Source organism: Equus caballus, chromosome X (genome assembly GCF_041296265.1).
Source record: "Equus caballus isolate H_3958 breed thoroughbred chromosome X, TB-T2T, whole genome shotgun sequence".
NCBI classification, from domain to species: domain Eukaryota; kingdom Metazoa; phylum Chordata; class Mammalia; order Perissodactyla; family Equidae; genus Equus; species Equus caballus.
This window is the reverse complement of record NC_091715.1, coordinates 72,206,677-72,278,765: the sequence shown is the minus strand read 5'-3', so window position 1 is coordinate 72,278,765 and position 72,089 is coordinate 72,206,677. Positions and strand designations below refer to the sequence as shown.

Genomic DNA, 72,089 nt, shown 5'->3' with positions numbered 1-72,089 from the left:
CACTGCAGCAGACCATGCATTGGTCAGTTTTCTCCCTGGGCAAGCTGCTGCCTGGACCACTAAGGAAGGTGAGTGAAATCTTTGGGTCTTGTATGCCCTTATGTGACAAATAACCAAGACTGTGGGCAACATCACCAAGAGTGGAAATATCCTGGCTTCAACAAACTTAACAGGTGGTGCTGCATAACTGAGATCTTCCTCTACTGGCCTCTTGGAATCTACTGGTTACCCTTAAAGGTTCAACTCCTGGCTCTTTACTTTTATACAATCTTTTATATTAGTATTTCTCTTTTTCCACTTTATGCATTCATCTTTTAGGATGCCCAATCTTCAGGATCCTAAAAGAATTGATCTTTGCCACCACTTATCAAAAGATGGTTCAATGGTTTTGGAGAACAATGCCAACAAGAGTCCTTGAGAGACTATTTCTCCGACTTTGCTTCACCCCACTCAGGAATTTTATGATTGCCTCTGAGTTGTTCAGCAATGAATGATATTTATTTTGAACAAAAGGGCAAACTGATGGTTTTGAGTTTTTATATAAGCCTTGAGCTCTCCTGGAAAGCGTGATGGAAAAGAAATCTTCCATCCTTTTAAGACCCACCTCTGCCCTTCCTCAATGACTCCCTTCTTTATAAAAACTTTGAGTTTCCTTACTATTTTTTTGAGATGTTCCACATTTATGATCATGCTCCCTATTGTAATAGCCTGAACAAATCATCTCCTTAATTGTCCAGTGCATTTTGCCTTTTACAGGCCCCTACCTTTCTCTCCTGTTTTATCACATAACAGTCTCTCCTTTGTTCACTACACTCAAACCGTGTTGGCCTTTTTGTCCCTGCAGCAGACATAACTTCTCTCTGACTTTCAGCCTGTGCACATGCTGTTCCCTGTGCTGAAATGTTCTTTTGAACTCCTCCCTCTCATCCAGCTCAGCTCAAATGTCAGTTCCTCAGGTAGGTCAGGATTCCTCTCCCATTATCACACTCATAGTACAGTTGATCTTCATTATTTGTGGGTTCTGTATTTGTGAATTTGCCTACTTGATAAAATTTATTTGTAACCTCAAAATCAATACTCGTGGTGGAGTTGCCATTCAAGATGGCAACTAGGAAGATCTTTAACTCACCTCCTCCCACAAATGCACTGAGTATACAGCTACATATGGAAGAATTTCCTCTTAAAAAACCTAAAGCCTGGCTGAATGATGACTACACATCAGACAAATGAGAAGAAAACCACATGAAAGTGGGTAGGAGAGGCTGAGACGTGATCTCGCCATAAACTCCACCCGCTGCATGGTGACTCACAACTGGGAGGGAACTCAAAACCCAGAGCTTGTCCCTAAGGAGTGAAGGGTTCAAGTCCCACATCAGGCACCCCAACTTTTAAGGCAGTCACTTGAGAGATGAGCCCCATAAACATATAATTTTGAAAATCAATGGGGCTCACGTTCCAAGACCCACAAGATGGTAGCAATCTGAGAAATGCCTCTTAAAGAGCTCACACACTCAGACTCATCCTCCCCAGGGCCCAGCTCAGAGGCGTCTGATCACCCTCAGACTTAAAGTAAAGGAAGCTCACCTGCTTATATTAAAGCATTGCCCTGAGGGGCAGGCATCTAATTTAACACACACATCTAGGAGCCTGCTGGAACACTCCCTCGGGTTGGAGACTAGCAGGTGCCATCTTTGTGCTTTCATTTTGCTATGCTCCAGAACACAAGCATCTCCCAGAAGGGAGCCTTTACATGTATCTTGTGCCTTGATTTTTGTGGCTGCTGCCTAGAGGATGCTTCTTGATTGCCTGGCTCTGGAGACCAGGGAAGCTTGCATTCCTGGTCACACAGGACTGTAATAATTAGTGTCACCCAGAAAGGAGCTCATACCCCTGTCTGTGCGTACCCTGATTTTTGTGACTGCTGCCAGGGGATACCTCTATATCACCTGGCTCTGTTGGCAACTGGGGTTTATGCTTATGTGTCCCACAAGTCTGTAACCAAAGGAGAAATACTTCTTAAACAGCTACCACCCCCAGGGCACTGCAAGAGGCAACAGACCCAGGAGATTGGTCTTTCTGTGAGGGAGGCCTATTAGCTAATCATCGTGACTGTGGCCTGAGGGACAAGTTTCTAATTAAACATACATCTAGGGGCTTAATGTAACCCTTTCCAGAGAACTTGGAGGGTGGGTACTATCTTTGCACTCACTCTCTGCTGTGGTGCAGGGTGTCAGTGTCTCCTGGAGGGGAGCTTTACACACTCTGGCACCTGGTTTTTGTGGCTGATGCTCAAGGGATGCCCCTTGATCACCTGGCTCTGGTGGCCAGATGGACTTTGGTTCCTGGGTCCCACAGGACTGTGGCAATCAGAAGGACAATTCTTGGTAAGCTACCACCATCAGGGCACTGCACAGTGGGCTGAGGCACATCCCACAGTATATCTGTGAAGGAGGCCACTTTGCTTTTCCTGGAACTTAAGACTGGAGAGTAGGCTTTGGGTTTGGCTCACATTTAGTGGCCTATGGAGCTGCTGTCAAGGGACATAGGCTATGGACATCATCTTTGTGCTCTACCTCTGCCTTTTTCCAGCTTGCTGGTATCTCAGAAGGAAGCTTATTCACACATCGGGAGCCCTAGTTATTGTGATTGCCACTCAGGGGACACTTCCAGATCACCTGGCTCTGGTGGCCAATGGAGCTTACACTTGTGGCCCCTCAGGACTGTACATATTTGCATACTTTTAAAAGCTTCTGTCTGAGAGTCTGAATTTTAGTCAGCCTGAATCTAGATGCTGAGATCCTCCCCTTTGGGACACTGATGGGTCTGGGCACATCTTCAACTACTGGGAGCTATTAAAAAATATGATAGGCTGCTTGGACAAGCACAGAGGTTTGAGAGATGACCAAGAGCTAGGGCAGGGTTAAGCAGAAAGGTTCATCTCCTACACTAGGCCACTCCTTCAAGACAGGGAGGAGATTGGTTGTTTCATCTACTTTATAGAAACCACCACAGAGAGTCAAGTGAAATGGAGAAATGGAGGAATATGTTCCAAATTGCAAAACAAGATAAAACCTCAGGAAGAAACCTTAACAAAACAGAGTTAAGTAATTTACCTGATAAAGAGTTCAAAGTAATGGTCATAAATTGAACCCTTGTTCACTGCTGGTGGCAGTGCAAACTGATGCAGCCACTATGGAAAGCAGTATGGAGTATCCTCAGAAAATTAAGGATAGATCTACCATATGATCCAGCTATCCCACTGCTGGGTATTTGTCCAAAGAACTTGAAAACACAAAGGCATAAAGATACTTGCACCCCTATGTTCATTGCGGCATTATACACAATAGCCAAGACTTGGAAGCAACCTAGGTGCCCATCAAGGGGCGAATGGATAAAGAAGATGTGGTATTTATACACGATGGACTACTACTCAGCCATAAGAAATGACGAAATCCAGTCATTTGTGACAACATGGATGGACCTTGAGGGTATTATGCTGAGTGAAATAAGTCAGAGGGAGAAAGTCAAATACCATATGATCTCACTCATAAGTAGAAGATAAAAACGACAAAAAACGCCACATAGCATTGGAGATTGGACTGGTGGTTACCTTTGGGGAAGGGGGGAGGGGGAGGGCAAAAGGGGTGATTAGGCTCACATGTGAGGGGATGGACTATAATTAGTGTTTGGGTGGTGAACATGATGTAATGTATACAGAATTTGAAATATGATGTACATCCGAAAAAAATAAAAATTAAAAAAAAAAAGATGCTCACTGAGCTCAGGAGAAGAATGGATGAACACAGTGAGAACATTAACAAAGAGATGAAAAATATAAGAAAGTGTCAAATAGAAGTCACAGAACTAAGAATACAATAACTGAACTGAGAAAGACACTAGAGGAGTTCAACAGCACGTTGGATGATGAAGAAGAAAGGATTGGTCAATTCAAGGACAAGACAGTAGAACTCACCTAGTCAGAGCAGCAAAAAGAATGTAAAAAGTGAAAATAGCTTAAGGGACTTGTGGGATAACATCAGACTAACGTTTGCATTATAGGGTGCCCAGAAGCAGAAGAGAGAGAGAAAGGGAGAATCTTATTTGAAGAAATAACTGCTGAAAACTTTCCTAAATTGGGGAAGGAAATGGACATACACACTCAGGAAGCCCAGAGAGTTCCAAATAAGATGAACCCAAAGAGATCCACTCCAAGACACATTATAATTAAAATGTCAAAAGTTACAGACAAGGAGAGAACATTAAAAGCAGCAAGAGAAAAACAACTTGTTATGTACAGGGAACACTTATAAGACTATCAGTAGATTTTTCAGCACAAACTTTACAGTCCAGGAGAGAGTGGAATGATATATTCAAAGTCATGAAAGGAAAAAAAATTCAAACCAAGAATTATGTACCAGGCAAAGTTATCATTCAGAATTAAAGGAGAAATAGAGTGTTCCAGACAAGCAAAAGCTAAAGGCCTTCATCACCACTAAACTGGCCTTACAAGAAATGTTAGAGGGACTTCTGTAAGCTGAAAATAAAGGGCACAAATTAATCACAAGAACACATATGAAAGAATAAATTTCACTGGAAAAGTAAATATATAGTAAAGGTAGTGGATCAATCACTTATAAAGCTAGTATGAAAGGTAGAAGACGAAAGTAGCAAAAATACCTATGATTACTATAATTAATTAAGGAATACTCAAGATAAAAAGATGTAGAAGTTGACATAAAAAATATGAAAACTGGGGGGGGGGACTAAAAAATGTGAAGTTTTGGAATGTGTTCAAATTTAAGTTGTTATGAACTTAAAACAGACTGTTATATACATAGGATGTAATATATGAACCTCACAGTAACCACAAAGCAAGTACTTATAGTAAATGCACAAAAGATAAGGAGAAAGGAATATAAACGTACCACTAAAGAAAGCCATCAAACCACAAAGGAAGAGAGAAAGAGAAGAAGAAAGGAACAGAGAAGAACTACAAACAGAGAAAAATTAACAAAATGGCAATAATCACATACCTATCAATAATTACTTTAACTGTAAATGGACTGAATTCTCTAATCAAAAGACATAGAATGGCTGAATGGGTTAAAAAACAAGGCCCATTTATGTGCTGCCTATAGGAGACACACTTTAAGTATAAGGACACACACAGACTAAAAGTGAAAGGATGGAGAAATATATCCAAGCAGATGGAAACCAAAAAAAATCTGGGGTAGCTATACTCATATCAGACAAAATAGACCTTAAAACAAAGTCTGTAATAAAAGACAAAGAATGGTGTTACATAATGTTAAAGTAGTCAATCTAGCAAGAAGAGATAACATTATAAATTTATATTCACTCAACATAGGAGCACCAAAATATATAAAGCAAATATAAAAAGACCTAAAAGAGTAATTGACAGCAATACAATAATAGTAGGGAACTTTAACATCCCACTTATGTCAATGGATAGATAATCCAGACAGAAAATTAATAAAGAAACATCGACCTTCAATGACACATTAGACCATATGGACCTAATAGATGTATGCAGCACATTGCATCCAAAAGCAGCAGAATACACATTCTTCTCAAGTGCACATGGAACATTCTCCAGGATAGATCACATGTTAGGCCACAAAACAAATCTTAATAAGTTGAAGAAGACTGGAATCATATCAAGACTCTTTTCTGACCACAATGGTATAGAACTGGAAATCAATTACAAAAAGAAAACTGGAAAGACCACAAAAATGTTCAGATTAAACAACATGCTACTGAACAACAAATGGGTCGTTGAATAAATCAAAGAAGAAATTGACAAATACCTAGAGAAAAATGAAAACAGAAATATGACATACTAAAATCTATGGGATGCAGCAAAAGCAGTTCTAAGAGGGAAGTTCATAGTTATACAGGCCCACCACAACAAAGAAGAAAAATCTCAAATAAACAAACTTTATACGTAAAGCTAGAACTAGAAAAAGAAGAACAAACACAGCCCAAAGTTAGTAGAAGGAAGGAAATAACATAGATTAGGGCAGAAATAATAAATAGACACTAAAAAGACAATAGAAAAGTCAATAAAACTAAGAGCTGGTTCTTTGAAAAGAAAAAATATTGACAAACCTTTAGCTAGACTCAACAAGAAAAAAAGAGAGAGGGCTCAAATAAACAAAATCAGAAATGAAATAGGAGAGTTACAACTGATTCCACAGAAATGCAAAGGATCATAGGAAAGCACTAAGAACAATTATATGCCAACAAATTGGACAACTCAGAAGAAATGGATAAATTCCTAGAAACATACAAACTACCAAGAATGAGATGAAGAAACGGAAAATCTGAATTGACCGATTACTAATGATGAGATTGAATAAGTAATCAAAAACCTCCCAAGAAACAAAGGTCCAGGGCCAGATAGCTTCACTGGTGAATTCTGCCAAACATTCAAAGAAGATTTAATGCCTATCCTTCTCAAACTCTTCCAAAAAATAAGAGATGGAACACTTCCAAATTCATTTCAAAAGGCTAGCGTTACCTTGATACCTGAACCAGACAAGGACACTGCAGAAAAAGAAAATTACAGGCCAATATCCTTAATGAACACAGATGCAAAAATCCTTAATAAAATGTTAGCAAGCCAAATTCAACAATACATTAAAGGGATCAAGTGGGATTTATTCCAGGGGTGGTTCCAAGTTTCAATATCTGCAAATAAATCAATATGATACATCACATTAACAAAATGAAAGATAAAAATCATATGATCATCTCAATAGATGCAGAAAAAGCATTTGACAAAATTCAACATCCTTTTATAATAAAAACTCTCAACAAACTGAGTATAGAGGGAAGGTACCTCAACATAATAAAGGCCAAATATGACAAACCCACAGCTAACATCATACTTGATGGTGAAAAGCTGAAAGCATTTCCTCTAAAATAAGAAACAAGACAAGGATGCCCACTCTCACCTCTTTTATTCAACATAGTATTGGAAATCCTAGCCACAGCAATTGGGCAAGCAAAAGAAATAAAAGTCATCCAAATTGGAAAAGAAGAAGTAAAACTGTCACTATTTATAGATGACATGATATTATACATAGAAAACCCTAGAGACTCCACCAAAAAACTGTTGGAACTAATCAATGAATTCAATCAATATACAGAAATCTGTGGTGTTTCTACACACTAATAAACCATCAGAAAGAGAAATTAAGGAAACAATCCCACTTATGATTGCATCAAAAAGAACAAAATACCTAGGAATAAATTTAACCTAGGAATAAAATTAAGGGAGGTGAAAGACTATGAGACACTGACGAAAGACACTGAAGACAGAAATCAATTAAAAGATATTTTGTGCTCATTGATTGAAAGAATTAATACTGTTTAAATGTCTGTAGTACCTGAAGCAATCTACAGATTGAACGCAATCACCATCAAAATTCCAATGGCATTTCTCATAGAACTAGAACAAATAATTCTAAAATTTGTATAAAACCACAAAAGATCCCAAATACCAAAAACAATCTTGAGAAAAAAGGACAAAGCTGGAGGTATCATGCTCCCTGATTTCAAACTATACTACAAAGCTATAGTAATCAAAACAGTATGATATTCACATAAAAATAGACACAGATCAATGGAACAGAATTGAGAGCCCATAAATAAACCCCTACATATATGGACAACTAACTTATGACAAAGCAGCCAAGAGCGTACAACGGAGAAAGGACAGTCTCTTCAGTAAATAGTGTTGGAAAAACGGGATAGCCACTTGCAAAAAATGAAACTAGACCGCTATCTTACACCAGACACACAAATTAACTCAAAATGAATTAAAGACTTGAATGTAAGACCCAAACCCATAAACTTCCTAGAATAAAATAAAGGCAGTAAGCTCCTTCACACCAGTCTTAGTGATGTTTTTGTGGCTATGATTCCAAAGGCAAGGGAAACAAAAGCAACAATAAGTAAGTGGGTTACTTCAAACTAAAAAGCTTCTACACAGTGAAGGAAACCAACATCAAAACAAAAAGACAACCTACCACTGGGAGAAGATATTTACAAATCATGTATCTGACAACGGATTAATATTCAAAATACATAAAGAACTCATAGAACTCAACAACAACAAGAACAAACAAACCAATTAAAAAATGGGCAGAGGATCTGAATAGACATTTTTCCAAAGAAGACATACAGATGGCCAACAGGCCCATGAAAAGATGTTCAACATCAGTATTTATTAGGGAAATGCGAATCAAAACACAATGAAGGCCTGTCCAGTGGTGTAGTGGTTAAGTTTGCACACTCCGCTTCAGTGGCCCAGGGTTTGCCGGTTCAGATTCTGGGCACAGACCTATGCACCACTTATCAAGCCATGTTGTGGCAGGTGTCCCACATATAAAATAGAGGAATATGGGCACAGATGTTAGCTCAGGGCCAATCTTCCTCAGTAAAGGGAGAAGGATTGGCAGCAGATGTTAGCTCGGGCTAATCTTCCTCGGGAAAAATAAATAAATTAATTAAACAAACCCAAAACACAATGAGATATCACCTCACACCCGTTAGAATGGCTATTATACAAAAGACAACAAATAACAAGTGTTGGAGAGAGTGTGGAGAAAAGGGAACACTCATATACTGCTGGTGGAAATGTAAATTGGTGCAGCCGCCATGGAAAACAGTATGGAGATTCCTCAAAAAATTAAGAATAGAACTACCATATGATCCAGCTATTTCACATCTGGGTATTTATCCAAAGAATACAAAAACAGTAATTCAAAAAGATATATGCACCTCTATGTTCACTGCAGCGTTATTTACAATAGTCAAGATATGGAGACGACCAAAGTGTCCATCAATGGATGAATGGATAAAGATTGCATACATATGTATGTATGTGTATATATATATGTGCGTATATATATATATATATATGTATATATATATATGATGCAATACTACTCAGTCATAAAAGAGAATGGTCTTGCCCATCGTGACAGCATGATGGACCTTGAGAGCATTATATTAAGTGAAATAAATCAGACAGAGAAAGACAAATGCTGTATAATTTCACTCATATGTGGAATCTAAGAAAAAACAAAACAAGAAAACAAACTCATAGATACAGAGAACAGATTGTGGTAACTAGAGGGAAAAGGGTTTGGGGAGTAGGCAAAATGGGTGAAGGGGGCCAATTGTATGGTGATAGATGGTAACTAGATTTTCGGTGGTGATCACTTTGTAGTGTATACAGATATTGATCCATCAATGGATGAATGGATAAAGAAACTGTGGTATATATATCCAAGGGAATATTATTCAGCCACAAAAAAGAATGAAATCTTGCCATCTGCGACAATGTTGATGGACCTCGAGGGCATTATCTAAATGAAATGTCAGAACAAAAACAAACCAAGCTCATAGATACAGAGAACAGATTGGTGGTTGTAAGTGGCAGGGGGGAGGGGGTGGGAGAAGTGGGTGAACTTTTTTTCTTTTTTTAGTTTAAATAAATTGAATTAAGAAAATACTCATACCGCTTTGGGCATCATTCATGGACAGGCACGTAGCAGTGAAAATTTTGAGTTGCCCAAGTCATGTGTTCCCAACTAAGATTGAACAGGGCAATATGCTGCCTTCTTGTTTCAGCTCTCATAATTTAAACAGAGTCCTTTTTGCAATCTATTTAATGCCACGTTTTTGCATTTTTTGTACCTTTTGTTGGTGATTTTGCTGTTTCAAATGGCTCATGTGCATAGTGCTGAAGTCCTGTCTAATGTTCCTATGCACGAGACTGTGATGTGTCTTACAGAGAAAATACTTGTTTTAGATAAGTTTAATTCAGGCGTGAGTTTGCTGTTGGCTGTGAGTTCAAGGTTGATGAATCAATAGTATGTATTAAATAAAGTGTCTTTACACAGACACACATAAAACAAGGTTATGTATTGATTGGTTGATGAAAATATTGTGACCAGACGTTTACAGGAACTTAACTCTGTATTTCCCCAGGAGCCATGGTTCATGATTCACTAGTTCAATGTTGGTGGTGACTTTATAGAGTGTAACTACTGTGAATAATGAGAATCAACTGCACTTTGGTCTTTTCCTTTGTAGCATTGATCACAGGTTATAAGTATATGTTTATTTGCGTAATTTTTAAATGTGTGTCTCCTCCACTAGAATGTAAACTTTAGGAGGACAGGGACTAGGATTGTTTCATTTGATTAGACCCCCAGTACCTGATACAGTGCCTAGGATGTAGCTGGTGCTTGATAAAAATTGTTGAATGGGTAATTGAATGAATGACTGAATAAACAAAGTGCCTGTAGCTATGCGGCAGAGGAATACCTGAGCAGGGAGCCAGGCAGGTCATTATAGAGGAAGGTTGAAGGCTGTGGTAGGAGAGACCATTGGTCTGCTCCCCATTTCCACTATAGTAGCTCTGGTCCTATAGTGTGGACTATACTCAATGTATAATGGAAGGATTTTCCATTGAGAGTAAGATGTGTCTCAGGTGCCAAAGCAAAATACCACCTTCCTTTAAGTAGTTTAGTATCCTTTCATTGTGCTTACAGTGAAAACAGTCAAAAGCAGCTCCTGCAACCTGGTAGTTGTAAATACCAGGCAGATTTAGAAGAGGTGTGGGGTTTTCTTCCTTTCCACTGGAGGCCCCAACGTGGATTCACATGTGGTCATAACTCCTTTTGGGGTTTATATCTGTTAATATACCCCAGGCGGAAGGCCTGGAACACATATCTACATCATGTTTATTGAAATTAAATCACTCAGGCCTTTCTAGGTGTTCTGATATAACATGGCTAACAGATACTTATTCATTTAGTAACCCCAGAAAGTTGGTTATGGAACATAATCCACCCATCAGAAAGTCATCTTGAGGAGCCAGTTAGTTGGGCCATTGCAGAAAGGAAGTCAAAATAAATCCAGGGCCAAGTCAGGGAAGGCTTTATCCAACTTAGTAAAGGAGTGTTTGAAAGCTGACCTTATGTGTAGGCAGAAATAGTAAGTAACCTATTTTGTGGTCACCTATGTAGAATGATTTGAGGGTCATCAGGAAGGGTCTTCCCACCCCTATTCCTTAATGAGATCTTTTTTTGCACCCAAACTATGCTCTTGGTTATTCTGGACAGACCTCCCTTTTTTTGTTCAGCCTTGCTAAATTTTACCTATCATTCAAAGCCCTGCTCCTCCAAGAAGCTTCCCTGGTGATTAGGTCTTAGTGCCCTCCCTGTCAGACTGTCTGGGCACCCTAGGACTTCTTTCATGTACTGGCTGCCTTTATCAGTGGTAAACAGTGATACAACTAACATTGTATGGCTCTGATGAAATGATTTCCTGAAGGACGTTATATGCTATTGGAGGACAGGGAAATGTCCAGCATTTTCTTTGTATTCCTACCATTTCCTAGCACAGTCTTCTGCACACTTTGGCTCTTAGTAAAGATTTGTTTAATAAATGGAGTCAGGCAATGAACCTTTGTGAAGCCTTCTCTGCCCACCTTACCTGGAAAGTACCTCTTTCTTCAGAGCACTATATTGCCTTGAGAGTTGACTATATTCCAGAGACGACTCTGGTAAAGAAAGTTTGGGTGGTAGGGGCTCATACAAATATGATCATGACCTGGGCTTTACTTTCTCCACTGACCACGCAAGAGTTCTTTTTGGCGCTCAGGGTCAGCCCAAACACATTTGAAATGCAGGTAGAGATGGTCTTTAGTGTTCTGCATTTCCTTTTTGATTTCTTGCCCGCCCTAAGATTCATGATCTTGCCCATGCCCCCCTCTTGCCTATGATTCCCCTACCCCGACCCATATCTGTTCTCTTTAGCTGTGTCTACATGGTCTAAATACACGCAGGCTGCTATTTCCCTCCTCAGGCTTGCTCCAGTCCAGATTTAGTTTGTATCATCTGTCTTCATCAATCATACTGGCTGATTCTCCATATTTCAAATTTCAAGGTCTTCTTTAGGCCTCCTGCAGCCAATCTGTCCAGCTCAGGGTATTTCTCCTATGAGTAGGACCCTGGATAGAGGCCCGGCCAGATCTCCTGTGCCCAGTTGGACCTTGGGACAGTCCAGGCATCTCCAGAATGACCTCTGCAGCTCACCATAGGTTAAGGCCAACCCCTGGCTCATGGGTTAACAAGGCCAGGTATCTCTCAGCCCTGATGTTCTTCAGCTTCCTCCTACCTCAGAAACATTTGTCTTTTAGATTAATTTTTTTTCCCAGTTAGATGATTTGTTTTGTGAGTATCAAGTGGAGTCTCTTTTTGCTATTTTCTGTGCATATTCTGAAGCTTGTTTTCTCTGCATGCTGTCCCTGTTTCGGTTTCTGTTTCTCTGCTTTTCTCTCCGTGTCCCTCTCTGCTGAGTCTTCTCTCCTTTGTGAGGGTAAGTTACTCTCCCTCAGAGTAGTGTGGACAGTCCTTCTAGAACTGTGATGGGAACTGTGGTTCTAAAGTCGCTTTTCAAAAGTTCCAGGTGAGGGGAGAATTGGCGCTTTGCTTTTAGGGCACTTAAGCAAAAGACCTCCATGGCTTATCTGAGAACTCTTTGGGCAGGCACTGGACATTGTGGTACCTGGGCCGTGGCATTTCTCCCTTGCCTTATATTTTACCTCATTCCCTATTTTTAGCTAAAAGCAGCATATTCCTTCATCTTTGGCCAATTTCCTTCACTTTAGGTCAAGCTGTCTTAACCTTGGCACTCTTGACATTTTGGGCCAGATAATTCTTTGGGGGGGCTGTGTGGTGGAGGGCTGTCCTGTGCATTGTAAGATGTCTAGTAGCAACCTTGGCCTCTACTCACTAGATGCCGGTAGCACCTCCTTACTCAGTTGCAGACTCTCACCCAGTTGTGACAACTTAAAATGTCTCCAGACATTGCCCAATGTCCCCTGGGGGGCAAAATCATTCCAGGTTGAGAACCACCTCTCTAGGTTCCCTCTGCTTTCATCCCTAGTCCTTTGCCTAATGCCTTCCTTCTACTCAAGCCTTTTCCCCAGCCTCAATGGGAAGTCTCCATCACTTGGTTAATAAAGTCATCATGGAAGTAGCAAAGGGAACTCTTAGATTTAGAAGACTTGGTTTTCATTGCTCGGTCCACCACTTACTAGCTATGAGGGCCTGAACAAGTTATGTAATTCTCAGTTTCCTCATCTATAAAATGGAGACAAAACTCCCACACCACAGAGTTTTTGTGAGGATTAAATATCTTTTTTCTTCCTGAAATCATTATTGCTAACCATTACTTTTACCATTTATGGCTTCAAGAAGTAAGATGATAGTGAATGGAGCCAAGGGTAGAGCTGGAAGCCTTCAACAGTGCTGTAACCCACAGTGGCATAGAAGAAGAAAGGCACATATCTGGAAGCAAGAAAAAAAGAAGCATTGGTTTCCAAACCTAGTTGAGCGTTGGAATCATCTGGAGACATTTTTTTTTGAAAGGATAGAGTCCTGAGCTGTCTCCTAGGTATCCTGAATGCTGATATCTGGATGTGGGACACAGGATCTGTACCAAACAAGCTCCCCAGTGGATTCTGAGGATAAGCCATATTTGGGTACCACTGAATTAGGTGATCTCTAAAGTCCCTTCTAGTTCTGATAGTTGCTGATTGTATATTTCTATTTATCCTGTAAAGTATTATACAAACTGGAATTGTACCTTCTGAAGATGATCTTAGGGAATTTTCATGGTCGTTTTTGGATACTAGAGTTGAAGAATGTCACCTTGTTCCAAGAGAATGAAGCAGCTTCTGGAGGCACATTTGACCTTTTAAGCAGGGAAGAAGGAGGCAGCTCCATGAAGCTTCAATCAACAGTTGTTTTCACTTCACTAATTAAAGAGCACAAACCTACAAACTGGCTAGTGAATAAACCTCAGTCAATGGTCCACAGACCACAGGGCTGACTAGGCCAGGATAGAAGATAGGATTTCCAGTGGCGGGAGCCTTGAAAACATTTCTGATTAGCTAGAGAAGTGACTGCAAGGTAGGTGCAGGAGGATATGTAACCCCGAAGAGTAATCTTCAGGACAGAAAAGGAAAGGGTCTTTCTGTTCCAGAAGGCCAGGGAGCCTTTGGATGTAAAACAGGATATAGCCCAGATCCTGGGGTTCTATGTCTCAGTGGCTTGCTTTAGCATTGATTTTCTTACCTCAGACCATGCTGAGGTATAAGAAAAAGGAACTGGGATGGAATGTACCATTAGCTATGTCAGACAGGCCAATCTGTGGGACTGCTTGAGTTACTTTTGGATCAGAGTTCAATGTTACATAAAATTAGCTGGGTCTATGTTGGTGTTTGTTTTGTTTGCTCTTGGTTTCCTGGTAAAAGCTCTTTTTGACAAATTCTAATGTTGTCTTCACAGAACTAAGAGAAAAAAAGGATTTTCCACACTGTATTAGTTTTCTATTGCTGTGTAACAAATTATCACAAATTCAGCGACTTAAAACAACACAAACTTATTATCTTACAGTTTCTATGGGTCAGGGTCCAGGTGCAGATTAGAAGGGTCCTCTTCTCAGGTGTCACCAGGCTGAAATCAAGGTGTATGCAGGGCTGCAATTTCATCTGAGGCTTGGGGTCCTCTTCTAGGCTCACTGATTTGTGGCAGAATTAATTTCCTTGTGGTTATAGAACTGAGGTCTCTGTTTTCTTTCTGGCTGCTGGCTGGGGACCACTCTCAGCTCCTATAGGTTACCCTCAGGTCCTTGTCATGTGACCCCCTCCACAGGCAGTTAACAACATGGTTGTTTGCCTCTCCAAGGCCCATAGGAGAACCTCTGTTGATTTGAATGTCTCTGACTTATTTTAAGTGCTCGCCTGATTAGGTCAGGCCCACCTAGGATACTCTTCCTAAAATAAAGTCAACTGATTAGGGACTTTAATTACGTCTTCAAAATCTCTTCACAGCAGCACCGAAATTAGTGTTTGATTGAGTAAATGGGAGAAAATGTGTACACCAGGGGCTGGGAATCTTGGGGTACCATCTTAGAATTCTGCTTACCACATATAACTTGGTCAAGAAGTGTGGTGATGGGGCCCAGAGAGAAAATTATCCAGGGCAGCGGGTGGATTGTGTTCCTTTGGATTAAGGCTTTCCACAGTCAGTTATATATAATAACAGGGAGTGTGATTGGGATGTTAGGCAAGTCTCTTCAGCAACGTGGCTCCTCTTGGAGAGGAGAGGGATGTCTTTGGTCATGATCTGTGCCACCCCTCTTTCCTACCCCAAGTTGCTTATTTGGCTTACAGGGCAAATACTCCAGTCAGTTTTTCCCCCACCTGTGATTTTCAAGTTAGATTGGATTGTGATTTGAAACAGAATCAAGAACAGTGTGGTGTCAAAGAAAGACACTTCCTTTGGCAAAGACCTTTCCAGCCCTTTGCAAGTGTTCTCTCTCCAAGTGCCCCTGACCAGAGTGCAGCAAAGACAGGTGAGAAAAGAATCACACAGCCAAAAAGGAAGCTCTATAGTTTCAGGCCAGGGTGACTAAGTGCCTCAGGATGTGAGGTTGTGGCATAAGGAAGTTGTATCTTTTGGGAGAAAGGATAAACTCCTATTGGTGTGGGGACCTCAGAAGACCTAGGAGACAATTTATAAATTTGTGTGTATGTGGGGATAAGACAGGAAGGAGGAGAATGCAATGCTGGCCTGCTGGCTTGTTTCTCTTAGAAGCAATTGAGACGGTGGAATTTGTTAGAGTAATAAAAATAATAACTAAATTTTTGGACTGTTTTCTATATGTAGGCACTATTCTAAGTATTTACATGTATTCACCCTCCCCCAAATCTTTTGAGGTGGGTACTATTATTATTCTTGTTTTATAGGTGAGGAAACTGAGGCAAAGAAATTAAATGCAAATTATCCTAAACTCTGGTTAATAGCATGCATGATAACGTGTTTGGGGGAAAATGTACTGATGTCTGCAACATAGTATAGGATACAACAACAACAAAAGGATGGTCTGATGGATAGATAGAGGGATGGATAATAAGTGTATATATATGATAAAACAAGTACAGTAAAATGATAATGGTGGAATCTAGTGGTGGATATGTGGGTGTTCACTGTAAAATTCTTTCAACTTTTGTATATGTTTGGAAATTTGAAAAAAGTGAATAATCCAAGATCACACAGCCAGTAATGGCAGAGCCAGGATTCTAATCCAAGTAGTTTGGCTCCAAAGTATGTACTCTTAACAGCTGTGCTAAACTACTTCTCAAAAGCTGGTTTTCCAAGGATTTATAGTGTATTGAATGGTTGAAATTAGGTTGCTCTCTCAAGTCATTTACTCTTTATAAGCTTTGCTGTGGAAGCTATAGAACAGTGTAACAGTCTCTGTCACAAGAAGCTCAGGGTCTTGTTGAAACAAGATACACACATCTAAATCAATCTGAGAGCAGATAAAATAAAGGAGCAGAGTTCTGGAGGGGGACTAGTAGGAACTGAATTGGAGGCATGGATTGGGGCACTGCTGTACTTCTCAAAGAAAGGAGGAAGGAGGAGAGTGGGGGTAAGGGTATAGAGTTTGAGACATTTGAGGTAGAGTGGAGGAAGTTTGGGCCTCAAAAGACTATCTTGTAGGTATAGCAGGAAGTGAGATCATCTGCCAAGAAAGAGTGGGTGGAGGCCAAGGTGTTAAGGAAAGTAGACAAGAATTGAAACCATTGCTTTGGGGAGTGAACATGAGATGCCTAGAAAATATGTTGGGCAGTAGGCACATCCCAGTTGGGGTCAGAGGGCAAGTATTTACAGTGGCTCTATATTTCTTCAGCCAAGTTCATTGTAGCCTATAGAGATAGGATAGGACAAGGCAGGAAGCAGGATAGGCTCAGAAGAAGACAGGAAGGTGACCAAGGTGTCTAAGGTGACTTTGATAGGAGAATGATAGGGAGGACAGAAAGTTTGGCTCTCCCTCTCCTTGAAAGTCCTCTGCTTGACCTTGCTGTAAGAATCTGGCTCCTCCCTCCAGCCTGTCAGTGGCCTGCAAATCTTTTAAATCTGGATACTAGCTCTGGCAACCTTACCTCTCAGGCCTTAGTTCTCTGCTGTCTAGGTTTTGTCCTCAAGGCTTAATTAAGTCCACTCTTTCAAAGGTCACCAAATCAAATAGCCTTCATTCTGTGCTCATTTCCTTGACACATTTTCTCTGTGCTCGCCCTCTTTTCTAATAACTTTCCTCCCTTGATTTTCATGATGATATTCTCTTGGTTCTCCTTCTACTTTCTGACTGCTCTTTTTCAGTCTCCTTGGTTGAACCATTCTACTTCTTCCTCCAATTTCTCAAAGTAATTGGTCCCAGGAGTCCATCCTTGGCCTTCTTCCATTCTTGCTCTATAAGGTACCCCTCAGATCTCTGAGAGATCCTATTTACTCCCATGGCTTTAACAATGATCTCTTTTAAGATGACTCTCAAATCTCTACCTCCAGACTTGACCTTCTTCTGGAGCCTCAGATCCATATATTCAATTGGCTGGTGAAACCTCCACCTGGATGCCCTTAGATAGCTCAAATTAAGCATATCTTAAAAATCAAGTTACTTCTTCAAGTCTGCGGATGTCTCTTTTCCCCATTACAGGTATGAGTTCCTGGAGGGCAAAGCCTGGGCTCCTTGGTTGTCCTCACAGACTGGAGCTAAGCTGGAATCACAATGAGAAGAAGGGATTATCCCCTTGCACAAGCCTCAGCAAAGGGTGGTCTTGTTGGAGGAGTTAATAGCAGGTATAAAAGAGGGCTGCGTGAGGGTGGGCACTGCTATGCTTTGTACATGGATGCGATTCACACACTTTGGGCACATTGGCCGTTATGCCTCTTGGCATCCCTAGTCCCCCTCCTCCAATTCTTGCTCATATACATATGGACCCATGCCCAGGCCTTTCTCGTGTCTACTGGCAAAGCACCCCCCTTAACACATTCTTCACATGCCATCCCCATCAACTTCAGTTTAGATAACCTTCAGACTCAGGGAACAGTGTGGAAGATGAGGCCTGGGAAGGCAATGCTTGTTTTAACTGCTCTATCGTCCTTTTTGGAACACTCTTATCCCCTAACCAGGGACTGACTGTGCCCTGGGGCTGGGACTGAGAGATTGTGGGCTGAACAAGTTTATTCCATACTTTCTGTCATTTGTTTTTGGATAGGAGTTTTCATTTTCTGTGCATAACCCTAGGAAGGCAAGCTAGGAAGCCACTATTATCTTTGCTTTCTAGATGAGAAAACTTAGACCTCAATAGACGTGATTTGAGATGGAGGTGGGCCTAGGAGTCTTGGGCTGCTCATTTCCAGCCCAGAGCACTTGCCACTGCCCCACACAACTGAGCTCAATCAATTCCTGGAGGGCCTGGTTCCTAATGCAGGTAAGCAGTCAGCACTTAAGGGAGATGTTGCTGGGGCCAGGATGGGCTGGGATTCTGTTTGCTTTGCTTAGGAGATGGTGGGGCAATCAGAGATCAGGGGCCTGTGAGCTGCTGTGAGAAGGGAAGGAGGGGCTTGGGATTTGGGCCCAGGAATTCCCATCAGGAATGAAACACTTTCCACCTGCTGCCACCTAAAGCGCCTAACTCCGTCATGGAATTTGCGTGCAGACAGTTAGATCGGACTTTGGAAACAGAGGATGAATAATGAGTTTCCTTCTTTCTGTTCACAGAGGCCAGCCAAGAGCCAGAGCTGGAGCCAGGCCTCTGGTCGTAAACTAAACAACAGAACCAGTTATTGGTTTCAAGTCTGACTGCCTCCTCTTGTAAGGACTTTGGAACTTGGAGAAGCTCCCTTACCCTTTATAAGCCAGCAGAAAGAAGTATGATTGTCAAGACCCCAGACAGAATGGCAGGTAAACTCAAAGATGGAGTGGGAGGCTGAAAGTTCTGCTTAGAATATATTTAGTGATTTTATTGCTTTAATTCTCCCATCATGTCTATGAAAAGCTTGCTGGGAAGGACCTGATTTAGGGGGTGGAGGTGGTGATTACATAGGCAATATCAAGGCACTGGGTGCCTTGGAATTGCGGGATGAGAGCTTAAAGAGATATAACTTCCTGGGGCCTAGGGAGGGGCCCTGGGCTAGCCCATAGCTAACCATCACAAGAATGTACCAGGAAACTAACCCTCTAGTCAAGTCTTGACCAGATGGGAGTTGAATATATAACATGAGGCCTCTTCAAGGCACATGTCTTTGACTCTTGCCTCTCACCTACTAACTGTGGGACAAAAAACATGTCTGGTCACCCCTCTGGGTCTAAATTGACTTTTATGTTCAATGGGGATGATGCTAATCTACCTCACAGGGTTGTTGAGAGTATTAAATAGCCACAATAAATGTGAAAAGGCCTCATAAACCATAAAGCCTGGTGCAGATATGAGGGGCCAATGTCATTATTACCACATGTTCTTCTGGTTTCTCCTAATTAGCACCTCTGGGAGAGACTAAGGAAATCCTAGGATAAAGGGTGAAATATAAATGAGTCTATTTTAGCCCGGGTGACCTCTAAAGAGGAGGAATGCATGGTCACGGGTTGGGGGGCTGGAGCTCTTTGAATGATATTTGTTCTCTTTGGTGTATGTTTGCCTTGTTCCCACGGTGGAGGTGCCAAGTTGGGCCTTCAGTTTGGGCCATAACTCCCTTTTGGATGTCATCCTCAGTTGCCTCTCTGCCTGACTGGAATTTGAGCAGGAAAATGAAACTAAGTTCAGGAGTTAGAGTCCTATCAAAGGCCAGTCAGCTTTACATCAAAATGGAGATTAGCTCCATAAGCGCTGGCTGGGTAAGAATCAGCCCAGCCAGGGAGGCAGTACAGAGTCAGGGAAGAGCCTTTGACTCGGAGTCAAGCCAGAAGGTCTGCGCTGGCTCTGCTCCCGACCAGCTGTGAGACCCTGCACCTGTCTGAGACTTACGTATATATTACCAACTGAGAGTATGTGGGAACCCCTTCTATAAGGCAGCATATAAAGGGAAGTAGTTATCGTTGTTACTTATGTGATGTAAGGAATTGTTATTTTCATTATTCTATCCTCAAATGTGATGTCTTTGGTTGAAAAGGAGACCAAGCATATTGAATTTGTATATCCCATTTCCATTTATTAGATAAACAATTGAAAATGCAGAATCTATTGTTTTTATTATCAGCATATTTGAAGAACAGGTTTATTCAATAGTGGAGGGGTACCTTAAAGATCTTTGCCTAGTTATGGGATTTATTTTGGGGATGATAGAAATGTTGTGGAATTAGAAGAGTTGATGGTTGCACAACATTGTGAATATACTAAAAAACCCACTGAAATCACTTTAAAATGGCAAAATTTTACTTCAATTTTAAAAATTGCAAAAAAAAAAAAAAAGTTCCCAGAAGTCATAAGGGCGATGAAGCCTCGACCTGAAGCAGTGAGAACAGGTCCAGAGCAGACAAGTCAAACATTGCTTCTTAACGTGTGAATTGTGTACTTGTGAGAGATAGGGGAGTCTTTTGGGTGGTATGAGTGTAAGAGAGCGACAGACTACTTAGGTATAAAAGCAGTACATCCCAGAAACAGTCAAGATGGAGTAGTATTGATAATGGGTGTGGAAATGGTAGTCCCAGTGTGGCTTTTGGGAATCTCAACTGGAGGATCCCTGTTGGCTTCAGGGATGAGTAGCTCATATTTGCTTATCTGAGGGGTGGGGGAACTAGTTACTATTGTAAAGGCAAACATAGGTTGACTGACCATTCTGGTTTGCTCAGAACTGAGAGATTTCCTGAGATGGGGTGACTTTCATTCTTTCTTTTTTTAATTTTCTAAAAGACTATTTTTTTCCAGCTTTAGTGAGGTATCCTTGCCAAATAAAAATTGTATATATTTAGGTTTCACAATGTGATTTTTAAGGTGTACAACTTGATGATTTAATATATGTATACATTATGAAATAATTATCACAATTATGTTTATTAACACAGCCATTACCTCACATAGTTACCATTTTTCATGTGTGTGGTGAGAACACTTAAGATCTACTCTTAGCAAATTTCAAGTGTACAACACAGTATTATTAACTATAATCACCATGCTGTACATTAGATTCCCAGAACTTATTCATCTTATAACTGAAATTTTTTACCCTTTAGCCAACAATCTAAGTGTCTTTCGATGGATGAATGGATAAAGAAAATGTGGTATAGCTATACAAAATGGAATATTATTCAGCCATGAGAAAGAAAGAAATCCTTCCATTTGTGACAACGTGGATGAGCCTGGGGGACATTATGCTGAGTGAAATAAGCCAGACACAGAAAGACAAATATGTATGATCTCACTTGTATGTGGAATCTAAAAAAGTCGAACTTATAGAACCAGAGAGTAGAATGGTGGTTTCCAGGGGCTGGGGGGACAGCAGAGGAAGTGGAGAGATAGGAGATGTTCAATGTTAAAAGTGTGAATGTCCCGGGAAAACAAGGTTGCCCTAAAACTAGTACCCCTACTAGCAGAGAGGGTGAAAGGGCCTGAGGAATGCTTTACAATTCTCTGGTTTAGATGAAGGTGAAATGTCACATCCCTGGTTGGGATAGGCAAAAACCATTCAGAAAAGAAGTCAGAAGGAAAAAATTTCTGAGGGATACTGGGTAATGAAAGCCATTGTCAAGATGCTGGTGAGGGAGCCGGCCCTGTGGCCAAGTGGTTAAGTTCACACGCTCTGCTTTGGCAGCCCAGGGTTTTGCTGGTTCGAATCCTGGGCATGGACATGGCACTGCTCGTCAAGCCATGCTGAGGTGGCGTCCCACATGCCACAACTAGAAGGACCCACAACTAAAAGTACACAGCTATGTACCAGGGGGGCTTTGGGAGAAAAAGGAAAAAATAAAAATCTCAAAAAAAGAGAGATGCTGGTGAATGGGAACTGTGTCGGGGGTGACAAAGAAGGTCTTCTGGTGTACCCCTGGGCCTTAGACGTGGTAAGCAGCGCCATCCACAGAGAATGAAATTTTTGGAAGCAGCAGCAGCAGCAGTTTTGCTACAAAACACAAGGAATGTTCAGACAAACTAGGAAATGAGGAAGAATTGGGTTCCTGGCTTTCTGAGTCTAGAGCTAGATTGGTGGCTAGCTCTATTTTGAGGCTGACAGAGGTTATCACACCTAGATCTTGAATGGCCAATTGAAGTTAGATTTCCTTTGGGACCTGTATTCAAGATAAGACATGAATTTGAATGTTTGCTGAATACCTATAATGAACTAGGTCATAGGCTCGAGTGTTTTAGGGATATAATGGTAAACAAGATTGACATGATCTCTGCCTCTATGACAGGTAATCACTTAAGTGCTACAAGAGAAGTATGGGGCCTCAGGTAGAGCAGAGGAGGGACACCTAACGTGGCCTGGGGAATCAGGGAAAGCTTTCCAGAGGAAATGAGGTCTAAGCATAGGCCTGGAGGATAAATAAGGATTAAATAGGTGAAAGATGGGGGACAGGCATCCCAAGCACAGGGAATAGCATAGGCAAAGATAAAGGAGCGAGTGTGTGTATTTGAAGAATTATGGTATAGTCCAGTATAGCTAGAGTAGGCTATACTTCTCCAAGTGTGGTCCACAGACCGTCTGCATCGGAGTTACATGGGCTGCTGCTTAAAAATGCAGATTCTAAGACTTACTGTATCTCTGTGGTGGGGTCTGTGAATCTGCATTTTAATTTGCTCTCTTGGTGATTCTGATGCATTATAATGTTTTATATAATCCTTAAGCTATATAGATTACATATACTCTAAATGGCAAACATTTATACACTCATACATACACACATACAAGAAAATGTGTGTGTGTATGTATGTGTGTGTGTGTGTGTGTTTAGGAGCTAAATAGGAGATTAGAGAGGGAGGGAGGCATCAAATTTTTGAAAAGCCTCTTTCCAACCTTTTTCTCAAGTTGAAAGGTTGCTCTTCCTAAGGCCAAGGTCTCTGGGGCTCAGCTACCCTAGGCCTCTCCGCAGGGCTGAAGGGATCAATATCTGGCTACACCTGTAATCCATTTAGGGCACACTTGTTGGGAAGCTCTGCTCTTGGCCATAAGGAGTATAGACTTTGTCCAACAGGCGATGGGGATCCATTGAAAGGTTTTAGGAAGAAAGTGACTTGAACTGATTTGTTGTTTGGAAAAAAATATTCAGTTTACAGAGGGAGACTGGATTAGAGTGTGGAAAGATTGAAGATGGGGAGATTAGTTAGGAAAGTATTCCAATAGCTGAGTTCTTTAACTCCTCTAGCCTGATAAATAAAAACATATTGTTTTATTCAGTGATTAGAGATTAATAGCACTCTCCTCATCCCCCTGTTTTCTTTACGCCTGATATAATCAGGCACTGTCATGAGAGTTAGGAGCTGCAAAGAGAAGATTCTGTCCCATATTTGAATTTAACTGGTTATGATGGCAAAGATTCACCCTCACACTTGAAGTTTCTTAAATTGGAAATATGGGAAGCTAAAGGTAATAGAGATCTTCCCTTATGGTTGGCTCTGGGTTCTGTCCATGGGACCCCCCTCATTGAATGGGAGAGGTGAGGTCAGAATCTCTGAGATGGAGTGCAAAATCAGAAGCCAGGAAGATGTCAATTGGCGCTAAACCTGAAGAAGCGGAAGTACAAGAAGGCAAGAGATAGCTGTCAATGGGGAACAAAATGCTGAAGGTAAATGGGGGACATTCTGGCTGACCCATGTCCCACTCTGCCGCTTCCCTTGGGATCTATGGAGAGTGATTCCTTGCTTCCATGGATGGTAAACCAGATTAAGGGAATCTCAAGGGCACAAAAGGATCTGCAGAGGGCAGTGGTGTATGAGCCTAGGGAGTTGAAAAGCTACTTGTTTATGAAGCATTTCTCATTTGGGGAGGGACCGATTCATTTGTGGAGGAATCTGTCTCCTGGGGATGTGTGGTGTGGTCTGACCTTGTGGAGCCAGCATGACCTACTCAGGATCAGTCTTCCCACCTTAATTAAGACTTTTGCTGCAGGTAAAAGAAACAGCTGCTGCTATCCAGAGTAAATCAGTCACAAAGAAACCTGCTCCTCATTCTGTCTCCTGGTTTCCCATAAATGCCTGAAGCCCAGCCTTGGAGTTGGTATGTACTTTTAATTATTTCAAGAGCTGGCATCGCTTGCCTCATAGTAAAAGTGTCATGAAATTACTGTAAGGTTGCATGAGTTTGGGCCATAAATCTTACTCACTTCGGCTACATCTCATACCTTAATTCACTGGAGTATAAAATACCATTTACACTGGTTCTTAGTTCACTTAATCATAATTAAATGACCTCAGAGGGCAGTAATTCGTTGAGGCTCTGGCTTTGATGTGACACAAATAACAAAGTTGGTTTGCCATGTGGACGGGTTCCTCCACACTTTTACATTGGCCACAGATCTCGTGGAGCATATAATGTTGGCTTTTTGGTGTGGGCATATGCTCTGGTTACATGGAACATCTGGGCCACAGATGTGGTTGAGGGGACCAGCTAAATGGTCCCCTTTTGAATTTTGTTACACCATCTTCAGGCCCCTCTAGGCCTTCTCTTGATTTCTTTCAGTTCTCCAAAGAATGAGTGTTTGCCCCATGTTGAGCCTAGATGAGGGCACTTCCTTTTTCAGCTCCTCATCTTTGTGTTATTCTCTTTCTAAAGCAACTAAGAGATCAGTGGCTCAAGAATTTTCAGACTTTACCTCCATGTGTACAGCTTCCTAAGCTCATGTCCTTAATCATGATGTGTTTCTTGGGATCAGACCCTCAAGACCAAGAGCTCTGGGGACCACTGCCATTTGGACACTCTACTTAACTTGGCAAAACTTTGCTGTCTTCCCATCCAAATGGATTCCTTTCATCTTCTCCATTATCATCAGTGGTACTACCATCCTTTTGAGCTCCCAAGTTCTAACCCTCGAAGCTTGTGGTGGCAGAATAGTGTCTCCAAGCCCCTGAAGACGTCCATGTCCTAATCTCAGAACCTGTGAATATGTTAAGTTACATGGCAAGGGAGGATTAAGGTTGCAGGAATTAAGGAATTAAGGTTGTTAATCAACTGACCTTGAGATCGGGAGAGTCTCCTTGATTATGGAGGTGGGCCCAATGTAACCACAAGGGTCCTTAAAAGTGGAAGAGGGAGGCAGAGGGAGAGTCACAGGCAGATATGACTAGGAACAAAAGACTCAGGGATGCAACGCTGCTGGCTTTGAAGATGGAGGAAGAGGGTCATGAGGCAAGGAATGTGGTGGCCTCTGGAAGCTGGAAAGGGTAAGGAGAAGAATTCTCACCTAGAGCCTCCAAAAAGGAACGCAGCTTTGCCGACACCTTGATTTTAGCCTAGTGAGACCTGTGTTAGACTTTTGACCTACAGAACTGTAAGTTAATACGTTTGTGCTGTTTTAAGCCACCGAGTTTATGGTAATTTGTTATAGCAGCAATAGAAAACAAATACAGAGCCCATTTTGACTTTTCTCTTTCACTATATCTACTTAGATGATCAATCTTGTGGATCCTTTTTCAGTCACATCTCTCAGATTCTTATCATTGCTTCCCTTGGTATTTTCCACCTGCTTTACAACTTGGCTTGTTTCATGGACACCAAAATTCTTTGCTCCAAATGACCTATATATAGATACTAGAAGAATTATTTTCAAATACAATTTTCACCATATTATTCTTGCTCAGGAATAAGTTATGGCCTTACATTGCATCAATTCCCAAATTCTTATTCTGGCCTCCAAGGTTTTACCATTAGGATATGGGGTTCATGGGAAAGCACCTTGCTATCTAGAAATCATTTATATAAATGTAAGGAATTTCTATTAAAAATAAAGGACTTCTAATATTGGCCTTCTAATGAGGCCAATGTCTTGCTTTCTTCCCTCTAAAGACAGGTGAATTCACATAGGTAAGAATCTAAGATACAACTCTGTGCTTGCATCCCACCATACTATTATTTTGTAAGTGTTATCAGTAGCTCAGTTTTTCAAGAGTTTTTTTTTTTAAAGGAAAGATTGCTGTTTCAGTTACCTATTGTTGCACAGTTAAATACTCCAAAACTTAGTAGCTTGAAACAACAATTTAACACTTTTCATGATTTTGTGGGTTGGCTGGGTGGTTCTTCTGTTCCAGTGATATTTGTTGGGATCACTCTAGTGTCTGAGTTCAGCTGGTGGCTGAGCTGGGGTGTCTTGGTTCTCCTCCATGTGTTTTTTCTCTCTGCATGATGTCTTATCTTCTAGAGCCTTTCTAAGTAGCCTCTTTCTCCAGCAAGATTAGCCCAGGCTTTGTTAAAGATGGCAGCTAGGCACCAAGAAGGAGAATTCTGAGAAGACAAGTCTCTTTTTGTGTAGTGTTTGCTAATATACCATTGGTCAAAACAAGTCACAAGGTCAAGCCCAGAGTGAATGTGGGAGGGAACTAAACAAGGGCATAAACACTGGGAGAAGTGGTTCATTGGGAGCCACCAATATAAGTCTACCACAGTTCCTTTTCTCTTTTTTACACTTTTTTAAAATTAAAGGAATATTTTTTACAGGAGTTTAATGTTTACAGAAAAATTGAGCAGATAGTGCAGGAAGTTCCCTTTGCCCCCTCCTCCCTCCACAGTTTATCTTCTTCTTATTTTTTATTTTTATTTATTTATTTTTGACAAATAAAAATTGTATACATTTAAGGTATACAATGTGATGTTTTGATATATGTATGCACTGTGGAATGATTACCACAATCAAACTAATTAGCATATTCATCACCTCCCATAGTTTTGATTTTTTTGTGTGTGTGGTGAGAACACTTGAGATCTACTCTCTTAGCACATTTTAAGTGTACAATACAGTATTACTAACTGTAGTCACCATGCTGTGCATTAGATCTCCAGAACTTATTCATCTTACAACTGAAGGTTTGTACCTTTTGATCAATATCTCCCCGTTTCCCTCACCCCCCAGCCTCTGGTAACCACCATTCTACTCTCTCTCACTATAAGTTTGCCTTTTTTTTTTAAGATTCTACATGTAAGTGAAATCATGTGATATTTGTCTTTCTGTGTCTGGCTTATTTCACTTAGCATAATGTCCTCCAGTTTCATCCATGTTGTCGCAAATGATAGGATTTCCTTCTTTTTAAAGGCTGAATAATGTTTGCATTAGCATGGTACATTTGTTACAATTGATGAACCAATGTTGATACATTATTATTAACTGAAATCCATGGTTTACGTTAAAGTTCACACTTTGCGTTACAGAGTTCTATGGGTTTTGACAAATGCATTATGTCCTGTATCCATCATTACAATATAATACAGAATAGTTTCACCACCCTAAAAATCCCTTGTACTCTGCCTATTCGTCCCTCCCTCCACCCCCAATCCCTAGCAACCATTGATCTTTTTACTGTCTCCATAGTTTTGCGTTTTCCAGAATGTCATACACTTGGAATCATACAGTATGTAGCCTTTCCAGACAGGCTTCTTTCACTTAGCAATATGCCTTTAAGCTTCCCTTTCTCTTTTGTTGGCATTTGATGGCACAAGCAGGGCAGAGGTAGACCTGACTATTGCCTCAGGGCCTTCTCCCACTTGAGATTTCCACCAGGCATTGTTTTTGGAACATATTTGAACAGTTTTTCAAGAGGAACTCAGACAGGATGGGAAAATAAGGAGGCAATTGTGCCAGCTGCTGGATGTGTCTGGCTAAATTCTAAATAACAGTTGTGGTAGATTGTTAAAGTAATTGTCCCTAAGGAATCATGCCTCTCGGGATCTGTGCACTTTTATGTTCCCTCTCACATTGACACTTGGCCAAGTAACTTGCTTCGGCCATTGAATATTAGTAAATGTGACACAAATGGAAGTTTGAAAAACCCTTGTGCTTTGTGGTTGCCTTCTCTTGCTCCTGGAGACTCTTCTGCCGCCATATGAAAAAGACTAGGCTGACCACCTTGAGGTTGAGGGATTACACTGAGAAGCCCAACTGACAGACAGCACCAATTGCCACCCATCTGAGTGAGGCCATTTTAGACCATCCAGCCCCAGCCGAGCTATTGGATAGCTATAGCCACATGAGTGACCCAAGAGAGTCCAGTAGAAGGAGCACCCAGCTGAGTCCAGCCTGAATTTCTGATTCCTAATATTTGTGAGCATAATAAGATGGTTAAGTTTTGAGGTAGTTTGTTACACAGCAATAAATAATTGCTACAACAGCTATCTAAATTTGAGTTACTTGTTATGGGTCATTGGCTAGAACTGGCCTGCCTGTAAATGTGCTGCCAGGACCTGTCCAGGTACAGAGAAGGGTAATTAAACACTTTGAGGGAATAAAAATTGACATTCTTTTGAAACTAGGAAATGTTGTTCTTAAGGTCATCTCACTTTTTTGAACTTGGTAAACATCTTCCTGTTAATTTGTTTTGTAGCTCATTAGTCACTAGATTTAAATCTCTTTAAATCCCCCCTGCCCACTTTAAAGAAACTTCCTTGTTGAAAACCTTTCTCCTAGGCAGCTGGTGATAGTTCCAACTTCCTTTAGTATCAACATGGTTTACCCAGAGGTAGCAGCATCACGTGTATACTCGCCTGTACGGTACTCACTTTGTGTCTATGACAAGGTTATTTGTTTTTGTCAATCTTTTTTAAAACTACATCCTTTAGATATTGTCATTTAAAGTTCTGATTATAATTATTTGTAGATATTGTCTTTCTGCTTCTAAGTAAGGGAGCATTATAGCACAGTGGTTAAAAAAACATACCCTGGAGTCAGGCTTCATGGTTTTTTGTCACCACTTCCCTACTTACTAGCTTTGTGATCTTGGACAAATTATTTAACTTCACTGTGTTCCAGTTTTCCCATCTGTAAAATGAGCATTATAACCTATCTCCTAAGGCTGAGATGATTAAAATGATATAATTCACTTAAAGGACTCACAATCAATATTAGCTGTTGTTATTATATACTACAAACAGAGTCTCAGAGCCTGAAGGCAGCTTCTTGTTGGGCCAGGCCTCTCTTAGAACTTTTAGAAATTGAGTAAGTCTTTATTAAGACCCTACCATGGGCAATCTTCCACTGGGGGTATAAACCAGAGCTTTGATAAGGGATCCTGGCCACCTGACCTTCTGCTCCCATGTCAAGGCCCTTACTCAATTAGTCGGTGAATGTGTCCTTGTTACAGATTGTTTGCTGTGGGCCTACTGTGGACAATATGGAAAATCACTGCACACTATCCTTTCTCTCAAGAAGCTTCCAGGAAAAATGAAATAACTGACAAAGATGACAGTATAGGATAAGTTAGAAGACCATTTATGTTAAGTGCCAAGTGATAGTAAGGGTTGTAGAAGTTCAGAGAAGGGAGAGATCTGTGAGGCTGAAGGAGGCAAGACAGACTTCCTAGAAGAACTAAGACTTGAGCTGGGCCTTGAAGGATTTATTAGGTAGAAAGGAGGAAGGAAGCCATTCCAGGCAGGGTGTACAATCTAAGCAAAGCCAGATGCTGATGTGGCTAAGTGAATTCAGGTAACTGTGAAGAGACCATTAAGGGATGTACTGAGGGACTCTCAACTTGCAGTGTTTGAGTTTTCCCCATATTTAACCCTCCCCTTGCTCATGTCTTCTTCCCTTACTTCCAGCACAACTGGTTCCCTCCAGAGCCTCTGCCTAATAAGACAGCATTATGGGAATTTATTTGACCTGGCAGGTACAAAAGTTGTTCAGCCCAAGCCCAGGCTCCCTAAGGGCTGATACAAAGTTCCTATCTGGCCAGCAATGTTTTGTGCATATTCAAACATGTATTTGTTCATTGTATAAAATGAAACGTTATAGAGAAGGAGAAAAGCATGGCTTCTGTAAGAAGTTTGTGGCAGAAGTGAAGTTCTAAAGCTGATGAAAAACTGTTGGAATCTTTAAGAGACAATTTTGAGCAGCCCAAGGCAAACTAACTTTTATATAGCCATGTGTTTCAAAGAGCAGGGAAATTAGATAGGAGGAGAAATAGCGGGAGAGAAGATCTGACAAGAAAGAAAAATCATAAGGCTTCATCTGTAGACGTTCTGGAGCATCCAGCCTAGGTAAACATATGGAATTGTGATGTGGTGGAAATTTTTCTTTATCCAACTGAAACAGGGTGAAACCAGAGAAGACTCACGTGGAACTGAAAGCACTTTTTTTTTTTCTCTGTACAAAAAAGATGCAGGACAAGTACTTTGGAGGTTCTGAAATATAAGTGGCAGCATACTAAGAAGGCCACTCATTGCGTTCTCTCTTGCAATTTCTAAGAATATGGAGCAATAGAAATTGAATAGTTACAAAGCAGATAGTGAAAAAACGTAACCTTCTTTTCTTTGTATCACAGAGCTCAACTTTTTTCTTACCCAGCTCAGACCTATATAGCGGTTTTTCAACAATTATTATATCAGATCATCTGGTCTTTTGGGCATTGTGCATTTACTCACTGCCAAGGACCATAGATGTTGCCAGACCTTTCTCTAGTCAGGAGGTTTCTGTATTTTGGTATCTCCTCTTCTGGCTCATTAATCCTTAGTATTTCTATGCACCCCTTCTCCCAGTGCAGGCTTAAGAACCCTCTGCTTCTTTTTCTACACCCTGCAAGAATGTGCAAGCTCTTGTAAGACTGCCCTCAGGCCCACCTGCCTTGCCTCCTTTTTCAGTCCTAATTACTTCATGGCTTTCAAATCATACAAAGCACCAGGGGCTTAGGGGCTTCTCCGTGAGGCTTGCAGTCTCCCTACACTACGGCTCAGGAAGCAGGGCACAAACCTTAGATGTTCTTTTCTTCCCCTAAACCTACCTGGGGTTCTCCCCCTGCAACTCTACCTGGGGGTTTTGATCCTGTGGGGCAAGTCAAGAGAATCAAGTCTCAATTTGTTTCCTTCCCTCTGTCCCCATCCTCTCCTTCTCCAGCTCCAGCAGGCTTCTCTTTTTCCTATGGGGTGGGTAGTTCCCATATGTTATAACTTGCATTCTCAGTTTTATGATTTACTTTATGGAGAGTCCTCCAAGATTGGTTACTGAAATTTAAAAGCTCAGCTTTTACAGTTCTGAGAATAACCTTCCTTTTCTTTTAAAGTCTGAGTTTCAAGATTGTTGTCTCCATACGGACTTTCAAAAGCCTACTTAGAACCTTAAAGCTGAACAATGACTTTTGTTTTAGGTACCACCTGTCCTCCTCCTTCGGAAGTCATAGTCTCTGGGATCTAGGCTTAACCACAGAAGTCTTAGGCCAGTGGTACTCAACTGGGGTTGATTTTGTCCTCTAGGGAATATTTGACAATATGTGGATACATTTTTGATTGTCACAACTGGGGGTTTGTGCTACTGGCATCTTGTGGGTAGAGGCCAGGGTTGCTGCTAAACATCCTACAATGCACAGGACCGCCCTCTACAATGTCAAGAATTTTTAGATTGAGAAACTCTGGTCTATGCCCACCCCATTAATGACCAAGAAGGGAAAACCTATTGAGTGATATTTTAAAATGTCACCCTGCTGCTTTTACCTTGAAAGGTCTAACTTCTAAGGAGGGCTCAAAGTGAGAGTCATTTGTGTTAAACAAATAAATGCAGTACTGCGTTATGGTGTTGAGATCTAATCAAGTTGATAGTAACACTTCTTTTTAAACCTTACTCTTCACTGTAGCCTTTAAACTTAGGAAACTGTTAGTAGTTAGCAATGAGTGATTAGCTAGTATTTAAACTTTTCAATTTAACAAATATTACACCATAAGTATTATCTGTGTTCTAAGTTATATCCATCAACCTCCATCTGCCAAAAAATTTGTTCATAAAGCCATAAGCAGGCAGTGCCATCCACTTAGCGGGGGCCTTCTGAATTGTAAGCATAATGCCTAGAAAGAATGAATCAGCCTTGACAGTGTTAGACTTGGTAAACCCACATGTATAATGCGATAACAAATGTTATGGCTAAAATGACCGTATAATTTATCTCCCAAATTGGGACACATTTGAGAGTATATGGAGGTGCTATTAAATAATCATATCAGGGTAATAGGTATAAACTGGGACTGTCCAGAGCAAATCCTAGTTATAGCTCTCTTGAAGGTGTCTACCGGTGAATATCCAATTAATTCCTCATGAAGTATTAGCTGCTAACAGCTTACAATGTGTCTCTTTCCAGGGGAAGTTGTGTTTTCACATGGGGCTTTAGGAGACCAAGGAGCCTTTAAGATCTAAAATAACACAATTGTGATGTTACTAAGGTTGCCTAGCAGTGGGGAAATTGGGAACAGGAAATACTTTTCTGGGGCTCCTCAAATTCTACTAGGCAGATGGTCACCTCTGCCAATCTTTTGGGGAAAGTCCATAATTCTGGGATCCTATGGAACCCTTCTTTTTTTTTTTCTTTTTTTTAAAGATTTTATTTTTTCCTTTTTCTCCCCAAAGCCGCCCCCCCCCGGTACTTAGTTGTATATTCTTCGTTGTGGGTCCTTCTAGTTGTGGTATGTGGGACGCCGCCTCAGCGTGGTTTGATGAGCAGTGTCATGTCCGCGCCCAGGATTCGAACCAACGAAACACTGGGCCACCTGCAGCGGAGTGCGCGAACTTAACCACTCGGCCACGGGGCCAGCCCCCTATGGAACACTTCTTTGATGACAACTCTCTTCTTTACAAGTGAATTGTTCAAAGTGATGATATGACTGAAACAGGCAAGTCACCTTGACTAGTTAGTGCCAGAAGATGCCCAACTTGCAAGTAAGGTAGGTAGTTGGCATTTGGTTTCCAGAACTAACTTAACACCAGCAGATGGTGCTAAAATGTACAGTTTCTCCCTCCTAAAATAAATATCTAGATTTAAAAAAAAATCATAGGCTAGATAAATGTGGGCATATTAACTAATTGTCTGGAAACTTCACATGAGGGTGATGCTCGTCACCATTTAACTTCCTCTAACAGAGCTCCATCTGAAACCTAGGGGGCCCTTCCACCCATACATCCGGGCTCCTTTCAAGCTAAATCAGTTTTCTTCCAGCTGGAATCTCACTCACAGGAAGGTAATTAAAGCACAGTAGATTTTCACCTCATGCTCCAACTGGGAGGCAAAACAACGAAAAATCTATCTACATAGCTTAGTGAAAGAGGATTGTTTGCTACTTCTTGGGGTTTTTAGTATCATTTCTTCCCGGCAGAGTACCAGCCTCTCCAGAAAAAACTAGTTCTCAATTTATGACTCTTTCCTCATAGATATATAAAACATTAATGCTTGTAGGGCACTTAGCAAGTATGCAAGTCAGTAGCTTTCCAACTATTTTTAACATTGGAACAATTTTTTTTCAAATGGAATCTTTTGTGAAAGCCCGATATATAAAACAAATAGAGGCTGAACTGCTCTGTTGAAATGTGTGTTGAGGGGGTCTGGATCTCTGCCCTTTTGGCCTCTTCTTGCCTTTCTCATCCATGAGGTAGCACTTGAGCCATGTGCTCAAGCCATGCCCTTGAGACTGAACCCTGGGGCTCCACAGAATAGAAAACTATGATTGCATTCCAGCTCCCTCATTCACATATTGGGAAACTGAGTCCAGTGAGGGAAAATGCTTGAGGGTATAAAAGATAGTTAGAAAGGCCAGGTAGTCTGGTCAGCAGAGCCAGAGTCCATGTGCAGGTATAGAGCACGTAATAGAGCTCTAGTTCTCTGGAGCCTCTTGCGAATGGATGTAGATGTGTACAAAGGTCCTGTCCTACTTATAACCATATCTGATATTTCAATAGAGCTCATTTAGTTCATTCCCCTGGGGGAGGCGTAACCTTCCCATTTCTTCCTTTTAACTTCCTCTAACAGAGGAAGATACCCTTGGCGAAATACCTCATGACCCTCTCATACATGCCCTGGCTGGTATAGGTGGTACACTCTTGGTTTGATCCAGGGAAATTTGTGAAATCTTCCATTTAGCTTAAAGCATTCTAATCTTACCTTTCTGTGATCTCCTTTCCCCCTAGTCACTTGAGCTTTTATGTTAGGGAGAAAAAGACCTGCTGATCTTATTCAGGCCAAGATACTGCCTTCAGATGTTCTATCTTCAACCAAATTGAATCTCTTTGTACCTTTTATATAATGCAAGCTGTCCTTCCTTTGAACAGCTATGCGATTCTCCATGGGCCCAATATTTTTGGGAAGGAAACCAAGACAGATATCTAGAGATCTATGCTTTCCCAGTGAAGAGGGAACCTGAGGTTTTGGACTGAGGTTTTAACCCTGTGTCAAGGGTTAGTGGGGATACAGGCTTTAAATCAGGATGCATGGCCCAAGGCTATATATACCATGGCACGCTTTGTACTAAAAAAGCCTTTGTCAGGTTCTCTTAAACATGATGCTATGATCTCAGGGCCTCAGGTGAGTGATATCCCCCACAATCTGAATGGTACTCTTTAGAGTTGTGTGACCCTGAGGTACTGAAGATGATGTTAGACTTACAAACCCAACTTCTGGGAGAGTGCATTATAATATGGATGTGTTTGTGCGGCAATATCATGATTATTAGGACCAAAAGTGTCCTTAGAGGCTATCTAGTTCAACCCTGTGATTTTACAGATAAATGTTAAAAGCCCAAATAATAGAAAAGGGTTTTTTTCGAAGCCACATACATGGTGGCAGAATTTGGACCAGAAGCCAGGCTTCCTAAGTACCACTGATTGCCCTCACCAGTGCACGCTCTGCTTTTCTACATGTGTAAGGGCTGTAAGGTCAGCTTCCCAGTGGGGAATGAAGTTCCATGAATGGCAGTAAAGTATTTGCATTTTCACTTGTGTTTTGAAGGTTGAGGAGTATGATGAGCAGGTTGCTAGAGAAGCTGGGGGTACCCAGAGGGGCTGGGGAACAATACCTGGGTTTATTGTATCAACCTGGGAAGACCTAAGCCAAGGTGAGAGCTGCAGCCTTTCCTAAGAATAAAGTGAATGGAAAAAATAGGCTTGAAAGCTTAATAGGAAGAATGTGAACATTAAAAAAAAATCTACTTCGTTGCTCAGCAAACTCTGAGACCACCCTCAGTGCTGGTGGATAAAACCCAAACACTGGCAGATTTTATTCTCAACACAGTCAGACTTAAGCACCCGAGATAACTTAGTGTACTGAAATAATGCAATTAAGCAGACTCCTCAGGCCCAGCTTCCAGTCTCACTCACTTTAACAAATATAATTTGGGTGACATCATGAAAAACAACATTCTTCTTGTGAGTGGATGTAGATTACAAGAAAAATGATCACATGGCTTAGCCTTGGCAAGCAGAGAGAAAGCACTAAATTTGGCCCTTATGAAAATGTGTTCTGTAAATGGCTGGTGCTTACACAAGTGATAGGGTTTGTTCAACAGTGTGTGTGTGTGTGTCAGTGTGAGTGTGTGTGCGCATGCTTGCATGTATCTGCCCACGCATGTGACTCTGACCAGCATCCTCTTAATTTTAGGTCATAGATTTACAGATGTCAACTCTCAAAGCAATCTTACTTTTTCCAAGCCCCTTGTTCTACAGGTGGTAAACACTGAGAATGAGAACTGGGCAGTGACTTGTCCAAGCTCATGCAATGCATCCGTGACAAAACCTGGGTTAGGACATAAGTCTCCTGACTGCCAATCCTGTACTCTCTCCTCTCCCCCTTACTTAGCACTGGGCTGATGAGATTGGGGCACTCCTCCCCGGTGTCACCTTGGTCACACCTCTATAAAAACTTATCTCTTTTCTTTGCTTGAAATAGTGGCTTTTGCCTGTTGTCCTTGAAACAGTGTCTTTCACTATAGCAACACGGATTGTCTAAAGCCTGGAGCTGGCCTATATTAAGCTGTAAACACCTCTACTGCCCTGGACGCAAATCCTTGGTGAGGCAGAAAGGTAGGCAGGAGAGAAGTGTGCATATGGACCAAAGAGGCTATATGAAGAGTAACCCCAAATTTGAAGGTGTATGATCCTTTGAAGTAGATGACAGTGGCAGAAAGGGAGTTTGGTGTAACCATTATGATTGATGGATTCAGCAAACGTATTTATTTATATTGCAGTAACATTGGTTTATAACATTATATAAATTTCAGATGTACATCATTATATTTCTATTCATGTGTAGATTACATCATGTTCACCACCTAAAGACTAATTACAATCATCACCACACACATGTGCCTAACCACCCCTTTCACCCTCCTCCCTACCCCCTTCCCCTCTGGTAACCACCAATCCAATCTCTGTCTCAATGTGATTGTTTGTTGTTGCTGTTTTTATCTTCTCCTTCTGAGTGAGATCATACGGTATTTGACTTTCTCCCTCTGACTTATTTCACTTAGCATAGTACCCTCAAGGTCCCTCCAGGTTGTCACAAATGGTCAATTTCCTCATTTCTTATGGCTGAGCGGTATTCCATTGTGTAGATATACCACATCTTCTTTGTCCATTTGTCCCTTCATGGGCACCTTGTTTGCTTCCAAGTCTTGGCTATTGTGAATAATGCTGCAGTGAACATAGGGGTGCATGTATCTTTATGCATTTGTGTTTTCATGTTCTTTGGATAAACACCCAGCAGTGGAATAGCTGGATCATGTGGGAGATCTATTCTTAATTTTTTGAGGAATTTCCGTACTGCTTTCCATAGTGGCTGCACCAGTTTGCACTCCCACTAGCAGTGTATGAGGGTTCCCTTCTCTCCACATCCTCTCCAACACTTGTTTCCTGTCTTGTTAATTACAGCCATTCTGATGAGAGCGAAGTGATATCTCGTTGTAGTTTTGATTTGCATTTCCCTGCTAGTTAATGATGTTGAATATCTTTTCATGTGCCTGTTTGCTGTCTGTGTATCTTCTTCAGAGAACTGTCTGTTCAGATCTTTTGAACATTTTTAGTTGGGTTGTTAGTTTTTTTGTTGTTGAGATATGTGAGTTCTTTATATATTTTGGATATTGACCCGTTGTCAGATATATGGTTCGCAAATATTTTCTCCCAACTGTTAGGTAGTCTTTTTGTTTTCTTGATGGTTTCCTTTGCTGTGTGGAAGCTTTTGAGTTTGATGTAGTCCCATTTGTTTTTCTGTTGTTTCCCTTGTCTGATCAGACATGGTACTTGAAAAATATGCTGCTAAGACTGATGTTGAAGAGTGTACTGCCTATGTTTTCTTCTAGAAGTTTAATGATTCTAGGTCTTACATTCAAGTCTTTAATCCATTTTGAGTTAATTTTTGTGTATTGTGTAAGACAGCAGTCTAGTTTCACTCTTTTTCATGTGGCTGTCCAGTTTTCCCAACACTATTTATTGAAGAGACTTTCCTTTCTCCATTTTATATTCTTGGCTCCCTTGTCGAAGATTAGCTGTCTATAGATGTGTGGGTTCATTTCTGGGCTCTCGATTCTGTTCCAATGATCTCTGTGTCTGTTTTTGTGCCAGTACCATGATGTTTTGGTTACTATGGCTTTGTAGTATATTTTGATATCAGGGAGTGTGATACCTCCAGCTTTGTTCTTTTTTCTCAGAGTTCCTTTGGCTATTTGGGGTCTTTTGTTGTTCCATATAAATTTTGGGATTCTTTGTTCTATTTCTGTGAAAAATGTTGTTGGAACTTTGATAGGGATTGCATTGAATCTGTAGATTGCTTTAGGAAGTAGGACTTTGGGGAGGACTTTGGGTAAAATAGTATATATATAAAGTGCCTGCACATTTTAACTATGTTAATTCTTCCAATCCAAGAACATGGAATATCTCTCCATTTCTTTGTGTCTTCTTCAATTTCTTTCAACAATGTTTTATAGTTTTCAGTGTACAGATCTTTCACCTCTTTGGTTAAGTGTATTCCTAGGTATTTTATTCTTTTTCTTGCAGTTGTAAGTGGGATTGTATTCTCAGTTTCTGTTTCTGCTACTTCATGGTTAGTGTATAGAAATGGAACTGATCTTTGTATGTTGATTTTGCATCCTGCTACTTGACCATATTCATTTATTATTTCTAAAAGGTTTTGGTGGATTCCTTAGGGTTTTCTGTAAATAAAACCATGTCATTTGCAAATAGTGACAGTTTTACTTCTTCCTTTTCAATTTGGATTCCTTTTCTTTCTTTTTCTTGCCTGGTTGCTCTGGCTAGGAATTCCAATACTATGTTAAATAAGAGTGGTGGCAGTGGGCATCCTTGTCTGGTTCCTGTTCTTAAAGGGATAGCTTTCAGTTTTTCTACATTGAGAATGATATTAGCTATGGGTATGTCATATACGGCCTTTATTATGTGGAGGTACTTTCCTTCTATACCCGTTTATTCAGAGTTTTATCATAAATGAATGCTGTATCTTGTCCAATGTTTTCTCTGCATATATTGAGATGATCATATGATTTTTATTCTTCATTTTTTTAATGCGGTGTGTCACATTGATTGATTTGTGGATGTTGAACCATCCCTGCATCCCTGGAATAAATCCCACTTGACCATGGTATGATCTTTTCTATGTATTGTATTTGATTTGCTAGTATTTTGTTGATGATTTTTGCATCAATGTTCATCAGTGATCTTGACCTGTAATTTTCGTTTTTTGTGATGTCTATGTCTGGTTTCTTTCTCGTCAGGGTAAAATTGGCTTCTTAGAATGAGTTAGGAAGCTTCCTCTACTCTCAAATTTTTTGGAAGTGTTTGAGAAGGATCGATATTAAGTCTTCTTTGAATGTTTTGTAGAACTCACCAGGGAAGCTGTCTTGTCCTGCACTTTTATTTTTTGGAGGTTTTTGATTACTGAACAAACATTTTTTAAGTGTCATCTTTATATCAGGTTCTTTGGTGTAGTGAGAGAACACAGCCTTTAGAATCTGGATGTCCAATTCAAATTCTACCTTGATCACTTTCCAGTGGTTTGATCTCAGACAAGGCATCCTCACTCTATGAGTGTTAGTTTCATCATTTATTAAACAGGAAGAGTAATAATATCTACCTTCTAGGGCTTTGGGGAGGACTTTAGGTAAAATAGTATATATATAAAGTGCCTGTGTAACCTGTTATTTGGAATGGAGAGATGAAGATGTAGTCCCTGAGTTTAGAGAAAGTACAGCCTAAAAAGGGAGGCAAACCATGTACTCAAATGACTATTGCATATCTTTATAGTTTTGATCCCTTTTGATCTCCTTATAAGTGGCAAACCCTGCTAATTATGTATTTAATAGATAATTTCCTAATTCCTCAATTTCTTCTGTACTGGAAAACCCATGACTTTATTTGGGGCTCTGATATGCCCAGTTAAAATTTTTGATTTCTTGGGAGCCTTTGCAGCTAAAGGTAGTCATGTGATACAGTGCTGGCCAGTAAGATGTAAATGGAAGACTACAGCAGGTGCTTCTAGGGAAATGATTCTTTTTCTGACAAATGTGGCTGGCTTGCCCTATTTAGTCTTTTCTCCTTTCTTCTTGGAATGCTCATGTGATGTCTAGAGTTGTAGCAGCCATCTTATAACGTGAGATATTGTGGAGCCGCCATATCTGCCCTGGACTTCATACCATCAGACTTCTGGCTTCATGAGAAAATAAACTCCTTACTGGTTTAAGCCACTGGACTAGGTTTCTATTACATGCGGCTGAACACAACCTTAACTGATAGAGTAGAGTTTCAGAGATTTTTTTTTCATGTGTACTGGAATTTTCCATTAGAATTTAAGGAAGTATAGCAATTATTCTTTAGGAAACCCATGAGTTTGGAGGTAACTGGGTGGTTTCATTTGAGCCAGAACTAAAAGATATTCTCTGGTCAGATATTTTCGCTCCCATTCCCATAAGAAGGCCTTCATAAGATACAGAAGGGCACTGTAGCTCATGTTTGGGGCCTCTATCATCAGTTGGGCTCACTAACAATACGAATTTTGTTGTAGTGTCATTGTTCCAGGTGTACTGATAGATTTAGTATGGGAGGTAAAGATGAGGCCATGGCCTAGCTAATGAAACAGCCTATGAATAATTGGGCTAAACTATGAGAATAGAGGTTCATTGTTGAAAGCATCTTGATGATGGAAATTAGAGTATAAACAACAGGGAACACTTTTGGAATTGTCTGGCTTTGTCCATGACCAATACTCCTGGGGACCCAAGTCTATTCTGAGGTGTCTTAGAGTCTCAGATAGTGGGGTGCCAGTATAAACATCTGCTTTCAGGATAGCCTTTGCTGTTTCTATGCCCTTTTATCCTGGCCCTTCTCCAAAGGGTGTTGTCTAAGGTAGAAAGGGCTTAGTGCCTGAGGAAGGCACAGAGAAAGAGTATGGGAATTCAGATGCTGGGGAAACCCAGAAAACTTCTTGGTAAAGGTGACATTAGATTTGGAACTTAAAGGATGTACAGTATTTATAGATAGATAAAAAGTAGTTGCAATGGGAAAAGGATATCCCAGGCAGAAAGGAAAAGAATGAATAAAAGCAGAGGTGGGAAGTGTGGTCTTGCATGATGAGCAGGGCTGATCACTTGGGGAAATTAGAGACATTAAGGAAACTTCAAAAGGACCTTAGGCAGCCTCACTCAGCTCTGGAGTCTTCCCTGGAGTTGACAATCTGTTCTAGTTTTAGGCAGCATGCAAATCAGATTATGTCACCCCCTTCTCCATTCAAAACCACCATGGCCTCTCCTCACATTTATAACAGCACCCATGTTCCATACTACAGAGATAAAAAAAATTCAAATACTATTTGTAGCACACATGCAAATACTCTCTGAGGAGGGAGTACCAAAAGACTGGAGTCAGCTTCTAGAAAGTACAGACTAAAAAACTAGATGTCAATGCTCAGCAACATTTTAGAATTGAATAGTAAGCTGATGGTTTGTGAGCATCCAGAAAAAGAAGTGATCCCTAGGAGCTAGCCTACCAAAGGAAGTAGATTTCTTCTCTGGATGTGGTTACTTGACTTCTAGACAAAGAGAACTCTTTAGTAATGGAGTAATGTCAGTAATGTATACTGACTTCGGTAAATTTTCTCTGTGACATCTTTGTTGGCAGAATGTAGAAACATGGGCTGAATGATGAAACAGTTCAGATTCATAATTTGGACCCCAAAATGGTTGGCTCATGTTTTGTGTCAGCCTAAAGGTGAACTTTAGTGCCACATTGGACTTGGTCCTTTTCTAGTCAACATTTTAATCAGCGATATGGATGAAGACATAGACAGTGAGCTGATCAAATTTCAGATGACAGAAAGCTGGGAGAAAGAGGTATTATGTTAGATGTCAAAATCAAGATGTAAAAAATTCTTGGACAGGCTGGAATAACAAGTCAAAACAAACACAATGACATTAAATAGGAACAAAATACGTCCTGCTTTTGTAACTGTAAATGTCCAGGACAGGGAGATATGACTGGATTACAATTCTTGCAGCTAAGACTTGGGAGTTGTAATTGACAACAAACTCAGTATGAGCCAAAATGCTTTTTTGGCATGCAGATCAAAGGAGGGCTATCTCCAGGGTACTGTAGTCCTTGAGAGACTTTCTACCATTAATTTTCAGGGCACTGTACTCTACTGATTCTCCTACTGCTCCTCTGGTTATTCTTCAGTCTCATTTGAGAACTCCTCCCTTGTCTCTTTTCCCCCCCGCTTTATTGAGATATGATTGATAAATAAAAGTTGTATATATTTGGGGCCGGCCCGGTGGCGCAGTGGTTAAGTTTGCATGTTCCGCTTCTTGGCAGCCTGGGGTTCACCAGTTCGGATCCTGGGTACGGACATGGCACCACTTGGCAAGCCATGCTGTGGCAGGCGTCTCACATATAAAGTAGAGGAAGATGGGCACGGATGTTAGCTCAGGGCCAGTCTTTCTCGGCAAAAAGAGGAGGATTGCCAGCAGGTGTTAGCTCAGGGCTGATCTTCCTCAAAAAAAAATTGTATATATTTAAGGTATACAACGTGATGTTTTGATATATGTATACATTGTAAAATGATTACCACAATCAAGCTAATTAACATAGTCTTCCCCAGGGTTTCATTTTCAATTCTCTTCTCTTTTCAGTCGATATTTTGTCCTAGGGTAAGCTCATCCATTTCCATAGTTTTGGATAGAACCTTTGAGGACTCTCAAATCTGTATCCCTCTTCTTCATCCTCACTGTCACTACCTTAGTCCAGGCTTTTGTTATCTCTCAACTAGACTACTGAAGCAGCCTATTACTAGTCTTCCTTCTGTACCAGTCTCATTGCTCTTATTCCACCTTCCATACAAACACTGAAGTTGTCTTTTTAAGTCAGAGCCTAGATCCTGTCACTCCTCTCCCTTGATAATTCCTAAATAATTAAATCTAAAATCTTTGACCTGGCATGCAGGGGCCCTCACAATCTGGCCCCTGCCACCTTTTTATGATTTCATCTCTCGCTACATTCCTCTAGGAATCCTACATCTAGTCATTCAACATCTGGTGAACACTGTGGGTCAGGGCTATGGTGCCCTCTCCTTCAGTCACAATTGATTACTCACTCTTAGCTCAATATTTCACTTACATCTCTGCCTTCATGCTCTTGCTTATGCTGTTCTGTCAGCCTGAATTGATCCTTCTTATCGTTTCTATCTGCTGAACTCAAACTCATTCTTCAAGCCTTAGCTCCTATGCCACTTTGAATGTGAAGTGGGCCACGATCTCCCAATCAGATTGAATGATACTTTTCTTTTTAATTCCTTAGCTCTTTGCTTGTACTTTATTATATTATTTAATTCCTCCTGATTGGTATTAATGTTTATTATGTATGTATCTGTCAGTTCTCCTGTACTGTAAAGTAAACCCTTAATCACTATGCTTAATCACTGCTAAGGAAATATCTATCTATTAATTAAAGGCAACAGTACTTGTGATAGATTCTGGTAAAGGGGATGGGAGTACAGCCTCAGTTAAGAAGTACCCTACCTTGCCCTATTTCTGGGACCCAGTATGCTGGATATGAAGCATGAAAACTCCCCAGATGCTCTTCTTCAAAACATAACTTAGTTGGTGGGCTGGGGAATGTTCCTGGAGAAAGGAATTTGATCAATGCAATAAAAGAGCTGCAATGAAGTCATGCTAATGGGAATTGTCAGCAGTGAGGGGTTGGCTCCCACTCTCTGGGGGATGCCAAAAGCCTAATGAATCTATTTGTAGGGAGGAGAAAGACAATTATTTATACAGATGAGAACCTTCCTCCTCCCTATGACTTTTCTGGATGCCAGAGAGCTCCTGGCAGGCTACAGAGTTCAGCTCCCTTAGGATGCTGTGAAGGTGAGGCTTTGGGGCCAAGAAGGGTGGGGAAGTCTACAATCTCTTTGGCATTGCATGGAATTTTCCCTTCCCTCAGACTTAGATACAGTTGTCTTGCCCAACTTCCCCTCAGAAAACTGTGTAGTCAACAGATCCATTTCAGCGATTGTCTCCCCACCTCCAAGTACCCTACTTGAACCCTTAGGAATATCTTCCCTTAGCCAACTACCCCCTCAAAGGGATAACAAGGAAGTTCATCAAGGAGTATTGATGGCTGATGACAGCTTAGTTGTTCTTCCTGAGAGACTGGACATTTTTCAAGGACAATAACTGGGAGTGAAGGGTAAAGGATTGTGGCTGGCAATTTCCCCTATAAATTGGTATAACTTTGTTGATTCTTATGATTATAAAATACATGCTTAATGTTAAAAGTTCCAACACTACAGAAAAGTATAAATAAAAAGGGAAAAATTAGCTAAAATCTTACCATTCAGGAAAAATGATCATTAGCTTTATAGTGGATTTCTTTTCAGACATCTCTCTCTTTACACAAATGTAAACACATATACATACACTCAAAATTTTATATAAATGAGATTATAGTATATATGCTATTATAATTAACTTCTATTCTCTTCCCAGTGCCCAGAACAATGCTGGTACATAGTAGATGATCAATAAATATCTGCCTAATGAATGAATATCCCGTTTTGAAATATGCTTAAAAAACCAAATAATGCATCTTTCCATGTCAATATATATCAACTTCTTTTAAAGAAAAATATCTGCATTCCATTTAATTGAATATAGAATATTTTATTTAACCAGTTTCTTGTTGATGGCACTTAAGTTTTTCTAACTTTTTGCTTTTACAAACAATCCTGAAAGCACAGTTTTATTTTTTGTTTTTTCTTAAACGTTTTTATTACATGTGATTTTAAACACATCTCTAAATGAATTACAGAAAAGCTATCATATCCATTTCCTGCAGTAACACTGTTGTCAAAATAACTGAATGCATAGTTTTATACCTACATCTTTGCACAGTTCTCTGATTATCTTCTTCTTGGGTCACATTCTCCTAACAGGAGTTACTGGGACAAAGGGTACTTCAAATTCGAATACACTACCAAACTTTACTTCAGAAACGGTGTGAAGATTTTTTAATCAACAAGGTCTTACATCACACAGCGGTCTACTTGTAAGGCAAGTCCCAGAATTCCAGGGTTCATGTATATAAGACAGTGTGCAGGAATATGTGTGAATGGGGACAAAGTTAGGACAAGAAAAAGAAAGTTCAAGCCCAGGAAATAAGTCACAGGGAATTGCTGAAATTATCATATTACTGAGATTTACTGCCCCCCACACCTCTTGCCATAACAAAAGTAATTAAAAGAAAAAATATTAAATAAAAGAATACATTGTTGACTCACAAAATTGGTGAAGATAATGATACTCAGTGTTGGCATGGATATAGAAAATACATACTCATATACTGCTCACAGAATGAAAATTGGTACAACTTTGCTGGAGGGCAATTTGACAATATATTTTAAAAGCTTTAAAATTGTTCTTGCCCTTTAAGCCAGTAGTTCCACTTATAATATTTTATCTTAAGGAAATAATCAATGTGAACAAAGGTCTATATGTATGGAGTATTCTGTAAATGATATAGGGGCAGCTGTCAATTTGTAAGGAAATACAGCCAGACCCCCACCTTGTACCATATAGAAAAATTTCATAGAATTTGAGATATAAATGTAAAAAGTAAACTATAAAGGTATTATAAGAAAATATAGGATATTTGTATAACTTCTCTTTGGTTTTCTAAATGTTTATTTTTTATAGCATCCTGTTTTAATTTTATAGTTATAATATCTTAGATCTCTGGGTATAACAAAAAGTTTTCTTCTGCTCTCTTATTTCACTATTGCATCTGATTTGTTTGTTTTGTTCTTTATCTTTTCATATAGGAGGCTTTCCTATAGAGACAGAGCTTATCAACTGGTGATCTTCACTGTGAGATGATTGAGTGAGAACCTGGCTAATTCATTGGGGACCCCAAAATGACATTATCTATGGGTCTTTTCTTTGAGAGCAGTTCCAGTCTCCTCAGAGATGAATTCTCCAGTTTCCTGCCTGGAAAATATATACCTGACTGCTGGTGTTCTTGGAACCAATGTTTTTGGAGTGTAGGAAAAGGGACCTTATTGTAGACTTTCATTTAGTGCCCCTATTTTCAATAGAATGCCCATTCCCTATTTTTAACTCTATCTGGGGCATCTGGGTCTGGGGCTTCTGTGGATCAATTTAGTTTGAATAAACTTCCAATCTCCTGCCAGAGTAGGGAAAAGGTATTTTCCTGGCTGAGCAGGTTGAGGGAGGAGAACTAAGAGTGGTCTAGCTGCTTTTCTCGCACACATGCAACCAAATCCTCTGCTTTCGGCCTCTTGACACACCCCTGCTTTCTTTGGTCACTGGTGTCTCTAATTTCTGAGCTTCCCAGGCATTCCACAGCATGAATTGTCTTGCTTCTCATTTTGCAGCCCCCACTCTGCAGACATTTGCTCTTCAGTCCCTTCAGCTCTGCTAACCTGCATCTACTTTCTATCTTCCAAAAACGTCTTGGCATATCTAGTCTTCTGCTGCCTTCATTACCATTCTCTCTGTCTTTGTGGGATTTTACCCCTTAAAAAACTAATTTCTCTTCATTTTAGCGTAGTTTTAGAAGAGATAATAGATAAACATGTATTTAATGTCATATTTAATTGGAAGTCCTCCAATTGTATTTATTAAAATGAAAAATTCACATGCTCCTTGACTTGGAAATCTCACTTATGATAATTTAACTGTCAGAAATAAAAGTGCCAGTATTGTATAGGTAAGTTTACAAGAGTGTTTACTGCAATAGTAATAGCAACAATCAGAGTGTCCGCTGATAAGGAACAGTTATGTAAATTATGGTGTATTTATACTATGGACTACTCTCCAATCATTAAAAGGAATAAGGCATATTGACTTGGAAAGCCATCCATGATATATTGCTGAGTAAAAGAGAAGGCTATAGTAACCCCATGTTTGTGAAAGAAAGTGAACTAGTATTATATGTTTATATGTTTGTATACATGAAGAATAAAGTGTGTAAGGAGTCATACTAGATTTTTAACAGTGATTACATTGGGGGATGGCTTTGGATGGGGAGTGGAAGAATATATCAATTTAACTTTAGAAACTTTTTTATTGTCTTTGAAGTGTTTCAGTTAACCTGTGTTGCTTTTGTTATTCAAACGCCAAAATAAACATGCTTAAAAAAAGTTGTAGATGCAAGAATGTTCACTGCAGCATTATTTATGATGGTGAAAAATTGGAAAATAATATAAATGTCTGACAATAAAGACTGGTTAAACACATTTGAAATATCTGTATGGCAGAATATTAGGAGCCTATTATAATGATCTTTTAGACAAATTTTAATGTTGTGGTAAAATGGTCATGAATAATGCAAGGTGAGAAAAGTAGAATACGAAATCGTATATACTTTGTAATTCCAATGTTGTAATTAAAATGTAATGCGCACAAAAAACTGGAAGGAAATTTGCTGTATTGGTTATTTAACACTGCATAACAAACTTAGTGATGTAAAATGACAATTATTGGTTATTATCTCTCAAGACTCTGAGGATTGACTGGGCTTATTTATGTGGCTCTTGCTCAGAGTCTCTCATACAGTTGCAGTCAGACAATGGCTAGAGCTGGAGTGATCTCGAAGACTTCCTCATTCACATGTCTGGCAGTTGATTCTGGTTGCTGGCTAGGAACTCAGCTGGGGCTTTCAGCTGGAACACTTACATGTGGCTTCTCTATGTGGTCTGGGTTTCCTCATAGCATGACAGCTGGGTTCCAAGAACAAGCGTCTCGAGAGAGAGAAAGCCAGGTGGAAGCTATATTGATTTTATGACCTAGTGTCGGGAGTCATGCAGCATTACATTCACTGTATTATATCTGTTGGAAGCAAGTCACTAAAGCTAGCCTATATTCTAGAGGAGAGGAATTGGATTCCACACTTTGATGGGACAAATGTCAAAGAATTTTTGAATTTGTTTTAAAACCACCACGTATGCCAACATGTTTGCAGGCAGTGATAAGATTTAAATTTTATTCCTTATTCTTTTCTGAGTTTTCCACATTATCTACAGAAAGCATATATTGTTCTTAAAATAAGAGAAGAAAAGATAACCAAGTGCCATAGAGTAAATAAGAGCATGGGACAGAGCTAAAAGACCTACATTTTAGTCTCAACTCTGCCACTAACTGTGAACTTTGGGCAATCCCTTCCCCTCTTGGGGTCTCACTTTCCTCATCTGCCACAACTAAGGGTTTGTGGCAGAGCTAGGAATGAAAGGCTCTTTAGTCCTTTCGATCTCAGAAGGCTCTCCAAGTGCTGGAGTTTTCAGGAATGTTTCTTTTGTGATGTCACTGGTTTCTGGCTCCTCATTTACCTTTGCATGTTCCTTTTCTTCTGTTTACCCTTTACATGTCAGTGTTCTCGAGGGCTCCATCTCAAGTCTGGGAGCCTTACTTCATTCATTCTCACAATGCTCTCTCCTCCCTTTGCTACACTTGTCCTGTAGAGCTGCAACCCTGGATAAGTCCAAGTTCCCACCATTTCTCTGCTCAACACTCAGGCTATTGGAAAACACACATGCACATGCATGCACGTGGACACACACACACACACATACACATGCGCACACGCAATGTAGTTTGGAGTCAAAACAAATTTACGGTTTCCCATTCTCAACAAGGCCCTCAACTGAGCTGCTCAGCAACCCTTCTGTATGTTCCTGGTAGCTCATTCTTGAATTTCTTAGTGGCTATTCTACATTTCCACTTTTCTTCTTAATCTCTCTGTTCAGCCTTCTCTTTTCTAATTCATGGAAGTTGACTTTATCTACTTGACTGCGAATATGAAGATAGTCAGATAGGACCTTCCTCAACTTCTTCCTCCACCATCCATAATTTCAATTTTATCTAGACGAGTTATCTCCTCTTTTCCTTCTGTCTCAGTGGAGGAGGTATAGCTTCTCCTGTTCTGAGTATATCCCTCTACCCAAGCTCTGGATCCCATTCTATCCTGCCTCTTCAGACATTTATGTGATCCCTCTCCCCCCACCCCCAATATACAGACTTCTGTATCTTCAACCTCTTCTTTTCTACTAGCTTTTTCTCCTCAACTTATTGGTGGTTGAAATATTCTATAGATGTCAATTATATCCAGTTGATTGGGTGTTGTTGAGTTCAATTCTGTCCTTACAGATTTTCTGCCTGCTGGATCTGTCCATTTCTGATAGATGAGTGTTGAAGTCTCCAACTATAATAGTGGATTCCTCTATTACTCCTTGCAGTTCTATCAGTGTTTGCCTCATGTATTTTGGTGCTCTGTTGTTAAATGCATGCACATTAAGAATTGTTACATCTTCTTGGAGAATTGACCCCTTTATCATTATGTAATGTTCCTCTTTATCCCTGATAATTTTCCTTGCTGCGAAGTCCGCTTTGTCTAAAATTAATATAAGCACTCCAGCTTTCTTTTGAGTACTATTAGCATGGTATAGCTTGTTCCATCCCTTTACTTTTAATCTATATATGTGCCCAATCACTCCTTTTGCCCTCCTCCCTCCCTCCTTCCTCTCTGGTAACCACCAATCCAATCTCTGTTTCTATGAATTTATTTGTCATAGCTTTTATCGTCTACGTATGAGCGAGAGCGTACGATATTTGACTTTCTCTCTCTGACTTATTTCACTTACCCTCAAGTTCCATCCATGTTGTCACAAATGGCTGGATTTCCTCATTTCTTAAGACTGAGTAGTATTCCATTGTGTATATATACCACATCTTCTTTATCCATCCGTCCCTTGATGGGCACCTAGGTTGCTTCCAAGTCTTGGCTATTGTCACTAATGCTGCAATGAACATAGGGGTGCATATATCTTTGTGCATTCATGTTTTCATGTTCTTGGGGTAAATACTCAGCAGTGGAATAACTGCATCATATGGTAGATCTATTTTTAATATTCTGAGGAATCTCCATACTGTTTTTCATTGTGGCTGTACCAGTTTGCACTCCCACCAGCAGTGTACGAGGGTTCCCTTCTCTCCACATCCTCTCCAACACTTGTTTCCTGTCTTGTTAATTATGGCCATTCTGATGGGAGTGAGGTGATATCTCATTGCAGTTTTGATTTGCATTTCCCTGATAGTTAATGATGTTGAACATCTTTTCATGTGCCTGTTGGCCATCCGTATATCTTCTTTGGAGAAATGTCTGTTCAGATCTTTTGCCCATTTTTTAATTTGGTTGTTAGGTTTTTTTGTTGTTGAGATATATGAGTTCTTCGTATATTTTGGATATTAACCCCTTGTCAGATATATGGTTTGCAAATATCTTCTCCCAATTGTTAGGTCATCTTTTCATTTTGTTGATGGTTTCCTTTGCTGTGCAGAAGGCTTTTAGTTTGATGTTGTCCCCTTTGTTTATTTTTTTCTGTTGTTTCCCTTGTCTGGTCAGACATGGTACTTGAAAATATGCTGCTAAGACAGATTTCAAAGAGCGTACTGCCTATGTTTTCTTATAGAAGTTTAATGGTTCCAGTTCTTACATTCAAGTCTTTAATCTATTTTGAGTTAATTTTTGTGTATGGTGTAAGATAATGGTCTACTTTCATTCTTTTGCATGTGGCTGTCCAGTTTTCCCAGCACCATTTATTGAACAGACTTTCCTTCCTCCGTTTTATGTTCTTGGCTCCCTCGTCGAAGATTAGCTGTCCATAGACATGTGGGTTTATCTGGGCTGTCGATTCTGTTCCATTGATCTGTGTGTCTGTTTTTGTGCCAGTACCATGCTGTTTTGGTTACTATAGCTTTGTAGTCTATTTTGAAATCAGGGAGTGTGATATCTCCAGCTTTGTTGTTTTATCTCAGAGTTCCTTTGGCTATTCAGGGTCTTTTGTTGTTCCATATACATTTTAGGATTCTTTATTCTATTTCTGTGAAAAATGTTGTTGGAACTTTGATAGGGATTGCATTGAATCTGTAGATTGCTTTAGGAAATGTGGACACTTTAACTATGTTAATTCTTCCAATCCAAGTGGACAGAATATCTCTCCATTTCTTTGTGTCTTCTTCAATTTCTTTCAACAATGTATTGTAGTTTTCAGTGTACAGATCTTTGGTTAAGTGTACTCCTAGGTATTTTATTCTTTTTCTTGCAATTGTAAATGGGATTGTATTCTTAATTTCTCTTTCTGCTACTTCATGGTTAGTGTATAGAAATGGAACTGATTTTTGTATGTTGATTTTGCATCCTTCAACTTGACCATATTCATTTATTATTTCTAAAAGTTTTTTCGTGGATTCCTTAGGGTTTTCTGTACATAAAATCATGTCATCTGCCAATAGTGACAGTTTTACTTCATCCTTTCCAATGTGGATCCCTTTTATTTCTTTTTCTTGCCTGATCTCTCTGCCTAAGACTTTCAATTTTACATTAAATAAGATTGGTGAAAGTGGGCATCCCTTGTCTGGTTCCTGTTCTTAGAGGGATAGCTTTCAGTTTTTCTCCATTGAGAATGATGTTAGCTGTGGGTTTCTCATATATGGCCTTTATTATGTTGAGGTACCTTCCTTCTGTACCCATTTGATTCAGAGTTTTTATCATAAATGGATGCTGTATCTTGTCCAATGCTTTCTCTGTATCTATTGAGATGATCATGTGATTTTTATTCTTCATTTTGTTACTGTGGTGTATCACATTGATTGCTTTGCAGATGTCAAACCATCCCTGCATCTCTACAATGAATCTCATTTGATCATGATGTATGATCTTTTTAATGTATTGTTGTATTTTATTTGCTAGTATTTTGTTAAGGATCTTTGCATTGATGTTCATCAGTGATATTGGCCTGTAAGTTTCTTTTTTTTTGATGTCCTTGTCTGGTTTTGGTATCAGGGTAATGTTGGCGTCACAGAATGAGTTAGGAAGCTTCCCCTCCTCTTCAATTTTTTGGAAGAGTTTGAGAAGCGTAAGTATTATGTCTTCTTTGAATATTTTGTAGAATTCACCAGGGAAGCCGTCTTGTCCTGGACTTTTATTTTTTAGGAGGTTTATGACTACTGTTTAAATCTCCTTACTGGTGACTGGTCTATTCAAATTCTCTATTTCTTCTTGATTCAGTTTTGGAAGGTTGTATGATTCTAAGAATTTATCCATTTCTTCTAGATTATCCAATTTGTTGGTGTATAGCTTTTCATAGTGTTCTCTTATAATCTTTTTTATTTCGGAAGTGTCTGTTGTAATTTCTCCTCTTTCATTTCTGATTTTATCTATTTGAGCCCTCTCTCTTTTTTTCTTTGTGTGTGTAGCTAAAGGTTTGTCCATTTTGTTTATCTTTTCAAAGAAGCAGCTCTTGGTTTCATTGTTTTTTTCTATTGTTTTCTTAATCTCTATTTCATTTATTTCCTCTCTAATTTTTATTATTTCCCTCCTTCCACTGATTTGGGGCTTTGTTTGTTCTTCTTTTTCCAGTTCCTTTAGTTGCACTGTTAGAAGATTTATTTGGGATTTTTCTTGTTTGTCGAGGTAGGCCTATATTGCTATAAACTTCCGTCTTAGATTTGCATTTCCCTGATGATTAGCGATGATGAACATCTTTTCATGTGTCTATTGGCCATATTCATATCTTCTTTTGAGAAATGTCTGTTCATGTCCTCTGCCCATTTTTTGATCGGGTTGTTTGTTTTTTTGTTGTTAAGCAGTGTGAGTTCTTTGTATATTATGGAGATTAACCCTTTGTCAGATAAGTGGCTTGTAAATATTTTTTCCCAATTAGTGAGCTGTTTTTTGTTTCAATTCTGTTTTCCCTTGCCTTGAAGAAGCTCTTTAGTCTGATGAAGTCCCATTTGTTTATTCTTCAGGGAAATGCAAATCAAAACTACACTAAGATATCACCTTACCCCCGTTAGATTGGCAAAAACATCCAAAACCAAGAACGACAAATGTTGGAGAGGTTGTGGAGAAAGAGGAACCCTCATACACTGTTGTTGGGAATGCAAACTGGTACAGCCACTATGGAAAACAGTATGGAGATTTCTCAAAAAGTTAAAAATAGAAATACCCTATGACCCAGCCATCCCATTACTGGGTATCTATCCTAAGAACCTGATAACAGATATCTCAAGAGTCCGTTGCACCCCTATGTTCATCGCAGCATTATTTACAATAGCCAAGACGTGGAACCAGCCTACATGCCCAGAAACTGATGACTGGATAAAGAAGATGTGGTATATATACACAATGGAATACTATTCAGCCATAAAAAAAGACGAAATTGGCCCATTCACAACAACGTGGATGGACCTCGAGGGCATTATGTTAAGCGAAATAAGTCAGTCAGAGAAAGACGATCTCTATATGACTCCACTCATAGGTGGAAATTAGTATATTGAGAAGGAGATCTGATCGGTGGTTACCAGGGAAAAGGGGGGGGGGGTGGGGGGAGGGTTCGAAGGGGGAAGTGGTGTACCCACAACAAGACTAACAAAAATGTACAACTGAAATCTCACAAGCTTGTAATCTATCATAACATTAATAAAAAAAAATATATAAAAACAAAACAAAACAAAAAAAAAAACTTCCGTCTTAGAATTGCTTTTACTGTATCCCATTGATTTTGGCATGTTGTATTTTCATTTTCATTTGTCTTCAGATGTTTTTTGATTTCTCCTTTGATTTCTTGATTGACTCCATCATAGTTCTGTAGTATTTTGTTTACTCTCCATATATTTCTGTGTTTTCCTATTTTCTTCCTGTAGTTGATTTCTAGCTTCATACCGTTGTGGTCAGAAAAGATGCTTGGTATTGTTTCAGTCTTCTTAAGTTTATTGAGACTTGCTTTGCTGCCTGATATGTGATTAGTCCTGGAGAACGTTCCATGTGCATTTGAAAAGAATGTTTATTCCGCAGTTTTTGGATGGAATGTTCTCTATATATCTATTAAGCACATCTTCTTTAATGTGTCATTTAAGACCAATGTTTCCTTCCTTATTGATCTTCTGTTTGGATGATCTATCCATTGGTGTAAGTGGAGTGTGAAAGTCCCCTAGTATTATTGTGTTTCTGTCTATTTCTCCTTTTATGTCTGTTAATACTTTATATATTTAGGTGTTCCTATATTGGGTGCATAGATATTTACAAGAGTTATATCCTCTTGTTGGATTGTTCCCTTTATCATTATGTAGTGCCCTTCTTTGTCTTTTATTACTGTTTTTGTTTTAATGTCTGTTTTGTCTGATATGAGTATTGCTACCCCCACTTTCTTTTCTTTGCCATTTGCGTGGAGTATCTTTTTCCATCACTTCACTTTCAGTTTGTGAGTGTCTTTAGGTCTGAAGTGTTTCTCTTGTATGCAGCATATAAATGGGTCTTGTTTTTTATCCAATCAGCCACACTATGCCCTTTGATTGGAGCAATTAGTCCATTGACATTAAAAGTAGCTATTGATAAATATGTACTTATTGTCATTTTGTTACTTTTTCCTGGATGTTTTAGTAGTTTTTCTTTTTTCTTTTCTTGTTTTCTTGCTCTCTTCCCTTGTGGTTTGCTGGTTTTCTTTAGTATTATGTTTGGATTCTTTTCTCTTAATTATTTGTATACTTATTATAGGTTTCTCGTTTGTGATTAACATAAGGCTCATTATATATGACAATATATAAATATACTATATATGGTCATTTATACTATACTAGTATTATAGCTATATATTGCTATTACGTATACTATATGTAGTCATATATAGTATATACTACATACATATATACTATTATATAAAAGTGTATGTTATCTATACATATATATATGACATATATAAGAGATATATATGACATATATATGTATACACATACACTGTTATACAGTAGATATTAGATATATGTTACATAATATATATGTACTATCCTTTAGTATATTTATAATCTAATATATATCTTTTTATTTTGCAAACATTTCAACTTATAGAAACATTGCAATAGTGCAATGAACTCCTATATACCCTTCATTTATATGCATTAATTGTTAACATTCTGCCATATGAACACTTACTCTTTGTTATTATTCTTTTTATTTTTTATTGTTGCTGAACCATTTGAAAGTTGCAGATTCTCTGATCCTTTAACCCTAAATACTTTAGTATGTATCTCTTAAGGATAGGACGTTTTCTTATATCACCACAATATAATTTTCAAATTCAAGATATTTAACATTGGTAAAATACTTTTATCTAATTTAAAGTCCATATTCAAATCTTCTCAACTGTCTCAATAATGTCCTTTGTGGCAATCTCCCTTCCCAAATCAGGATTCAATCCAGTAGAGCTGCATTTCACCTTCAGTCTCCCTTAGCCTAGAGAAGTTTCTTAGGCTTTCTTTTTCTTTCATGATATCATCACTTCTGAAGAGTTCAGGCCAGTTATTTTGTAGAATGTCCCTCAATTTGAGTTTGTCTGTTATTTTCTCATGGTTAGATTGATATTATGCATTTTTGGCAGAAACACAACAGAAATGATGCTGTGTCCTTCTCGGTGCATCATATCAGGAGCCACATGATGTTGGTTTTAGAAGAAATGATAGAGTTAGAAAAATCACTATTTTGCTACAATTATAGTAATCATTGATTCAGGCAAGAATCATCAATGCGTGCTAAAAGTAGTGGGTGAAGGTTTGATGGGGAACAGGATATTTACATACACTCAAAGAATCTTGCCACAGATTACTTATTATTACAAAGGGGAAAATATAAACTTTACAGTGGAAAACCTGCTGCACAGCCCATCTTAGCCAAGAGACAGATATTTCTGAGACAGAGGCATGGGCACCATGAGGACTTCCAATTCCTGATGATTTGTATTTGAATTCTCATGCCAACTTCCAGGAATGATTTTATGGGTGGTAGAGGTGGTGGCGTAGGGAAGGGTGGAGTGAGAGGAGTTCCTAGATTACCTGTGTTTCTGTTCACCTTATCCAGAAGGCAGCTGGTCTGAATCTGGAACAAGAGGTATTTGAAAAGTCCCAGATCCTTAGGCTCTTTACTCTTAATTGCCATGAGCGTTCTGGGAAGTTGGTCCCAAATGGTGTGCAGATAGATGAGGAGTGAAGGAGCCAGTGTAGTTTTTCACTTTCTCTGAAAATTGGCTGCCATTCCTAGCCTTTGAAGCTGGATGGGAGGAGTTTGACCAGGACTGCAAGACATAGAGCCTACTTTTTCTTTTGTAGTGGCTCTTCCTGCATTATAGAGGATGACTCAAAAGGATGATGAAAACCTGAGGGTAGGAGTGGGGAGGCCTTCTAAACAAATCCCTGTTTTCCCTGTTATCAGGCATTTCCCCTTGCCACTTTATGAGGTTGATCCGTCTTTCTCCGTATTCACTTTCATCTTTTCTTCCCCCTCCCATTTCTTTCTAATCTCTTCACATGTCAAGCCAGGAGCTGTAGTCTCTAATTAGCAAAGGAGACAGGTAAGAGCTTACTAGCTTTGTTTGGCTGTTTCACCCTTCCTCTCAGCCATTCAGCAGGACAAGACCAGCTAAAGTGTGTGGGACCACCTCTGAGGGAGGTCTCCAAAGCCCTTTCAAAGCCTTCTCTGGTCTGTGGAGGTGAGGACTGCAGCCCCAAAGGTGACTGCAACACAGTCTGCAACTGCTTCAGTGACCTGTTTTACTTTAGCTGGGTAGCGCGGAATCACATTAGCAGCTTGGGAAGATGGGGGCTTGTATAGCATGATGGGGCAGAGTAAAAATGTCTGGACTATGAGGTCCTTTATTTAGGATAAAAGGGGAATTGACGTTTGCATTGAGATAATTCTTGAAAGAAAAACTTGAAGTGATCAGAGAGGCAGTGGGATGCCTTGAGAAATTATGAGTTTGTTTTTCCTTGAGGTCTTGGGGGCCTGTCACAGTGCTTTGAGTTTCCTCATGACCATCAATTTAATACCCAAATTTAACTCTCATGAGCCTAATGCTTATGTGGGTTTGCTTTTGGCTGTAATACTCTGAAAGGTTAAAACTTTCTTTTCTCCCCTCTTGACCTGACTTCCTTTCTCAGGGTATGATTTTATCATCATAGGGCCTGTTTTCTTTATAAAAGAGAAAGTGTGTAACAATAGATAAAAGATAGAAAAAAGAATCAGTTGCTTCACATAAGCGATGGTGGACATGGGGTCAAATTGGTAGATATATTGAGGTCTGATGTCCACCTGGGAGCCCATATTTCATGCTGACTCCTAGTTGGATATTTGAGTGCATTTAAAAAAATTTGCTCTACAACAGTGACTGAACTAAAAGTGATATATAACAGGTAGTTGGCTACTCATCCTAGGAAAGCAAATAAGGAGTGATGTACATATTGGCTTTTGGGGATTTATGACCTGAATTCCCCAGAAATGAAGTGACAATAAAATTTATTGCTGCTTAGAGCAGATTTTGGCTTAATAGGCAGAAAAGGTAACCAAAGAAAAAGGCTACCAAAGTGAGCCTTTCACTGGTAACAAACCTGGAAGGGACAAACATGAGTCCTTCATCATCTGACCTCTCTCAGGGATAAAGATCTGGTGGTGCAGGAAGAAAACAGAGAATCTGAATTATACGATATCTATTAATAAAATTGATTCAGTTATTAAAAACTTTCCTACAGGGACAACCAGGACCAGGTAGCATCTCTGGTGAATTTTTCCACACATTTGAGGAAAAAACAATACCAACGATTTAGAAACTCTTTCAGGCAATAGTAAAAGAGGGTAAACTTTCTAATTCATTTTATGAGGCTAACATAATCTTGATAACAAAACCTGACTAGAATATTACACAAAACAAAATTATTTTCTTGTTTTAGCTTTATTTAGGAATAATTAGCAGATAAAATTGTAAGACATTGAAAGTGTACAATGCGATGATTTGATATATGTATACATTGTGAAAAGATTTCTCCCATCAAGTTAATTAATACATTCACCACCTCACATATTTACTTTTTCTTTTTTTTTTTTGGTGAGAACATTTAAGTTCTACTCTCCTGGCAAATTTCAATTATACAATACAGTGTTATAAACTATAGTCACCATGTTATACATTAGATCCTCAAACCTTGTTCATCTTGTAATTGAAAGTTTGTACCATTTTACCAACCTCTCCCTATTTCTCCACTGCTCAGCTCCTGGCAACCACCTTTTTGCTCTGTTTCTATGAGTTCAACTTTTTTTTTTCAGATTCCACGTAAAAGTGATACCATGCAGTATTTGTCTTGTGGTGAGAGTGGGCATCCTTATCTTGTTCCTGATCTTAAAGGAAGAGCTTTCAGCTTTTCACTGTTCAGTATTATGTTAGCTATGAGCTTTTCATATATGGCTTTTATTATGTTGAGTCATTGTGATAATTTATTTCTACTCTGATATTTGTTATTTTACTTTATTACCACTAACTTTTCCCTCTATACGCAGTTTGTTGAGTGTTTTTATCTTGAGAGAACATTGAATTTTGTCAAGTGCTTTTTCTGCATCTATTGAGATAATCAAATGATTTTTGTCCTTCATTTTGTTAATGTGATATATCACATTAATTCATTGCAGATATTAAACCATCCTTGCATCCGTGGAATAAATCTCACTTGATTATGGTATATGGAACTTTTAACGTATTGTTGAATTTAGTTTGCTAATATTTTGTAGAGGATTTTTGCATCTATGTTCATCAGGGACATTAGCCTGTAATTTCCTTTTCTTGTAGTGTCCTTGTTTGGCTTTGGTGTCAGAGTAACGTTGGCATTGTAAAATGAGTTTGCAAATGTTCCCTCCTCTTCTATTTTCTGGAAGAGTTTGACAAGGATTGGCATTAATTCTTCTTTAAATGTTTGATAGAACTCACCAGGGGCTGGCCCTGTGGCCGAGTGGTTAAGTTCACGCACTCCGCTTTGGTGGCCCAGGGTTTTGCTGGTTCAGATCCTGGGCATGGACCTAGCGCCACTCATCAAACCATGCTGACCTGCCATCCCACATAGCATAACTAGAAGGACGTACAACTAGAATATACAATTATATACTGGGGGGCTTTGGGGAGAAGAAGAAAAATAAAAGATTGGCAGCCAGTGTTAGCTCAGGTGCCAATATTTAAAAAAAACAAAACTCACCAGTGAAGCTGTCTAGTCCTGGGTTTTTCTTTGTTAAAATGTTTTTGATTACTGATCAATCTCCTTGCTAGTAATCGTTCTGTTCAGATTTTCTCTTTCTTCACAATTCAGCCTTGGTAAGATGTAGTTTCTAGGAATTTATCCATTTCTTCTAGGTTGTTCATTTGTTGTATAATTGTATATATACAATTGTATAATTGTAATTGGTGTATAATTGTTCACAGTAGTCTCTTATGATCCTTTGTATTTCTGTGGTATCAGTTTTAATGTCTCCTCTTTCATTTCTAATTTTATTTATTCGAGTTCTCTTTATTTTTTCTTGGTAAGCCTAGCTAAAGATTTGTCTATTTTGCTTATCTTTTTGAAAAAACAGCTCTTAGTTTTATTAAACTTTTCTATTGTCTTTTTAGTCTCTATTTCATTTATTTCCACTCTGATCTTTGTTATTTACTTTTTGCCACTAACTTTGGTCTTTGTTTTTCTTTTTTTAGTTCCTTGAGGTTTAAAGTAAGGCTGTTTATTTGAAATCTTTCTTTTTTTCTTGATGTAGGCATTTATTACTATAAACTTCCTTCTTACAACTGCTTTTGCTGCATCTCATAAGTTTTGACATATTGTGCTTCCATTTTCATTTGTTCAAGGTATGTTTGATTTCTCTTTTGCTTTCTTCTTTGACCCATTGGTTGTTCAGGAACATGTTGTTTAATCTCCACACATTTGTGAACTTTTCAGTTTTATATTTGTAGTTGATTTCTACTTTCATACAATTGGGATCAGAAAAGATACTTTGTATGATTTCAATCTCCTTAAATTTATTAAGACTTGTTTTGTAGCCTACCATATGATCTATCCTGGAGAATATTGCATGTGCACTCGAGAAGAGTGTGTATTCTGCTGCTGTTGGATGGAATGTTCTGTATACGTCTGTTAGGTTATATAGTCTACTGTGTAGTTTAAGTTCAGTGTTTCCTTATTGATTTTCTCTCTGGATGATCTATCCATTGTTGAAAGTGGGATATTGAAGTCCCCTGTTACTATTATATTGCTATTTCTTCCTTCAGATTTGTTAATGTTTGCTTTATATATTCAGGTGCTCCTATCTTGGGTGCAAAAATGTTTACAATTGTTATATCCTCTGGGTGAATTGAATCCTTTATCATTATATAATGACCTTCTTTGTCTCTTGCTACAGTCTTTATCTTAAAGTCTGTTTTGTCAAATATAAGTATAGCTATCCCTACTTTCTTTTGGTTTCCCTTGACACAGAATATCTTTTTCCACTCATTCACTTTTAGTATACCTGTGTCCTTAAAGCTGAAGTGAGTCTCTTGTAGGCAGCATATAGTTGGATCTTGTTTTTTTATCCATCCAGCCACTCTATGTTTTTTGATTGGAGAATTTAGTCCCTTTACATTTAAAGTCATTATTAATAAGTATGGACTTACTATTGCCATTTTGTTAATTGTTTTCTAATTTCTTTGTTTATTTCTTAGTGTCTTGCTCTCTTCCTTTGTGATTTGATGATTTTCTGTAGTGGTATACTTTGATTTCTTTCTCTTTATCTATTATGTATCTACTATAGGCTTTTGCTTTGTGGTTACCATGAGAGTTACATAAGACATGTTTATAATAATCTATTGTAAGCTGATAAGAGCTTAATGCATACAAAGCTCCCCCCATTTTATGTTTTTGATGTCAAAATTTATATCTTATTACAGTATGTATCCATGAACAAATTATTTTAGTTATAGTTATTTTTAATACTTTTGTCTTTTAACCTTTATACTGGAGTTATAAGTAATTTACCCACTACCATTACAACATTAGAGTATTCTGAATTTAACTATATACTTAGTTTATCCAGTGAGTTTTATACTTTCACGTCTTTTCTGTTACTAATTAACATCCTTTCATTTCAGTTCATGAATGCAAGCCCCATCAGCCATCAGGGCCGGGTGATCTGAAGACCCATCCCTCAGGTGGCAGCCACAAAATCTGGGACATCAGACATGTGTATAAGGTCTTTCTAGGGAGACACTGGCAGCTTGGTTTTATTGTTGGAGTGGGCTGGAGGGTGAAGGTGGGAGAAGTGTCCTCTGGCTTCCCATCTCTAGGGAGCATTTCAGCCAGCCCCTAAGCATGCAATAAGGTTAGAAACCTGACTCTCAAGCAGCAGCTTGTAAATGCAGACAAACCTCTTTCAGGGAAAGACTGGGAGATGAGTGTTTTTGCCTGCTTTCTCGATGCTGAACCCTGAGGGGGTAGCTGGTTAAGAACTATTTTTTTGCCACAGTCCTGAGGGACTTGTGAATGGAAGGCCCATTAGTTATAAGAGTCAGGTAATATGAGGACTGTGCTATGGGCAGGAGCCATAAAAGTTGGGGTGCAGACATGTGTACCAGCTCTTTTCAGGGAGATGTTAGTAACTTGGTGCAGGCTGAAGGGAGAAGGCAGGGGAGGTGACTGCAGGCTTTCCCAGTTTCTGGGGAGGATTACAGCCAGCCCCTAATGTGTGCTAAATTAGAAGCCTGGCCTTTAGGCAGCAGCGTTTAAAGTATTCAGATAAACCTCTTTCAGGGAAAGACTGGGAGATGGGCATTTTTGCCTGCTCCCTCTATGCTGAGCCCTGCGGGGGATAGCCTTGGCGAGTGCTCACATGCCTGCATGCCCGTTAAGAACTGCTTTTTTGTTTGCTATAATCCTGTGGGTCTTTTGGATGCAAGCCCCACTGGCTTTCAGAGCTAGGTGTTTTGGGGGCCTGTCCTTAGGTTGGGAGCTGGGAATGTTAAAAGTTGGGGCATTAGATATAAGGTTCAAACATTTACTTCTCAGCAAGAAGCTGGAAGTTGGGGGTTCCCAATTGTGTGGTGCTGTGCTGGGGATGGGTTTATGGCAAGAGTGTGTCTCATGGTTTCCTACCCACTTTGATGTGGGTATTTTCTTACTTGCCCTATGTGTAGGAGTTGTTCAGCTAGTTTTGGGATCTCTTTCAGGTGAAATTATTCTGTATGTAGCTGTACATTTGGTGCATCCGTGGGAGGAAGGGATCTCAGGAGCCTCATATATTGCCATCTTGGTTGACCTTCTTCCAAAATTACTTTCTTGATTAATCTCTTTCATGATTTTGCAAAAATCCTTGAAAAAAATAGTAGCACATTCAATAGGCATTATTTACCTATGGCTGCATAAAAATATACCCCAAATATTAGTGCCTTAAACAACAATAAACACTTATTATCTCATACAGTTTCTGTGAGTTAGGAATTTGAGATTGGCTTAGCCAAATGACTCTGTCTCAGGGTCTCTCATGAGGTTATAGTCAAGATGTTGCCCAGGGCTGCAGTCATTTAACTTTTTTCTCCCTAACTTTATTGTGATACAATTAACATATAACATTGTGTAAGTTTAAGATGCCCAATGTGATGATTTGATGCACATACTACTGCAAAATATTTACCACAATAAGATTAGTTAACACATCCTTTACCTCACATATTACAATTTTGTTATTTTTTTTCATGAGGAAGATTCACCCTGAGCTAACATCTGTGCCAATCTTCTATTTGTATATAGGTCACTGCCACAGCATGGCCACCAACAGAGTGGTGTAGGTCTGTGCCCGGGAACTGAGCCTGGGCTGCCAATGGAGCATACCAAACTTAACCACTAGGCCATGGGGCCAGCCTACAATTTTGCTATTTTTATGGTGAGAACATTAAAGCTCTACTCTCATAGCAACTTTCAAGTACACAATACAACATTGTTAACTATAGTCACCATGCTGTGCATTAGATCCCTGGAACTTAGTTGTCTTATAACTGAAAGTTTGACCCTTTGACCAACATCTCTTTTCCCCCACCAACAGCTCTTGGCAACCACCATTCTACTTTCTGATATTTTTAGATTGCATATATAAGTGACATCAAACAGTATTTGTCTTTCTCTGTCTGACTTGTTTCACTTAGCATAATACCCTCAAGGTCCATCCATGTTATCACAAATATCAGGATTACCTTATTTATATGGCTGAATAATCCATTGTATATACATACACCACATTTTCTTTATCCATTAATCTGTCAATGGACACTTAGGTTGTTTCCATGTCTTGGCTATTGTGAGTAATGTTGCAATAAACATGGGAGTGCATATTTGTATTTCAATAATTATAGATTCACAGGAATTTTCAAAGATAGTACAGAGAGATCCCATGCACTCTTCATTCCATTTGTCAATGGTTATATCTTAGCTATAATACAATATCAAAAGCAGGAAATTGACATTAGTGTAATGTATGTGTATAATTTTACATTGTTTTATCACATGTGTAGATTTGTGCAGCTACCACTACAATCAAGATACAAAATAGTTCAATCACAAATATTCCTCATGTTACCTTTCAATAGCCACAGCCTCCTCTCCTCTTCCCCCTGTCTCTAACTTCTGGCCATTACTAATTTGTTCTGTATCTCTATAGTTTTGTCACTTTAAGAATGTTATACAAGTGGAATCATACTTGTGATGTTTGGGATTGGCTTTTCTCACTCAGCATAATGCCCTTGAGATCCATCCAAGTTGTTGCATGTATCAATAATTTGTTCCTTTTTATTCCTGAGCAGTATTCTGTGATACATATGCACCACAGTTTGTTTAACCATTTACCCATCTCAGGCATTTTGGTTGTTTCTGGTTTTTGGCTGTTGTGAATAAAACTGCTATGAACAATCATGTATAAGTATTTATGTAGATAGAAGTTTTTATTTCTCTGGGATAAATGCCCAGGAGTGACCTTCCCTTGTTTGTAACATAATTATCTTAAATATTTCCTCTACATACGTTGAGAACCACATAAGATAGTCCTATAATTATGTTTCAACCATTAAACATAATTTTAAAAATTCCTGAGGAGAAGTATTTGCCCTCTTGATTGTTGTTTCTTCCTTCTGGATGCTCTAAGTTTTTCTTTTTAAAAAACTATTTTCTTTCTGTTTAGAGAACTTCCTTTAGCTGTTCTTTTACAATAGCTGTGCTGATAACAAATTCTTGAGTTTTTTTCACCTGAAAATGTCTTCATTTCCACTTCATTACTGAAGGATATTTTCACTGGATATAGAATTCAACCCTCCTGAGACTAGGTTATAAATTCCCTTAGCATGCTTCCTCTTTCAACACACTCATTACACTCTCAATTACTTGTTTCATGCCTGTTTTCACCATTTCACCATTCTCAAACTAGGCTGAACATTAAAAATTCTGATGCCAAGCTGTATCTCAGATTAATTAAATCATAATTTCTGGAGTGAGGGACCTAGACATCAGTATTTTTTTAAATTAATTTCATAATAGTTTACATCAATGTGAGATTTCAGTTGTACATTGTCTCTTGACTGTCACCACATAAGTGCTCCCCTTCACCCCTTGTGCCTGACCCCAACCCCCCTTCCCCTGGTAACCACTGAACTGTTTTCTTTTTCTGTGGGTTTGTTCATATTCCACATATGAGTGAAATAATCTGGTGTTTGTCTTTCTCAGTCTGGCTTATTTCGCTTAGCATAATTCACTCCAGGTACTTCCACGTTGTTGCAAATTGGATGAATTGTCTTTTTTATGGCTGAGTAGTATTCCATTGTATATATATATGCCACATCTTCTTTATCCAATCATTAGTTGATAGGCACTTGGATTGTTTCCACGTCTTGGCTATTGTGAATAGTGCTGCAATGAACATAGGGGTGCATATGTTGCTTTGGATTGTTGATTTAAAATTGTTTGGGTAGATACCCAGTAGTGGGATAGCTGGGTCATATGGTAGTTCTATTTTTAGTTTTTTGAGGAATCTCCATACTGTTTTCCATAGTGGTGACACCAGTTTGCATTCCCACCAGCAGTGTATGAGGGTTCCCTTTTCTCCACACCCTCTCCAACATTTGTTATTTTTAGTCTTAGTGATTATAGCCATTTTAACAGGAGTAAGATGGTATCTTAGTGTAGTTTTGATTTGCATTTCCCTGATGATTAGTGATGTTGAACATCTTTTCATGTGTTTATTGGCCATCTGTATATCTTCTTTGGAAAAGTATCTGTTCATCTCCTCTGCTCATTTTTTGATTGGGTTGTTTTTTTTTTTTACTGTTGTTCAGTTGTGTGAGTTCCTTATATATTGTGGAGATTAACCCCTTTCAGATATATGATTTGCAAATATTGTCTCCCAACTGGTGGGTTGTCTCTTTGTTTTGATTCTAGTTTCTTTTGCCTTGCAGACGCTCTTTAGTCTGATGAACTCTCACTTGTTTGTTTTTTCTTTTGTTTCCCTTGTCTGAGAAGACATGGTATTTGAAAAGATCCTTTTTAGTTAGATGTCAAAGAGTGTACTACCTATATTATCTTCCAGGAGTTTTATGGTTTCAGGACTTATCTTCAAGCCTTTGGTCCATTTTGAGTTTATTTTTGTGTATGGCGTGAGATAATGGTCTACATTCATTCTTTTGCATGTGGCTGTCCAGTTTTCCCAACACTACTTATTGAAGAGACTATCTTTTCTCCATTGTATGTTCTTGGCACTTTTGCCGAAGATTAGCTGTCCATAGGTCTGTGGTTTTATTTCTTGGCTTTTAGTTCTGTTCTGTTGATCTGTGTGCCTGTTTTTGTACCAGTACCATGCCGTTTTGATCACCATGGCTTTGTAGTACATTTTGAAGTCAGGGATTATGATACTTCCAGCTTTGTTCTTTTTTTCTCAGGATTGCCTTAGCAATTTGGGGTCTTTGGTTGCCCCATATGAATTTTAGGATTCTTTGTTCTATTTTCATGAGGAGTGTCATTGGGATTCTGATTGGGATTGCATTGAATCTCTAGATTGCTTTGGGTAGTATGGACATTTTAACTATGTTTATTCTTCCAATCCATGTGGGTGGAATCTCTTTCCATCTCTTTACAGACATCAGTATTTTTAAAAAGCTTCTCCAAGTGATTCCACTGTGAAGCCAAGATTGAGAACCAGTACCCAAGCCAGGCTCTGTCACATTTACAACTGGATACATAGTGCCTTGTACATAGTTTGTTGTAAGTCGTCCTGTTGAAATTAATTGAATTAATTGTAATTGACATTATAATGAACTTTTATAACTCTGAATTTGTTTAATAATGTCCCAACTTATTGAAGAGACATTCAATTCAGCAGTCCAATTCTGCAAACACTTTTTGAGACTTACTGCATACTAGGTGTTGGACATATTAAATTTAATAAGAAACAATGCCTGCCCTAGGGTATCCTATAGTCTAGTGGGGGAGACAGGCCCATAAACAGATAATTAAAATCCATTGTGGCTAGTGGAAGCCATAGACTTTTATGTAAGATACACGGAGAAGGTAAAGATGAACTTTGGGAGATTAGGCAAAAGAGATGTGAATACACTCTCGTAGATAATGTTTTTTAAAATTTTATTTTACTTTTTAAAAAACCACTTTATTGAAATATGATTGGCATACAAAAAGTTGTACATATTTAATGAATACAACTTGATGAGTTTGGAGATAAGTATACATGTGAAACTATCACCAAAATCTAGGCCATAAACATATCTACTACCTCCAAAATTTTTCTCCTACCCTCTTTATTATTATTTTTGCGATAATAACACTTAACATAAGATCTACCCTATTAGCAAAATTTTAAGTATAGAATGCAGTATTGTTAACTACAGGCACTATGCTCTACAGTGGATTTCTAGGACTGATTCATCTTGCATGATTGAAAGTTCATACCCTTGACTAATACCTCCATATTTCTCCCTCCCCCAAATCCCTGGCAACCACCATTCTACTCTCTGATTTTATGAGTTTGACTATTTTAGATTCCAAATATAAAGTAGTATCATGTAGCGTTTGTCCTACCGTGTCTGACTTCTTTCACTTAGCATAATGTCCTCCAGGTTCATCTATGTTGTTACAAATGGCAAGCTTTCCTTCCTTTTTAAGGGCTGAATGATATTCCATTGTATGTATATACTACATTTTCTTTATCCATTTGTCCATTTATGGACACTTAAGTTGCTTCTATGCCTTGGCTATTGTGATTAATGCTGCAATAAACATGGGAGTGAAGATATGTGTTCAGGATACTGATTTCAATTCCTTTGGTTATCTACCCAGAAGCAGGATTGCTGGATCTTATGGTAGTTCTATTTTAAGATTTTGAGGTACCTGCATACTATTTTCCATAGCGGTTGCACCAATTTACATTCCCATCAACAGTGCACAAGGGTTCTCATAGAACATCTTTAGTGGAAATTCAGAGGAGCTCAAATGATGAAATGATTGGTTCTAGATGTATTCTTTCCTAAGTAGGAGAGATTTGAGACTGATAACCCTCAAGGATGAAAATGCTACAGCCCTGGCTAACAGAGACCTGGTACTTGACACCTGTTGGGATCTCCTAGGTGCTTTTGTATCTGTTGCATTCCTCACAAAAAGCCCATCAAGGTAGGGATTATTATCCTCATTTGACAGAGCAAGAAACTAAGGCTCAGAGAAGTTAAGTGATTTTCTTTTCAAGGTTACATAGACAGTTAATAGGAATGTGGAGACTTGAACCTGGGTCTCCTGACTGCCAGTCCAATGCTGTTTTTGAAGGGTCATCAATAGATTAATTTCATTTCATGGATTTGGGACATGGTCAGGGAGAATGTTGGAAGGCAGGTTTTGGCTAGCTTACTGAGGGCCTCACATTCAACACAGAGAAGTTTGAACATTTCCTGGTAGGTAGTGGGAAGTCATAGAAAGATTTTGAACAGTGGGAGTGATTGCGCCTGTTGACTGTGTTCCTTGCCACTTCAGCACTCACTGTTTGGCACTTAAAACCAAGCTGACAAGTTAGTCTTACACCCCTATTAGCAAGTCAGAACCTGGTAGTTTGTGGTCAAACTGTTTATGTACTTTCTTTTAACAGCTTTTCTCTTAGTTGCTTTCTGCTTTATTTAAGGGCATTCCAGTCATTTCCATCTGTCCTCTATTAGTGGCCAACCTTAAAGTAGCTCTGGTCTGTCCTCCTCACCTCCCCCATCCTGCCTTAATGAGAAAGCTGGTTTCTCTAATTCTGAAATCAGACCCAGCCAAACAAGCAAAGACACAATCACTTTGGACATGGAACACTGAAATGGTGATTAATCTTCTTCCTGAACATTCTTGTCAATGCTTACTTCACCTTACACTTTCTTCATTTCTCAAAAAACATCTGGTGTGCAGCTTTTTTCCCCTCCTCCTTTCTACATATTGCCTAATTTCTCTCCCCTCCTTGTCTTCTATTTTTGCTACTTGGGGAAGAAAATGCTAAAAGCAAGATGAGGATGTCAATGAGCCAGAAGCCTGGTGTTGCCACCCCATATCCCCACCACAGCTTTGTGAGGGAGGGCAGATTGGAGATCATGCCAATTTTACTAAAACAGAGGAAGAAATGTTTCAAAAACTTCCTGGAAGTTAATGGGAGAGAAAATATGGGGCAAAGATCCAGGGCTCCTGATGCACTGGGCAGTGTTGTGCCCTGCATGCCATGTTTTTTAAGGATATAAGCACTGAGCCTCAGAAAGCTTAGGTGAATTGGCGAAGGTTGCAGAGCCAGTAAGTTGTGAAGCCAGGGTCTAACTTGTCTTGGTTCCCTGTGGTATGGAAAGAGTCAAGACAAGAACTCCTGTAAACTACAGGACTTCTTAGAATACTGCTTTTTTTGTTGTTTTAAAATTTTCATTTTCAAATAATTTTAGATTCATAAGAAGTTGCAAAAATAGTACAGAGAGTGCCTGTGTACCCTTTACCCAGCTTCCCCCAATGATATCATCATGGTACATTTTCAAAACCAGGAAATTGACATTGGTACAATACTATGAACTGAACTTTATAGCTTGTTATGAACTGAATTGTGTCCCCCCCCCCCCACAACTGATATGTTGAAGCCCTGACCCCCAATGTGATTGTACTTGGAGATAGAGCTTTTAGGGAGGTAATTAAGGTTAAATGAGGTCATAAAGGTGGGGCCCTAATCTGATAGAACTGGTATCCTTATAATAAGAGGCAGAAACATCAGAGCTCTCTCTCTCTCTGCACATAGAGGAAAGACCATGTGAGGACACAGAGGGAAGCTGGTCATCTACAAGCCAGAAAGGGTGGTCTCAGAAGAAACAAACCCTAGCACCTTGATCTTGGACTTCTAGTCTCCAGAACTGTGAGAAAATAAATTTTTGTTGTTTAAGCCACCCACTCTGTGGTATTTTGTTATGGCACCCTGAGAAGACTAATGCAGCTTTATTCTATTTCACCAGTTTTTATATGCACTAATTTGATTTTTGGTGTATACTGCTATATTAGTTTGTTAGGTTTGTAAATGTTGTCTCCATCTGTGGCTTGTCTTTTCATTTTCTTAACAGAATCTTTCAAAGAGTGAAAGGTTTTTATTTTGATCAAGTAAGTTTATCAAAGTTTTTATGGCTCATGCTTTGGTGTTATATTTAAGAACCCTTTACCAAGACTTAGGTTCTGAATATTTTCTCTTATATTATCTTCTAAAAGTTTTATAGTTTCCTGTTTTACATATAAGTGTGTGATCCATTTTGAGTTGATTTTCATAAAAGGTATGAAGTTTAGGTTGAGGTGCATCCTATACCCAAAAACATTTAAATGTTTCCCATGACCTTAAGGACAGTCTAAGTTCTTTACTCTGGCATTTAAGGTCCTCTATGATCAGGGCCCACCTTGCTATCTCGTCTTTTTCTTTTGATTTGCTGCCTATGAATATGGGCTCTAGAACCAGATCATTTGTATTCAAATCCTGGGGCTGCCATTGATTGGCTGTTCTCTATGACTCTATGACTCAGTTTTCTCACTTATAAAACGGGGATACTAATAGTACCTATCTTATAGGGTTGTTGTAAAAATAAAATAATTAATTCATGTAAGTAGCCAAGTGCCTGGCAAACAGTGTTCAACAAATGATAGCTCCTACCATATTACACAAAATATTTACTTCAGACAAGGTTTCCATCTGCTGGCCTCATATCCCCATTTTCTCCTTTCCCTTTGATTGTTGTAGTCTTCATCTATCGAATTCCTACCTGTTTTTGTGGTTGCCTCTGAGGGTGGTATGTCAGTTAAGATTGAGTGAAAAGGGGAGATTTCTGGGATGATGGTAAGGTTCTATATCTCAATAGGGATTTTAGTTACACAGGTATATGCATTTGTCAGAACTCAGCAAATGTTTCCTTAATATTTGTGTTTTTAAATGTATGTATAATTTACCTCAGAATAACTATAAACATATATTGAACTTTAGTTAACAACATGCATGCTGAAGTGTTTAGTGGTAAAGTGTACTGATGTCTGCTACTTACTTTGAAATGTGACAAAAAATAAGATAGCTTCATGGATGGATACATGAATAGATATATGATAAAACAAGTTAAATAAAATGTAAGTGGTACAATCTAGGTGGTGGGTATATGTGTGTTTACTATAAAATTCTTTTTATTTTGCTATATGCAGGGTCAACTTAATGGATGTGTGACCCATGCCGTCACATAGAGCCCCATGCTCAGAAGGACCCTGTGCTTGGTTTAATGCTCTACTGTCACTTTTTTGAAGTTGTTGGTCATTTCATCTCTGAACTTGTGTTTTGTAAGTGAAGTCCAAGAGGAAAATGGAGCATGCACATGAGTAGAGTAGATGTACATAATGTGTGTGTTTACTGCTCTGTGCCATTCTATTTGCATATAGTGTTTGTGATGCTCCGTGAGCACAGAATTCCAGTGGACCCACAATGTGTGGGAGTTGAGGAAGACTCAAATCGAGTACAAGTTGAACAAGATATTTGTACAACTGAGTAAGGGGGGCACTGAAAACCCCAAGAGCTTATGCTTTCCATTCAAACCAGAACTTGCTTTGAATGTAAAAAGAAGGCAATGGGTTCTGAGAAATATGAATAACCAAGGAACACTATCATGACCTTCCCACTCACGTTACTTCTTTGTATTAGCCAACTACTATTGCTGAATATGATGATATAGAAGTAAAGAGAAAGATAGGGCAAAACATACTTCCTTTTCATTTTATTGCTTCTTTACTCATGAATAGACCAAAGGTAGAGAATGTTGGTAGAGTGTGTGCATATCAAAAAGTGAAATAAAAAACAGTTGAATTAGTTTTGTGTAGTCATTTCCATTGTTCTGCTAAGAACAAAATACATATGCATGTGAAAGCTATGAAATATAAATTGTGTAATTTTGGTGATTCTGCATATGAGTTAAATGCTCTTATATTTGCATTTAAAATGATATTGCACAGTATAAAGGTGAACAATAAAATTGATGCTAATAATTTAAATTTTTAATTATTCTTTACTTAGAACAACATAAAATAACAAATAGAAAACACCAGGACAAGCTGAGAGAGTGAGTGAGTGAGGGAGTGTGCACACATGCACAAAAAAATGAAAAATGCTTCATGTTTTAGTACCTTTAGCAGGACTTTCCCCCTGCTTTTTGAATGAGTGGCCCCACATTTTCATTTTGCACTCAGCCTCACAAATTATGTAGCTGACCTTGGCTGTATGTTTAAAGTTTTTCATAATAAAATCTTGGGAAAAAAATCCTACCTATTCTTTAAATCCAAACTCAAAACTCCTGTGAAGCTTTCTCTTGCTATCCAAACCAGGGTAATTTTTGAGTCCTTTGAATTCCTGTGTAAAGATCACCTCTGTTATTACCTGGCTATGTAACTCTGAGAACACTCTTTTCCTCTCTGGGTTTGTGTCTTTCCTTGTATAATGAAGAGGTTTAACTAGTTGGTGCTTTCTAAAGATCTTTCAAATTGAGAGACTGCTTCTCTAATTTACACCATTTAAATCCTTTTCCATGTACAACTGGGTGGTGTTTGAGGATTTGTATAGGCCATGTCCCCTTGTGGGGGTAAGATTTTGGAGAAGGAGTGCTTGCCTTGTATATTTCTATTCTGCATGATACTTTGCACATAGTAGGTACATAATAACTGTTTTCTGGATAAATGAATGAATAAGTGAGTGAGTGAATGAGGTGAGCATTATTTGTATTTCACCTCACAGCTGCTTCAGAATCAACCTATTTTTTCCATTTTTATTGTAGGAAGGTTTTGTACCAAACCTATGCAGTGGAAAGTCTGAATGTGATAGAAGGTGGCAATAATACTGCCCTAGGTCATCAACCAGCCTCTTGGGACCATTCTCCTCCCATGCCTGGAAAAGAGTTCCCTCTTTCCCCACCCTTCTGACTTTCCAAAGCTCTTGGACTCCTATCGCACACCTTCATGGGAGGTAGGTCCACCCTGCCTCACTAGGCTCAGCCTTGTATGCCCAGCTGAGAGGCCCATAAAGGAATGGGATAATGAACAGAGCACCTCATGATGGTTGAAGATGCAGCCCCGCAAGAGGCCTTTAAAACTTCCCATCTATATGGAGCCTTTTGTTTCCCACATCCACTGGAAGGGTGGAGTGGGGAATGGGGTGGGGAGGATGGCTTTGTGAAATACAACATCTTGAGGCAGTGAGCCATGAACAACTCCATACCAGTAGAAGAGTAGCCTGGCCTTTCAAGAACCTGGGCTGTCCATCTACTTGCCACTGGCCAGCACACATTGATGGCATTATAAAGCAGGCTAGCCCCACTACCTCCAGAG

The 72,089-nt window shown here is 39.3% G+C and overlaps 1 long non-coding RNA gene across 2 annotated transcripts; it reads left to right on the top strand.

Annotated features, from left to right (window-relative positions):
- The first annotated feature begins 18,436 nt into the window (after positions 1-18,436).
- LOC138921836 (uncharacterized) lies at positions 18,437-70,570 on the top strand. Of its 2 annotated transcripts, XR_011434723.1 has the most exons (4): positions 18,437-18,861; positions 23,997-24,104; positions 44,255-44,372; positions 45,140-46,760. It is a non-coding gene; the product is annotated as an uncharacterized lncRNA (long non-coding RNA). The 2 variants fall into 2 exon arrangements; XR_011434724.1 differs by lacking the exons at positions 44,255-44,372; positions 45,140-46,760 and adding an exon at positions 68,500-70,570 and having other exon boundaries at positions 18,623-18,861.
- The last annotated feature ends 1,519 nt before the right edge of the window (positions 70,571-72,089 follow it).